This window comes from Phodopus roborovskii, unplaced genomic scaffold (assembly GCF_943737965.1).
Source record: "Phodopus roborovskii unplaced genomic scaffold, PHOROB, whole genome shotgun sequence".
Classification (NCBI taxonomy): Eukaryota; Metazoa; Chordata; class Mammalia; order Rodentia; family Cricetidae; genus Phodopus; species Phodopus roborovskii.
Genome location: NW_026126408.1, coordinates 6,290,882 through 6,362,970, shown reverse-complemented (window position 1 = coordinate 6,362,970; position 72,089 = coordinate 6,290,882). Strand labels below are relative to the sequence as shown.

Below are 72,089 nucleotides of genomic sequence, written 5' to 3'. Positions count from 1 at the left end.
TTCATCTGCTTTTTTGTGTTCCGGTCTAGTTGGTGTAGATTCCCTCGATTCTGGTGGTGTCATGCTTGTTTTTCTGTTGTTCGATGTTTCCTTGTATTGCCATCTTCCCATAGCTTCTTCCAGTAGATGTTGGTGGATTTTCTCCCTCTCTCTATGGTACTTCCCCTGTGGGCTTAGGTGGTAAGAGGTTCGATGTCTGTAGCTCTGTGTGGTCCAAGCTCTCTAGGAGGTGTCTCCACAGGCAGGGGCCCAGGGATGGGGGTCAATGATCAGGCTTCAGCAGAAGACTGGCAATGGGAGTCAAAGATCTCAAAGGCTGGGGCTCGGGATGTTCCTCAAGCTGATAGGCAGATCTAGTCTAGGTTTGGCATTCTCCATCTGAGACCTCTTTGGCAGAGGCCCTGTGATGTGTGTGTGTGTCAGGGGGTCAGGGATCCAGCCCTCAGGAACTCAGAGGGGCCCCACAGAGACAGGTGGGTCTCTGGAAGTGGCCCGGAACTCCAGTAGAGGACTGGTGGTGGGGGTCAGAGACCAGGCAGGTGGAAATCATGGGAGGTCCCGCATGGATAGGCAGGTCTAGTGTGCTCAGAGCAGCTCCAGGAAGTTCCCTGAATTTGGCTGGATTGTTAGCTCCACCCTCTGCCCCAGTGCTCAGCCATAGTAGTAGGACAGTGGGCAGGGTAGGGCACAGCGGGGGGGGGGGGCAGCCTTTCGGTGGGGGTGGGTGGGGGTGTATCAGAGCTTCAAGACTGTTCTCGATGGGGACAGGACACAGGGACAGAGGGATCCGGGACCAACCCAGGGAGTTCCAGGGGAAGGGTGTAGGGAAGAGTCCACCTGAATTGGTCCCAGACTCACCTCTAGCCAAGGCCTGGCAATTGGGGACAAAGGCTAGGCTGACTCAGGATGTTTCCCCACCATAAACTGGGACCTGGCACTCTCCAGCTGAGAGGCCTCTTTAGCTGAGGCCCTGCAATGAGGGTCCTTTACTATTCTTTTTAAAACCATTTTATCCTGTTTCCTTTTCTCTCCCAAACCTATGTATATTTTAAAACACACTGTAAACCTTTAACAATTTTTCTGAATCTGTCTTTACTGTAAATCTTTATCTTTTTTTCTGGCCACTAGTCCTTATCTGGTAAACAAGATTGGTCAAATGAAAGCCATAGCCGTATTAGCCACAGTCTTATCAAAGATGGCTGTGGGTACCTTTACTGCCAGGACTGAGAGGTGTACTCACTGCCTTGGTCTATGCTGCCATCCAGCAGCATGTTGCTGGCTTGGAGATGTGGTCACTGCCATTGCCAGCTCTAGTACACACCATTAAGTTGTTAGCAGAGCTCTTTAAAAGCCTTGTGGTTTTTTGCTGCTTATGCTGAGTCAGGAAACCTCCCTAAAAGGAGCCCCGCAAATTTCTGCTTATCTCTAGCAAAACAGAGTCCAACCAAGAAACATGTTGCCACCAAGAAGACTTGTCTCTGTTATTTTTGTTTTAAAAATCCTTTCTTAAACTTTTGTTAAGTTTTAAGTGAAAGTTCTTATTAGCCATGTTGAAGGTGCCATTATGTTATGAGTATGTTTTTTTCCCATTAGTCTCCCACCACCGAGCCAGTCCCAATTAACACAGAGAGATGCTGTATTAGATATAAAGCTGTTAGCCTGTTACTAGCATTTTTTATTGGCTAGCTCTGTCTTAAATATTAACCCATTTCTATTAATCTAGGTATTTCCATGTGGTCTCATCTTCTCTCTCAGTCCTCCATCCTGAATCTCCCTACTACTTCCTCTCTCCTCCTTGCCTCCTAGTCCTGCCTATCTTGCTTTCCTATTGGCCAACAGTGTTTTATTCATTAACCAATATTGAGAAACATATTTACAGAATGACATCTCCCATCACTTCTCCCCTTGCTGTCATTGGCTGCCAATAGCTCTTCAGCGAGGGGTGGGCCCCCTGGCTCCCTCCCTTTCCATGCTACAGTATTGATGGGCATCATATTGTGCAGGTCTAACTGAAGGATGCTCAGGAGTGCAATGGCCACACCGTAAGAACCTAAGAAGTCCTCCTCCCCATAATGTAGCATTTATATTCTTTCTGCTCCCTTTCTGTGCTGCTTCCTCAGCCTTCAAGGGACTGATACAGATGTTCCATTAGGGCTGAGGAATCAGCAGTCACTTATTCTCAATGGTTTTCTCAGTTGTACAACTCTGCTTTAACAATGATCACCACAAACAGGTTTTCTGCCCAAGGCTGAGCATCATGAACCTACGGATATAACGTAAATATTTAGAAAGCAACACATAGCATGTTCACTTAGCAAAACAATTCTGCTGGGTTTTCTCCTTGTAATCTATGTCATCCCTACTCAGACTTTTGTCCATGTTTGCAATTTCTGGCCTGAAACCAGTCATGATGTGTTGTTGGTTATCCCTTTGATACACATGCCACTATTATACCACTGGATATATTTTGCATAGAAAGTCGGTACATATTAACTTTTACTATTTTATCCAAGAATTTTTGTTTGTATCATATGAGATGATCAGTCCCAGTATCCAGTAAGATACATAAAAATATAATGCAATATCATTTATATACTATATAAACATATAATTATTATAAATGCTAATATTTTATCATACAAATTTATACAACAGTATACCTAATAGAATAATACATACATACATAATACATAATAGAATATACATATTATATGCAACATTATTTATAACATGATGTATCTTTTATAATATTTTTTTATTTAATTTATTATTTTACATGTCAATCCCAGTTCCCTCTCCTTCTCTCCCTCCCTCCCTTTTACCCTCTCTGCCCCCTTATATGCACCTTGACCACCCTCACCTCCTATCTCCCCATCCCAATTCCACATGTAGGGCAATGCCATCCAGGTGTGGTCATGTAGATCTGTCAGGTCATTTGAAGTAAGGACTAGGACTTCTCCCCTGTCTCTAGGTTTAGGCAGTATCCCTCTATGGGGGATGTGTTCGCAAGGTCATTTGTGCACCAGGGATACATCCTGGTTCCACTGTCTGAGGTCCCTTAGACTGCTCAGTCCTTCTAGCTCAGTGAGACCCATATTCAGGGGGCCTGAGTCCCATGCTGGATTCCCAGCTATCAGCCTGGGGGCCCATTAGCTCCTCCTTATTCAGATCAGCTGTCTCTATGTGTTTCTGCAACCTGGTCTCAGTGTTTAGGTATGGGTGTTTGCTTCTGTTTCCAACAGGTATTAGATGAGGGCTCCATGGATAAGTTAGTTGTTGATCTCACTATCCAGGGAGGACATTTATGGTAGCCTTTCCAAGGTTGCTCAAATTGTTAGTTGGAGACAGTTTTGTAGGTCTCTAGACCTTTCTTTAGGTTCAGTTTTCTCTTCAAACCAATATTGTTTTTATAATATATCTGACATAATGTACTACATAAAAATACAGTCTGAATAAGTATATAATTACAGATTTGGTATCTTAAATTTTATTTTAAATACAGAAGTCTGGACAGATAATAAGGACATCTCACACCAAAAATAAGTAAATATAGAATGTATATAATTGCACTGAAATGAAAACATTTTATCTTCAAAACAGATGAAAAGAATAAACTTAAGTTTTATTATTCTTAGCTTTGTGAATTGTAGGAACAGAAATATAAGGTTCAAGTCCAAGTTAGTGAATCTGGTAGCAAAAGTTAAAAATCAAAGTACTAAGTATTTTATCCATCATGCAAAGATGAACCCAAAATAAATTTCCCTTCAATGTCATAGAACTTCAGGAATGTTTTCCTTGGTATAGAGGCAAGCCTCATAGAGCCCAAAGCTCTCATCACAAATTACCTGTACTGACTGGTACCCAAATCTTTAAGCTATGCAGGCTATTTAAAGTGTTCCACAAATTATCCACAAATAAGCCTCCTCTTTAACTAAGTAGATCCCAATCAATGCTTATTGAATATTTTTGAGGGTTAATTTTGAGTGTCAAGTTGGCTAAACTGCATGCTACTCAGAAATTTAACCAGTTATTATTCTGAATACTGGTAGAAACTGCTTCGGGTGGGATTAACATTTGAATGGATGGAACAGTTAAAGCAAGTTGTGTTCCCTAGTGTAGACCTCACCTAACTCATTGAAGAATAGAATAGCACAGCTGACCTGAGCTCATAAGAGCACATGACTCTGAACCAATAGCCTCCATGGAGCCAACTTAGGCCCTCTGCATTTGTATGACAGTTGTGTAGCTTGGTCTATTTGTAAGGCTCCTAGTAGTGAGATCAGGACCTGTTCCTGGTACTTAATGGCCTTTAGAGAACCTGTTCCCCATGCTAGGCTACCTCACCCAGCCTTTTTTGCAGGAGGAAGAACACAGTCTACCTCAACTTGATGGACCATGCTTTGTTCAAGCCCATGGAAGACCCAAGAGGAGAAGTGTATGGGGAGAGTGGTAGCTGAGAATGTGTATGTGTGTTGGGGGGAAACAGGAAGAGAGGAGTGGGGAGAAACTGTAGTAGGTATGTAAAATAAATAAATAAATGTTTATTAAATAAAATTAAATTTTAAAAAAGGTGGATTATCCCTCAACTGAGGGAGAATTCTTTTTTCTTTTTTTTTTTTTTTTTTTTTTTGAGTGTCTTTGAACCATGTTAAGGGCATTTTCTTGGTTTTCCAGTCTGTTGGATTTCAGAACTATACTATCAGCTCTCATGGGTCCATTTTGTTAATTCATCTTCTAGGTGAACCTCCACAAATGAATGAGTCAATGTAACTTAGTCAGTCAATCAATGCACCAATGTTCATTGTATTGTTTTTTTCTTTGGAGAACCCTAATATAGCATACCACACCACAAAACAAAAATAACCTTTTTAACACACACGCACACACACACACACACACACACACACACACACACACACACACACTATACTAGCCGTCATACAAGCACTGAGGTTAGAAACATGTCTAAGTAATTGAAATTATTACACAGGAGTACAGAAGGACTGTACCTATTTTCTTGATGATGTTCAGGGAAAAAAAATAGATAAAATGGCAAGCCCTGCCTGAAATCTAATAGCAAGTCAATCTGGAATTGAATGCCCAATCTCAGAAAGGGATTCAGATACATTCTGTATTAGCTCTAGAGGAGCAAAGACTATGCAATGAATACATCCTGTTAAAGGGGCTGTATTACATTGTTTTACATGACAGCAAGGGTAATCCAATAGAGGTTGTCTGCACCTGGACAGACTGAGAGTCTGTGAATTTGGAAGGCTCAGCACCCACATCTGGCACCAAGGGCCTGGAGGATTACTGGAGTACCACTGACCTTTAGTTTATGTGGGAAGAAGGCTGAAGAAGCTGGATTTCAATGTCATTAAAGAATGGAAGGGTTAGCAGCAGCAAGACAGATTCAGTCACTAGCAAGAAGCAGAAATTGAACTGACACAGCAGTATTCCCTCTGACCTCTATATACCTGGGTCACATCTGGAAGGTGTTGCCCACTCTGGAGGAGGGTCTTCCCCCTACCATTGATTCTTCTGGAAACATCCTTGTAGACCTTCCCAGATGTATACATTTTAGTTGACTGACTACATGTATTAGCCACTACTTTATGTGCATACCCATTGTCCATTTTTAGACCCACTTATTTTATGTGTGAGCTTTTTGCCTGCATGTATGTGTAAAGCCTATGGGATTCAGAAGAACTTATTGGGATTGCATAGAACTGGAGTTACAGATGGCCATAAGCCACCATGGGGTGATGGAAACAGAACCTGGTTCCTCTGCAAGTGCAGCAAGTGCTCTTGCCATCTCTCTAGCCCCTCCATAGTGAAATTTCTGCAAGTCAAAGCCAGGTAGTGGGTAGCCTGCTAAGAAATAGAGAATCCAAGAGAACTTTAGTAATTTCACAGGACAGAAAGACAAAAATTAGAGTCTGAGTGTTTGAGTGTACCAAGGACTTAAAAACTAAAGTTCCTAAAGAGAACTAGGGTCCCCTGAACCCTAATACCCATTGACTTTCCCAGGAAAGATAATGAAAGCAATCAAACTTCCATCTCCATAGAGGTGGGGGGCATTAAGTTAACTGTTGCAGGAATTGTTTTTCTATCAAAAACTAGGTGAGCAGGCAAGACATGTCATACATGTCAGTTTAGCAGGTAGTTCCCAAAGACGAAAAAAAAAAAAAAAGGAACTGTATGACCTTTACGTAAGAAAAATTTTCTTAAGCAAGCTATGTCAGGGTAGAACATATTTTCAACCAACATATCTGAAAGAGGACTCATATCCAAAATATGTGTGTAATAAAGACCTCATACTATATAAGACAAATATAGCCAATTAGGAAAAATGGTCTTGAAAGTTGAATAGGAGTTCCATAAAGGAAGCTTTCCAAATGTCTGGTTAATGTGAAAGAAACTTCTTAGTCATAGTAATCATTAGAGAGTGCAAGTTAAGTCTTCAATGATAGACTGTTTACATGAAATCAAAATAATTTAAGAAAAAGACATACACTGCTTGGCAGGTCACAAGTTTGGCAACTCTCTCATTAAGAATTTGGGGGTGACTTTAGTGATTTTATTTTGTGCCAGGCTAGCTGGCCATGAAGAGTTAAACTACACTTTTCAGAATGTCTTCCTCTGAATGGTCCTGTAAGGAGACTTGACATAAGAGATAGTTGTTCAATTTGTGCTTGCAGAGGTATTTAGCAAAGCCTTTAGTGAATCTTCCTCTTAGCAGTGCTAGAAGGAGAAATTACAAGCGCCTTTGGAATGGTTAAAAATAAACTATATCCTTTTGGGTAGTCACTCATATATTGAAATGTGTTCAAATTAAATGACTTCAATTTTGCTCTAAGGAAGACCCATTCCATACCCCATTCCAGATAACTGATCTTGCATCCTTCATCTGGCTTGCAGGAAGCCAGAGAGTTTCAAGGGAGCTTTTATCCCTTTCTGTGAGCAGTGATGGGCTAATTCAGCTTTATTGGGTCCTTTCTCCAAAGTGAAAATGAAACACTATTGACTTAATCTCATGAGATCTCCTTTCTAAGGAGAGGTCTAGTAGGTTGACTGACCTGGGTCGCCCATCATGTATGAACCAAAAAGTTTCCTATGTGTCTTGTGGAGGCTATGTCCAAATGGGGAAGCCTTATAAATTCACACTTGCTCATTCTGGTCTGACTTAAAACAGTTATGGTTTGTGATCCAATTGGAAACCATAAGTGAAGTCACTGAAGCAGAGAATATGGGTAAATGCATACTTGTGTGTTTCTGCTACACAAGCAGGCCTCTGAGACTATGAGGGAATCTGGGTCTCCATGTCCTCATCTGTAATACAAGGGTTTGGTTAAGGTAGTGTTGACGGTGGCTTCCAAGAGTAACAGCTGCAAATTCCATGAAGAAGTATCTCTGGAGACCTGGCCTCACATGCACTAGCAATTGGTGGCTACAGCAAAGGGAGACTTGAAGAACCACTGAGACAATGTTGGGTCACATGCTGTCCCCGTCCAGGCACCCAATTATTGCTCTGACCAGCTCCCATAGTCTTCCTGTGCTTAGAAGTTGCTTGATCCTTAAGATCTGCTCAGCATTTTTTTTATGAAGACCATTTGAGTGTTTCTGTTATACATCTTGGTTGCCATGCAAACTTGGCTCACAGAAGCCTGCAACAAACCCCAAACACCTCCTTACATACTTGCTTTATGACATTTTATTTGAATGCCAATATAACAAGTTTATAGTAAATGGAGGATATGGCAGGAGACTAAAATAACACCATAGGCTTTGAACACTCATAATCTGAGCTTAATAATTTTAAGATTTTTAGACATTTGTAATTCAACCTATGGGCATAATCTGTAGTAATGGTACTGGGGTAAAGATGTACTGGATCAAATAACACAGTGGTTCCAAAGGAAACTAAATCTTTTTAAAACCCTCAAACATCAGTTTAAACTGCTAACTTTAATTTTATTTTAAATTCATGTTAAAGTAATTGCATCAAGCTGTGATTAGGTACTGTCTCTAATTCTCCTTCTACAGGGTTAACCATTTAAAGTATCTGAAGTACAACTAGAGGTAAAGGAGGTTGTGTTTACTTCCTATAGTTACTTCGTCTCCAGGTTTATTCTCTCTCCATTTACTGGAAGAGCAAGCAACCATCTAAGCAAATTATCAAGGGGGAAACCTATGAAATAATACTCGAAGCCCTAGACAAGTGGTTCTCAACCTGTGAGTGGTGATCCCTTTGGTAAATAACCCTAGCTCCAAAAATATTTACCTCACAATTCATAATGGTAGCAAAATTACAGTTACAAAGTAGCAGTAAAGGTAATTTTGTGTTTGGGGTCACCACAGCATGAGGAAATGCACTAAAGACGGCAGCATTAGGAAGGTTCAGAACCACTGCCCTAAGCAAAGCACTCTTTTGGGGGGTGCTTTGTGCATGAAGAATATGTTTTCAAAGCTGACCTGATGTGCCTTTGAGATGGTGCCCTTAACTCTTGTGACGGAGACCCGAGGGGGCAGCAGCAAGAGCACTTCACAGAGGGTCCCTCCCTCTAGACCAGAACTCTTGCAGCTACTGATACTCCCTAAGCTATCCACAATTAGAAAACATCTCTGTCTGGCTTCAGTATCCTAAACTATGAAGGTAGAGGTTGATAAGATCTCCGGAATGCCAGTGAAGCCTGGTGTCCTAGAAGCTTTCATTTCACAATACTTTGGAAGAGCACCTAGTAGGGGAGCCATCTGTTGCCTCATATTATTGTTGTCTCTTCCATTATCTCTTCCATGTTTTTCTTTTTCTCCCTGACACAGTCCCATCAGAATATGGTCAGGTAGGCTTTTCCTATTATGCCATTATATAGAAAAAAAAAAAAAAAGGAAGAAAGAAAGAAATGAAAAGAAAGAAAGAAAGAAGAGGAAGTCTATAATCCCACTTTCCTTGGCAAAATAATAACCCAATTCTCCGTGGGTTATAAGGGGCACTGCATTGGTTGGAACCCTGAGGGATCTCCAGGAGAAGAGCATCCAGCAGATTCACTGAAGTCTGTATGAGCAGATGGTCTCGAAAAACACACTAAGCAGGTCAGGGCTAAGTTATTAAAGAATCAACCAAGTTCAAGTGAGGGGAAATTCCTGGCCTTGGCCATTTGAGATCAGCCTCAATTCAGAAGTTCTTGTTAAAGGGCCAGGGTCATTGCTCCTCACATATCACTGTAGACAGATGGGCTATCGAAAGAAAGAGATTAGAACACCTGTCTATGCTTCATTCTTCTAATCCCCAAGTAAGGAATCTACCTGCCTCAGACAGAAATCACTCCTTGGGAATAAACTCTCTATTTCACTCAAAAGAATCCCCCACATGACTTTTCTTTTGTGTCCTTAAAAGTTTAAGTTCCCAGATGTGATTTTAGGGCCACTTGGCTTCTCCAATCCCTATGCTTCACGAGGAACCCGAACTCTTTGATCTTCTTTTTAAGACAAACATATGGACTTGAACTGTAGCTTTACCCATGTTGTGGCCTTCATGTTTATCCTCCCGAATACCCTTTCCTCTGCTGCATAAGTGAAGTCACCTGTTAAGTAATTTCAATTAAAATTTTATTTATCTTTATGTGAAATGAGATTAAAAATTACCTCAATATCTTTGTTGTAAATGGAGCTTTTAAAACAAAATAAAAAGTCAAAATATGGATGCTTATGATATTTTTAAACTGTCACATTTCATTTGTTTATATAAGACCTTATTTGGGGCAGAGAAACTTTCCTGAATGAAACTTTATAAAGAAGGCACTGAGAGACATCAGTTGCTGACAATGATCACTGCCAGTCATGAATTTATATATTCATCTAAGTTTTTCTTGATTGTAGAAATTCATTATTTTAGGGCTAAGTGTTTTAGATATCCTCTATAAAACAGAGAGATAGAAAGGGACCTGTTTTCTCTATCTAACCCAATAAAAATGTTGTTGAAGTCTTGACTATAAATTATTTAGCATTTAATGAGCTCAGATTATGGTCAGTGGTAGTTTTCTTGCTTTTGAGGGCTTCAAGTCTATTTATGAATATAAGGTGCAATATATAAACCATACAAACAAGAAGTATAGAGACAGGCTATGGTGGACGTGCTTAGCCTTTGGCTTGGGGTAAGGACAATATCTTAATTTTTCTTGGTTTGGAGCTTTTGAACTTTGACTTGAATGGCAGCCTTAGTTTCTTGGAACCCCAGATTGACAACTGCAGGTCTTGGGAGTTGCTGGCCTCCTTAATTTGTGTGAGTCACTCCCTTACTATGAGAAGATGTGTTCTGTTTCTCTCAAAAACACGATCTAATGCTAGGATCTTTGTCTTTCATTAATCATTACCCAAAGTATTTTTACCACATCTGTCCCAAAATTGAGAAATGAAACATGTTGGACACAAGAGCATCTGTGTTTGTAAACAGTCATGGGTGCTGGTATGGACTGAATCTTCCAAACCTTGTATTATAGCATCCACAAAGTTTTAAGTGATACTGCCCTGGGTCTTCAGCTTTCAAAGGTTAGAGGATATAGTCATTCCCTCACCCTGTGAGCCCATGCCTGGCGTCAGGCAAGATCTCAGGTTCCACTAAGTGCTGCTTAGACCCCACTTCCCAGCCATCTGGAGGTGGTTTGGAGCTGTTCAAAAGGGTCCCTCTGCCTAGTTTTGACAGGCATTCCCCTCACTTCTTCTGTCCCTCTGAGGTCACATGCTGTCCACACACTAGCTCTGGGCCTCTCCTTACATTCTGAGCTTCACTTGAAGCACGTCACCCAAAACCTCATGAAGCACAATGCTGTGGTTTGAATATTTGCGTCCCCTCCAAATTTCAGGTTGAAATCTAATGCAATGCTATTAAGACATAGGGCTTTTAGGGGCTAATTTTGTCATGAGAACTCCTTTTATAAAAGGCCTAGGGAGAACTAGAAAAGCACATTTTTGCTTCCTGTTCTTTCCACTCTTATGAGGACATAGTGTTTGTCCCTTCCAAAAGACGTAGCCCTTTCATCACCTTGCAGAGAAAGTAGTCTTCTCCAAGGACCAAGTCATTGGCACATTCTTTATGCAGGACTCCCCAAAACAGCAAGAAATATGTTTCTACTGTCTATAAAGGCCCACTCTGTGATATTTTGTGATAAGCACAAATGGATGAAAGCAGGAATGATACAGAGGTGAGTAGCCCCAGATCTCCCACTCACACAATCCACCAATCTACCTGGCTGTGTGTGTCTTCACAACCGAGCACTTTACAGGAGACAGATGTTTAACAGGGCACAATTTGGGCTCCTTAAAACCTCAAGTGCCATTCCTCATTGGATGCCAATGACTCTGATTCTGTTTAGACGGCCTCCAAGGAATGGTGCAAACCCCAAGTTCTGAATTTACACACTAATCAAAAAGTACAACAATTTATGGAAAAACTGTTGGTTACAGGAGAGATGAATCCTGCGATAGAAACTAGGTTTACAAGCCTCATTGATAAAGCCCTCTATAAATCAAACACCACTCAAAATTACAAACCAGATTAGCTTTGAATGAGAATATTCATTTAGGTTGAGAAAAAAAAAAAAAAACCAAAAGGTACATACTTGACAAAGATGGCTAATATCACACACATCACAAGACACAGGAAAATACTATCTTTAAACAACTAATTGCCCAATATGTCTCCACAACAGATAACCCCCCCCCACACACACACACACACTCCCAGGTTATCATTCTGTGATATAAGAAACTTTTTACACAAAGAAGAGGAAGGTAATTTTGTCTTTTTCCTAACATGACTGATTAAATTTTATTTTTTCATGACTCATTGATTTTTTTAACACAATTTTATTTCATCCTTACATCTGCTATACAGTAGTTCTGCAGCTCCTTTAGAGATTGAAAAAGGAGCTATGAGATTTGGAGGCATTTTCCATAGAATGGCTTCTAGCTCCATATACACCATCTCTTCCTCTACCCATGTGCCTGAGGCTAACAACATTTGCATCCCAGTTACTCTCTCTGCTAATCTTTACTGCATGCCACACTGCCTGACCGCTCTGCACATCAGGTGCAGGACTTTTGTAGAAAGCCTGACTCTTTCCCCAAGGAAGATGTGACCCAGAAAAGTCAAGAATGGAAAGAGGCGATGGACTTAACTGATTTAGGGTAGACATCTTATTCCAAATGCTCAATGTAGAGGACAGCATTGCACCCTGCTGGGGCCCTGTCAAGAGTCTTGACCAATGGGAGAATTACATCTTAAGCTTTGGCAGCCTGGTTGTAAATCTCTCCCTAGACTGTCCCCAGACATCTTCTCTCTGGATTCTTATTTGTTCCTTATTTGTCACCTGCACTTCTTAGTTTGATGTCAGTTGTCCTAGAAGACCCTTCCTGAACTCCCAAGAACAAAGTAGGTGCTCTCCCTCTGCCCTCCAGTAGCAGCTTTGACTGCCCTCTTTGTGTTTTGTGCTACTCTGCCTGGCTGAGTCTGTCTACTGGCCTTACTTATCTCATGGGCTAGAAATGCCAGGAGGGACAAAAAAATGAATGTCCTTTATCAGTGTGTCTCCTGGTTTGCATCTTGCCTTAGGCAGATCAGGCAATAACATCCTGTTCCAAACAAGGTGATTTAGAGAACACTTATTTCCTACTCTTTTTAAGGCTGGGAATGTAAGATCAGGGTGTGGGTGCAGGTGGCTTCCAGTGAGGGCTTTGTTTTTGGCTAGTGGATGACCATTGTGTCATTGTGTGTCACATGGCCTTTGTGTGTGTGTATGTGTGTGTGTGTGTTTCTATGTACATGTGTGTGCCTTTCTGTGTGCATGTGTGTCTATATGTGTGTCTGTGGGTATATGTGTGTGTGCATATGTATGTGAGTCTTCATGCATGTGAGTATATATGTGTGTGTTTCTGTGTGCATGTGTGTCTATATGCATGTCTGTACATGTATGTATGTGTGCATATGTATATGTAACTTTGTGCATGTGAATATATATGTGTGTGTGTGTGTATGTCTATATGTACATATGTTGATTGAGGGAATGATAGCAAACACCAGCTGTCTTGTGTGATTTATTTATAAGGACATAAATCTCACCCAAGCCCACACACCCTCATCTAAACTGAATTATCTTCTGTAGTTCGTCTCCAGTAGAATTCATGTTGACTACCTTGTGAAACAACTAATGTTGGTCTCAATAGATTGATTTAGTTCTCACCAAAGCTGGTTGTTCTAAAAGTACACATCCAGCTTAGCTTTTCTTTCTGCAGCATGTATGATCCCTGCAGGGGACTCTCACCAGGCTTTGGCACCTACTGTTTGGACTTTCTAGCCACAAGAATCATAAACCAAATATGTTCTTTTCTTTACACATTACCCAGCATCGCACATTCTATTACAGCAACACAAAATGGACAGAGAGTAAATCGTCCCCTACAAATACCTAACATTTGGGATTTGGACTTCCACATGAATTTAGGGATGACATAATTCAATCTAAAGTACACAGTATCTGAGTTTCACCCTTTTTGTTAAGTGTACATTGACTAAGAATGAGCAAGTGTTCCCATTATTTCTAGAGTTTAGCTATCTCATTGACATCCCTTTGTATCTGGACCTCCTTAACAAATAGTTTGCACTGACTACTTATTTAATTTAAACTTGATATCAGCTTATTCTCCCAAAATCTCTTTGTGTTTTTCTTTCTGGTACCACTACATTTGGAAGGCAGGCAAGGGCAACGGGATAACTTCTAAAAGGCTTTCTTTCTAACTAGGACCCTTTGCTGTTATATGCCTTATAGTACTCCCAGTATATTCACATATATGACATTTGATCTTTCCCATAAAAGCTGCCATGCAGCTTGGCAACAGTTATTTTGTACAGTATCATAATAGTGGCAGAGACAGGAGTAAGAAGAGAAGGATGGGGAAAAAAAGAATGAAAGGAGAAAAACTCACCGAGTGGAAGTGATCTAGCTAATGTCCTAAAGGGAATTGATTAAAGCTACATGAGCTTTTCAAATCCCAGCTGAGGACTTTCCATATTAACCTGTCCCTTTAAGACTAGAAAGTGGGCACTTTACAATTGTTGTTAACTTGACTGGTTTTGGAATCACCTCAGAGACATGTCTCTGGGCTTGTCTGTGAGGCTGTTCCCGGAGAGGTTTCAGTGAGTCACCCCAAGTGTGATCAGTGCTGTCCCACCAGCTAAGTTCCCAAACTAAATAAAAGGGACAAGAATAAGGCGAGCAGAGTACCGACACTGACTTCTCTGCTTTCCAATGGGATCAACTGCCTGATGCTTCTGCTACCATCTGTAGACACATTCTTGACCACACACTTTCCCTACCATGAGGGACTGTACCCTCAACCTGAGTTACAATAAATGCATCCTACCTTAAGTTGCTTTCATTTGGCATATTGTTACAGCAGCTAGGAAAGCAGCTAGCGCAGATGCCATTCATTTTTTAGGGTCTCAGGATAGAGGCTTAGAAGCTGAAATGGCCCGTGAAACTTTGTAGAGGAGATAGGGTTAGTTGAGCCTTGAGGCTTAGACAGGCTTTGAATTTAGACAAGACACATTCTGGAGACAATAGGGAGAATTAAATCCTTGAGGGATGTCAGAATGCACGTTGAGTATACACTCTTTGCACCCAATACCTTGCCTTTCCATGTGGAGGAACTCACGAGCATGTCAAATTATCAAACTACCCCAAGCAAAGCATATCCTTTAAAGTGAATGGATGTTTAAACTGTGTACATCTTGCCTTTGCCCCCAAATGACAACTCCATGGTACTGTACATTCTAGTTTGGTTTATGGTACATACATTAGTATGTGAAGAGCAGGTTGCTTGCTCCATGTCAGAGCCAGCCCACACTCACAAGGGAAGATGAAGGAATACAATCTGCAGGAACAGAACAGCTGAGGCTCCCACTCGAGCTTAGAATTACCTTGATGTCCAGGAGCAATCCCACCCCTTTGGGAAATCCTGCCTCCCTGGCTTCCCAGTGCAAGGTCTAATAAATTGGAACTCTCAGCTGAAACTTAGTGCCAGGCCTCATAATGGAATGATTACATGTGTTTTGTGTGTCAGAGACCTGACAGAAAGATTATACAGAACAGTGAAGCAATCTTTGGGGTTTTGGCAGGGGGAAAAGGAGATAAGTATGTGTCCAGGGAAGGAAAAAAGTGGCAGCTCATGGAATGTCACTCAGTCATTCAGCAAAAACATATTAAGTTTAGGTCAATAAACATTTATCAAAGGCTTTCTATGTGACAGGCATTGTGTGCCACACTGTGAGTACTGAGACACACGAGGCGCATCATTTATCCTTGATGCTTGTGGGGAAGCTTACTAGAAAGGACGGGCATATAAGGTATGGTTTCAACATAATTTGGCAAGTGCAGAGATAGGGTTTTTGACAGGAGACCCTGGTGATACTGAAGAAGGACACGGCTTAGCCTGGTGTCTCAGAGGAGGCCTAAGAAGGAGGATGTAGAGAAACATCTCAGATAAACAGGGAGAAGTGAAATCTAAAATGGGAAAAAAACGTAAATAAAGTGAAAAAGGAGAAAATATCCCAGTTTGAGTGAGCTTAGAAGGGAGGGAGGAAGACTGGGGGTGGGGAGGGGTGAAGCTTGATTCATTTGATCCGAGTTTTGATGCAGCTTGGATCACTTAAGTGAAAAAGAGCATGGACCCATTCTGAGAGGTATTTAAAGAATAAATATAAACAGTTCTACAAAAGATCCTATCAAATAGTCAAACGACCAAGTTCAGGATGCCTTCATCCTGTAATATAAAATCTTCTCATGAAGACACTAAGAGCAATCAATAAGTGACAAGTGTCAAAATGAGTTGGGGAAAGGCACAGCATGGGTTGGTGTTGAGAGGAGTGAAAACCAGCTCGTGACAGAGCCAAGTGAAACCTGAATGGAAGAGGGGATGATGTTAGAAACTAGGAAAGACACAGAATATTGCATCAGGCCAAGAGAACTCCTTATCAACGCATCAACGAGAGTATCAACTCTAGTCACTTTTAGATTGCACAGGAATTAAAGCCACATTATAAAAATTATTTTAAAGCATAAAAATGTTCAAACTAAAAGCTACAGTCTCCCTACACTAAGTATTCTATATCTATCAGAGATATATTTCCCTCAAATGTTCATCCCAGGCAGGAACATGAATACAGTAGGCATGCACTGACTGACTGCAAAATTACAAAGAAGGTGTGATAGGTGGTGTTTGTGTAACCCCAGCACCAAGCCACAGTCAAAGAGTTCTAAAAAAAAATCGAGGAGAGAAAAAAAGTGTGGCTCTGAGTCAAAGGGAAGCTACGGGAAACTACAACAAGAAGTCCAGGAACTCGCACATCAATATGGCCTGTAGCACATTCACAACTACTAAGAGTGGAACCAACTAAGGTGTCCAGGAACAGAGGATGGAGAAAGAAAACATGGCTTTTATATACTATGGAAAATTTCGTAGCTGTAAATAAGAATGAACTCATGCCATTTACAGGAAAGTGGATGCAACTGGAGATAATTACATTAAGTGAATTAAGCTAGTCTCAGTAAGACAAATATTGTATGTGTTCTCTCATATGTGGTTCCTAGATTTATATACACATATAAAATCATATATTTATACACATGTATGTCATGTATATAATCACATGCTTATATATATATGGCATGAAAGTAGAAATGAAACTGTAGGAGTAGGGGAGAATGGGGAAGGTGGAGGAGATTGTGGGAATGTGCTCAGTGTGTATGGAAAAGTCTATATGAAACACAGTGCCCATTTACAATGGTTATATTCAGTGAAAACTATTTTAAGTGAACAATACAATTGCACTTATGTATGAAAATACCACAGTGACATCCACTACCTCTATGGTGTTAGCTAATTTAAAATATGAGAAAAGAAGCCTATTTCATGCAGCAGTTAAGGCCCATCTCCCATATAGCCCATTGATGGAGAGCAATATACTTAAAGTAACTTTATAATTGATCCTCAAAAACAGGGCAGTTTTGTCTGGGACAAATGCTAAACTCGACAAGATGCCAGGAAAACAAGGGTGAATGAGGACAATCACAGCAAACTGGGACATACAGTTCCTGTGACAACCAGGATCTTGCCAGGAAAACAAGCCACACTGGGCATCTCCACAGAGAGAAATTGATATATGAAATGGCTTCAACGGATGACAGAGTTATAGCACTGGGGGGGGTGGGGTGGGGGGAAACCAATGTCAGAGGAAAGAAGAAGGTGTGGATTGGTGTTATTAGAACCTAGAAGCTCAGAGGGTAGATACTGCAGAGGGAGTTAGACTTAGCCTTGTGTAGAGAGAGATGCTTTCAGAGCTCAGAGTAAGACATGTAGGCTGTGGGTACTCGGCTGCCTATGCCTGCTTACTGACAGTGACATATAGGGCAAGGGAAGAAGTGGCAGACCAGAGCTTGCTGGTCAAGGCCTGTTGCTAAAGCAACAAGGACAGAAACAGGAGCAAACTGCCTTCTAGTCTCCTCCCTATGCTCCCTACTGCGAGTCTAACAGTTTCCAGGCCTTCAGTCATCAGAGGGCAGAACTGAGCAGCCTTGGTATTAAAAAAAAAAAAAAAAAAAAAAAACCTCCTATTCTTATGGCATCCGGCTTGGAAACAGTCCTGAATTTAAGGAGGGATTTCTCCCACCCCCCAAGACTTCTTGGTTAAAGAGGTGAAGAAATTGGCATCAGAAGAAGCAGCTGTTCTCTTTACTCCAGAAGCTACAAATGCTGGCCCATCCATCACAACAAAACCATAGAGCATGTGAGCTTGCCATTTTCAAGATGGGAATGTGGACGTTTCAAGTGGTTAAGCAGCTTGTCCAAGACCAAGCAGCAGAAAAAAAAAGACATGCTCAGGACTGGAAACTGTCTATGCTGTCTTAAAGGCCATTGTTTTGCACCCACTGCTTGTTGGTTTATGGGGGGAAAATTTGCTTCATTATATATTGGAGGCTCTGAATGGAGCTACTATGGCTGAGATAAACATGGAGGCCCAGGGTCAATGACCTCTGCTTACCAGTGTCCTCTTGAACTGAACACTTAGGAACAGGAGGCTGTCCGTCCTTTGTTTCTGTGCAGCCAGATTTAATACCTAATGATTTGTTCCTGCCGGAATTGGCTTCTCTCCCTTGGGAAGAAATGAGGTTTAGTCTGAAGGAAGCATCATGCTGCAGCCACCCAAAGCTCTGTGGTGTTGTGTGAAGTGTGTGTTTGTGACTGCTTGTTCTTCTGTGACTTTTGTTGTCTTATAAAGTCAACCTTTCTCAACAGGATGATATTCTTGAATAACAGGCCATTTAGCCATTTGGGCCAAAATTGCAAAGGCAGTTTTTGGATGAATCAAGTATCTGGGTTTAGCTGAAGATGGAAGCAAATTGTGCTTATATTTTCTGGAAATGCTGACTCTGAGATAGGACCTTATTGAGGAATTCATCAAGGCCCAAGGGAGCTGAGAAAATAAATGCTACCAGGCGGCTGCAAGTTGAGCACAATTCAAAAACAATACAATGTCAACTTAAGATCACAAAAGGCTGTGGTGAGTGTGACAGAATGCAAGGGCAGCGACTTGGTCTCCAGACAGATGAGGATGTGGGTAATGGGCGATGGCACTACAAATGCTTTTAGGGAAGCCTGAAGGGTAGAAGTTGGCTCTCCTTGGCCTGTATCCCCAGCTCATCACCAAGGAAGAAGCAGACACAGCCCTGAGCTTGGCAGAGTGCCCTCCCCAAAGCCCTTGTTCCAGACTTCACAAGGTCTCCAAAGAAGCTTGGGAGAGCCAGGTATAGGTTTCTTCTGCCATGTCAGTGCTCTTGAATAGACAGCTCTGGGGCCCTTTTAGAAAGTGACTTGGCTGGAGCCACACTCTTGCCAGCATGGCAGCTGTTACCACTTATACCAGGAACATCTGGCCTGAAGATTGCAGTAAAAGTGACACTTGTCTACAGAAGAAAAATGTTGAAGTATACATTTTGGACATGAAGAAATAAGTAATGACATTTAATGTTTTCATAAAGCTGCTACAGTGAGCAGCAATCATCCAACCCCCAGGCCTCGGCATAGGAGCATCTGTACAGCCCTGTATGCCTACAGGGTGGTGGAGGGCCCTTCACTGGAAGCATCATTGCAAATGTTGGCCTTTTCTCTACAGAGTAAACAGAGCCCATTGATGAGCCCCACCCCCTTTAAGATGTGAATCCCAAAACTGGGGAGTGTGTAGTGAATTCAAAGACCACTCATTCATTGCTGGGAAAGTTGATTCTGAGTTGCATTCTTGTTGCTGGGTAAATCATATTTCGGGCATCAAAATTCTCATCTTTGAAATGGGAATATTGAAGTTGAAGTGTAATGCTCCTCCAACATTTTGTATACAGGCTGTTTTAATGGTGGGAATTCTACCATTTCAATTGTTAAACATGATTCTTTCCAGATACTTCTCTTAAAATGCACAATCCTCAGGTGTGGCGATGGTTGCCATCTCCCCAAACTCCAAATAAGGAAGAAAAAGGGCCAGAGAGAACCAGTTGAGAATACACTGGGCTCTGAGATAAGGAGATATACCCAGAGAAGGAGAGACAATAGCTTCTGGACTCTACCCAGACCATAATACCCTCAGATGCTTTCCACCACTGGGTTTCTAGTACTTTGCTTCAACCTAGACATCTTCTGAATTTGATTGTAAAAAAATGAGATGGAAGATGTGGAATAAATACACTTGCTGTAGTTGACTTCCTGTTTATTGGTAGAGCATCAACAGGCAGTGACATAATAAACACACTGAATTTGACAGAAATCTAGAGATCCAAGAGATAGCACATTTCCAAACCTTCCAAACCTTGTGACAGCCATAATTTTAGCACTTCTGTTTAGAAATGTCTTTTGAATTTAAAAATGGTCCTGTGCTAAGATTATATGGGAATAATAACAACACACAAGTATCATCAGTGTCTTGTATGTGACTATATGTGTGTACATGCGTTCAACAAATATCTATGAAGCCTTATTTTGTCTTCTGTTTGGAGATGGAAGGGTAAGGTAGGTCCCACTGCTAGCCAGTTACCATCAGGCTCAGGCTGCCTCATACTTTTAGAAATCAGAAGCCTACCCTTTCTCATGTAGAAGTTGCTGGTCTTTCTCCATGACTCTTTTTACTCAGGCAGCCTGACTTCTGGGTGCCAGGGATGGGCAAGGCCACTTGGAAGTAGTCAGATGGATGGCTAACCCACATTGACCTACTGTCAGGCCACAGCAGGAGTATTAGGATTTGTAATTCTATAAGCACCTTCCAGTTGTGGTTTATTATTTTGCTTGACTTCTCCCTCCTGATTCTAGAAATGGACAGTAAAGCAGGGCTGATGATTTGGCTGGGGATCAGAATGGTGTATACTGCAAATATCCACTTGCCTACCTGTGGGTACAGGAGTTTTATTCAGTTTCTGGGAAAGTCAGTCTGAGACAGGGCCTATGATTATGTATGCGCTAATGTTGCCAGGTAATACTGCTATTATTAACACACTGCTAAGAAGCCAGCAAGCTGCCATTAGGAACTTGGCTTTGGTATCAAATGTATCTGGTTTGAATCCTAACTGCAGGCTTCACAGCTCAAGCTCTGTTCCATGTCTATGCTGGACTCTCCTCAGATGGAAATGGAGAACAGCCACCCTGTTGAACTTCTTGGTTTGCTAAGAGAATTCACCCAGCTTATGTAGGTCTGCAGCACCTGCCCAACTCCAGAGAAGAGAGAACCCATGTAAGTCTTAAGTTTGGTTACTGCTCTCTGGTGCATTGTTCCACTTCTAGAACCCTGCTTAGCAGTCTGGGCCCAGCCACCATCACAGCCATCCCAGGGCCCCTGTTTCTCACCTCTTTGTCAATAAGAAGTGGCCACAGAAGGGTGACCTCTGTTGCAGGCAGCACACACACAAGAAACCTGTTTGATCTGGTGACCTTGGCTCTTTTGATGACCAAAGTCACTCAGCTGGTGTTAGGAGTTGGACTGACCAGGGTTTTCTGTTACATTGGGGTTCCTGGACAGCTCCACTCTTAAGCTATCCTTATAAATGGTCTATAAGCACTGTGTGTGTGTTGTTATCTATGTACATGAAAGGCGACTAAAATAAGAAGTATGGAACAATTTATGCTACTTGTAGAATTCTAGAGATGGAAGCTGAGATTTTACCAAAACGAATTTGAGAAGTACTGCCAAAACAAATGAAAAAACATTTTAAAAGCAAACAAATCTGTTGGCTGTTGCCTAACATCCTGACCCCCGCTAACACAACAACAATCAGTGTTTCCATTTGGCTGTTGAGATTGTCTCTGTGTGGAATGGAGAACTCTCTGCCTAAGAGAAAGTCTAAAGTGTGCAACATGAATGGGCACATCTAGGGTTACCCATTAATCTAGCTGAAAATTCCTTCATGAATCTTCTGGTAATGCACAACCAACTGCCATGTAAAAGGGGAAATACCCCTTAGATTGTTTTAGCGATGTCTTGACCCTAACTTCCCTTGCAATCTGGGTACTCTTGCTGGTCTACAAGCACGAATCTTCAGTCTGACTACTGCTAGTCTCCCAGTTCTCTAAATTTCCAAGGGAGTTATCAGTCTCCAAGAAATTACTCTTCCCTTTTGAAATGAGAGAGAATTAGAATGAATCACGCACTCAGATAAACGCTATGTGTTGATCACCAGAAAGCCTCCTGCATGAGGTGGTTAGAAACAAACCTGTATAAACCTGCCTCTAAACAACGCTCTATTCCACTAGTAAGCAATCTAGTTTTGGAGGTTAGGATCTCAAAGAGCTTCTGATGAGTGTCATGTTCACTTCTTTCTTTTATAAAGACAAGAGGTATAAAGAATCAAGAGCCTTGTTTTTGAATCTTGGTAAGTTTTCAATGCTCAGGATTTTCTTTTTGAAAACCTGTGTGCTTTGCAGGAATGTGAAGGGTACTTCACAGGAACACACCACTGACAGATAGCGGGGCAGAGCTGTATTTGGCAGTTGCTCTTCAAATGTGTGTTAGCTAAAGTCTTCTGTCCAAGTCACTTGTGGTCCTCTAAATAGAGGCAGACTCCAGGACCCACTGTAGGTCTCCTAAATCAGAAGTGCTGAAGATGGGTCTGGGGACTTCATTTTGACAAACCCTGAGTGATTTAGCAATATGAGATATTGTCAAGCATCTTTATAAGCACCACCTTAACTCTTAGTTACCATCCCAGCAAGAGCCACCTCACCAAACTGCTCTTGAGCTGAGCTGATGTGTTTTAGCCTGTCACTCCTTATCCTTAGCTCATGCCTTTGGTACCAGGTTACCTAGAACTGTCATATCCTCTGTTAAGTGAGCATCCTGTACTTCTGACACCCAAAATTTTGACTCACTTTGCTGTCCATGTGGTGGGATCGCCTTTGTCATCCATATGAGCCAGATGGTCTTTTACAACTACCCATGGCTATCAGAAATTTAAGGTGAACATCTCCCACAACAATACATGGCTATTTCCCTTTCAATCAATCTCCTAAAATATGTGTTACAGACTGAAATCTAGTAAATAAAATTATAAACCCAGGAACTCTTTCATCTGTAATATACAAATATTTTATTATATAATATATAAACAGTATTTAGTTTTTTCCATTTTCTTGTTGTGATCTTTCATACTCAAACCAGCACTTAAATGCATGAAAAGAGCACAATCTATCCTTTTAGACTACAAGTATCATGTGATATATATTATCTTTATAAATTAATATACAGTATAAAGATCATTATATATCTCTGTAAAAATATATGTTATCTTTTTATATTTTGTATTTTCTCAGTGTGTTTCAGCAATGTTTTAGTGGAAAGATTCTCTTTAGGAAACTGGATTCATTAATAGCAAATTGATATTCTTGGGATTAGCTGGGAAAACAGGGCTATGTTTGGAGTGGGTATTCTGGTACCAGTTTAGACCATGGGAGAAGGGTAGTTGGTCTTTTTGAATGCTTAATATAAAGAGTTGCAATTTCTGGCTCTGTGTAGATGGTTCCCTAGGCTATGATGTTGCACATGTCATTAATATCTCCTTCTCATCTGGTTTCACAAAAACCAGAAAAGTGACTTTTCTGGCATAGTGACTGGTCTCAGTTTGTCTTCTCATACTGGATTAGCCCCTCAATTCCAGTACCATGCTTGCATATAGCCAAAGCTGGTACTCAAGTTCAAGTCTCAGTTGGTTGAGCAACATCATGTATACAACACAGCACAACAAAGGATAGTTTCCAAGCTCCAAGGGGCAACAGCTTCTCTTTGTCTTGGCTCCTGGCACCTCCTGAATGTGGCAGCATGGCCTCCAGAGCCCTCTGATTTATATAAGCACTAAATAGGCAGAGGCACCTGCTGCCCTTCAGTTGGCTAGGTAATGTTCCTGAAGCAGCAAGACTAAGCACTTTGTGGCCTCGGGTTACTGAGGCATGAGCTGTACACATAGCAATTTCCTGAACTATGCAGCTGGGGTCCACTCACTGGGCACCCTTTATTGAAAGTCCAAGATGAGGAAGAAATTGCCAGGTTCTACTCCTTAGAAGGGCAAAGGAAGTGGTATATACCAGGAAGTAAGCCATCTTCCCTTAAAGCTCTAGAGCAGGATAGAACATTGACTTTTCCCTTTCTGGACCAGGCTTGTCCACCCCTGTGTTGTTGTTGTTGTTGTTGTTGTTGTTGGTGGTGGTGGTGTGTGTGTGTGTGTGTGTGTGTGTGTGTGTGTGTGTGTGAATAATTTGCTCCAAGGAGTAGGGTACCAGCTGACCTTTGGTAGAAGAGAACAAGAAGAATGCAAATGAGCCCTCATCTAGGGACTTTGTCTATTCCAGGAGGCTTGAAGCAAATTAAATCTACACCTTGATCTTCTGTCTAATTTCAACTCTACGGTAAAGACCTGTTTTAATGCCATGGAGAGAGACAACTGCTGCCACTATCATCTCTTAGACACCCCCCCCCAAATGGGACTGTCCAGAGAATTGCAGAAAATTGTTTCATAAAGATGTTTCATAAAGAATCTAAGGGTTTCTATCTTCTGGTCTCTATCCAAAGAGCCTGAGCATTGATAACAAGGAAAAGACAGTGTCCAGTTAAAAACAAACCGACAAACAAGCAACACTGGGAAAATTCAGTGAAGGGAAGGAAACTCAAATGGTACAGGACAAAGGAAAGCACGGGGAGTCTCAAGAATTTAGGGAGAAATAGTTCACAGAAACAGACTCCTTTTAATTCCTATGTTTCTTCAGAAAGTCAGAAACGAATCTGTGAGGATGCTGTGCTCCAGCAAGAACTGAGCCAGAGAAGCTCATCTCAGGGCACCCAGGAGGGAGGCACACCCCAGCCCAGCTCTGAGAATCAAAATCCACCCCTACCAGATCAGGGTTCATCGTTGTTCCCAAGATGAGAAGATGCTGGTGACAAGACAGTTGCTAAGGATTTCAGATTATTTAAAAATAAATAATAAATAAAATCAGAAATGTCGGGTTTGAAGCAAGGAAACAAAAACTCTTAGCTCGCTTCTAGAAGAGTAAAAGTCCGTGTTATTTTAAAGGAATAATGGCAAATTTCGTAACTGGGGCGGGAAGAGAAAACACTTGAAAACCACTCTTAGGTAAAATTAAAAAGAAAGGGATAGCTGAGTTCCTGGCTATTCTAGGAAGGGGCACCGAGAGATGTCGCTTCCTCGACAGCAGGGGGCGCGTTTTCTTCAGGATTGCGTCCAGGGAACGCACTTAAAAACTTCGCAGCCAGACTCTTTCAGAGCCCCCAGCCGGAAATCACTGTGCAGATAACAGCCCTCCAGTGTCTGGAAATGTTTAATTACCTGGAGCGCTCCTTCCTCCAGCGTCTCTTGCAGGACCTGTACCAGGGCCGCGGGTGTGGGCAGTGATTTTAATTCAGGGTTCCATGCCAACCTCACCTGACTCCACTTTAACAACACCAGGTCTATTCTGATGCGCTCACTTCCCACCTTGGAGGAAAGGAAATTTCAATACCATCAGAGCACAGCTGGTTGTGTGTCAAAAATGAGACTAACCATTCACGTTTGTTTTACAAAAACAAAACAACTCCCCAACCTCTACCGTGCCCTTCGAACATATTTGTACAAATCATTTTACCGAAGAGAGTATGACCAGAGTTCGAGCAACCCCATGTGTATGTTCACGTTTCCCAAGTATTCTTAAAACAGAAACAAAGACAAAGGTGGATACCCACGTGGGTGTCTTGTTCTGTCTATCGCCTGTGAGAAGAGCTAGGGTGATCACAAGGAACTTAGGATGCGGGAAATGCCTGCGTGTTCACTTTTCCTTTCACTTTGTTACTTGTCTGTCACTGTCACAACAATAAACATCCGCTGTAGTGTCCATTGGTTTCTAGTCTCAGAACCCTACGTGGCTTGCACATTTTCAGAGGCAGTAAGGTCGCAGTGTGTACATAAACTGTTACCTACCTCCGGAGTTTAAACCCATCTCTTCCGAGCTGGGTTTTGACTTGATTGTCTATAATGGTTCCAGAGGAACTATCGAGCCATTGCAATTCATCATCTAAATGAACACAGAGGGAAATCTAAATCTCCTCGCTACCCGAAGGCTGCATTCATGCATATAGGAAGGGGTTAATGAGAAGACCCCCCCCCACTACCACACACAAATGTCCGAAAAGTAGTTACAGCAAAGTTTGCTGTGGAAGCAACACCTCTCAAGTGTTAAGTAAATTCCACTTAAGTAGAATGAGGTCACTTTTGTGTATCTGGGCAGTGTGGAGAGGCAAGTTTCGTGACTTAAAAAAACAAATCGGTTTGGGGAGATCACCCAAACCGATTTTAACTCCAAGATAGGCTGTATCTTGTTCTTTCCTAATGAGGGGAAAAAGGGCTAAAAAGGGCTAAAATTAGTGAGGACAAGTGGAGGTCAATATTATCCGAGGTATGCCTCGGGGGAAAAATGCAGCCAGGACTCGCAACAGCAATGGCAGCATTGCTGCCCTCGGTGTGGTCAAAGTTCGAGAGGATTCGTCTTGCAGGGCTGGGGCTCGCGCTCTGGCCGGACTTTATCTGTATCAGGTTGCACAGGGCAGCATGCGTGGGTCCCAGAGCTAGAGCTCTTATTTCTGCAGATGGGACCCTTCCCGGAGTGATCAACGCCTGCAGAATCTGGGACTTCTCCCGGTGTCCACCCTGAAGACAGGCAGCAGGCAGTGGTCAAAAGAGTGAGAGAGGCGGAGAGGAGTGGTAAACCTCCTAGTTGCTAGCTGGCTGCAGACCGCAGGCTCTATGCGAGCCTAAGCTACTGTCTCCATCCGTGGAAGCTCTAGGGGCGGAGTTCGTGGACCCCAGGGGTGAGGCTTAGGTAGGCTAGGAGTTTCCTCACCTCTGATGGTGACTCACGCTGGTGGGACCAAAAGGACCTCTGGGTATAGGCCATCTGTGGCGTGCAAGGAGTTTGAAATGAGTGGTCCTGGAAAATTCTAAACGAATTTAACTTCTTCAAAAAGTGCCTCAATCTTTCTAGGTATTCTAGGTTCTGCCCTCCACCCACTCCTTCGTGCCCCCCCCCCCAGTTTGGCCAGTTTCTCTTAAACAGATGCTGGGGGTGGGTGAGTAAGGATTCCACCCGTTGCTCTCTTTTACGCAGAGCACGGCTAGGTCCTCCTCTACCTAGGGTTCTTCCCAAAGAAGAAAGCAGGGCGCTGGATGGCCTCCGGGTCATTGGGCAGCCACACTTTGAGGGGGCTATTCAACACGGGTCTCACAGTGGCATGCCTCATTTCTCAGTCTCTAGGGCACCTTGAATTTCGTTTCCTAGTGTTCTGAGGCTGTGACTGACCCAGGAAACAGTCACTTGGGAGTCAGGGATCTAAAGCCCATTTTGGCGATCTCAGTACCCAGGCATACAGTCCTGTAAGTTCTGTCCTGCTTTGTTAATGAGCTCCCTGAAAAGAACTGGAAGCCAAAGCCTGCGGTCCCAACCTGGCTTCCCCACCCTTCTCCAAGTCCTCTCCTTTCTAGTGTTTGCTCTGAGACTAGATCAGTTTTTCCAGATAACTCAGTAAAGTGGCATCTAAAACAACCCACTTGCCTTAGGACCAGAGCACTGCCTCACCAATGTACAAAGCTCTGAACCCCCACCCCATCCCCCTCCCCCCCCCACACACACACAGTGCAGGAGGTGGCAGAGCTCTTTAGGGATCTTACTATCTGGAGGTCTCTGGAATTCCTAAGGCGCCTTGACCAAGAGTCCCCCCCCCCCAAGAATGTCAATAAGAAAGACTTGTGAGGAGTCCACAGCTGGAGATGGGATGCACACACCCCAGGAGGGTTTTTAGTTGTGACCTTGAATTGCTCTTCTTAAATGTATACCAGTTGTTAATTTGGGAAACTTTTACCTTTAGTATGGAAATTCTCCAAGCATTGCCTGAGATAGGCACCCAAAAACTTCTTAAGTCAAAGTGGTAGGAAGTTTGTGAAGCCATGGAAGGGAATGCCTGACTGGATTTTGTTTCTATTTTGTTCCCAGCTCTGAGAGGGGAGTGATCTCTGATCTCAACTCCCCCCTGCTCAAGAGGCAACACTGTGGTCAAGACTGTCAGTATTCATAGTGGTTAAGCTTCTGGGTGCATAGGCACAGGATGTGGGTCTCTTACTAGGACACCAATAATGGGATGCTCTGGGTGAAGCTCTTGAGTGAAAAGTATAGCCCAACCTCAGTTTTTCTGCCTTTCTCTAGCCAAAATTAGCCAGAGACTGCCAGGCAGGTTCTCTTATAAAGGCTTGCAAACACCAAGTCAGTTTCTATTACGGAAGGGGGATTAGATAGGGATGGGGGAAAGGTGTGGGTCATCCTCTCTGAGGACTGCTAACTCAAGAAAATCTCACAGATCAGCTTTGCATGCTAAAACTGGAGAGTGGGACACTCTTCTAGAAAGACTATATCAATGTGTTGAAGAGGCATCTGGTCCCCAGGGAAGAGAGAGAGAGAGAGAGAGAGAGAGAGAGAGAGAGAGAGAGAGAGAGAGAGAGAGAGAGAGACACTCTGGGGGCAAAGTCAGGAAGTCGAGTCAGAAATCCTTAGGTGGTTTCCCCCAAACAAGGCAGGTCAGGAATTCCAGAAGGTAGCAGGAGGGGTGGGGGCTCGCTGGGGTCAGCGGTAGGTCAGTCCTAGGGATCAATAGTAAAGAGGGTACTGGAAGTTACATAAGGCACAATCAGCGAGGATGTAGTTGCTCTAGGCCTGAGCACGGATGACTCCCTCTACACATTCAATCCAAACCAACTGTCCAGTCCTAGAGGTCCCAGTGCCTCCACTGCTCTCCAGACTCCCTCCCACCCACCCTAGGACCAGTTTGTGACTGGAGCTTCAGCGTGGAATCTGAGTTCTGAGTTCCGGGGAACTAGCTCCACTCCTCCCTATAAGCTCTGCCACGGCTCTTTCTGCGGAACTCCACACCCCAGGATCTGTGGTCAGCCATAGGCACTCGGATGTTATGGCTCACTGCAGTCAGTAATCTCTGCCCTTCCGCACCAGGAACTAGCTAGCTCTGCCAGAGTCACCGCCCAGGTCCCAAGCACTATTTGGTGTCAGAGCTCTGCTCCACGCCAGGGGTCCATCGCCTCTGGGAGGAATATCTCAGAAGAGCAGCGACTTCGCCAAGCTACAAACTGCCTGCATGCCTAAGATGCTGGTGCCGGGACACACCGGGCTCCTCCTGGCTTTTATAGGCACAACTGAATCCCAAAGCAACGCAGCAGAATTCTGAAATGCTCGGTTCTAGCCCTCTCTTGTCCGGTAGGAGCTGTTTTCTTTACTGCCTGCCTTTGGGTGTCTTGAAAACAAAATACAAAACGGATCGAGTGAGTGGGACTGTCGGGGAGTGGGCACCGGTGAGGAGAAGCAGAGGCCAAGCTAGCACAGCTGCCAAAGTCGGCTGCCCGGGTCAGCAGAACTTTGTTTCTCAGTGCGCAGGCGCAGGCAGAGTTGGGGGGCAGGGGAGGGAGGGGAGGAATCGCGAGGCAAGGGGCGGGGGGGGGTAGGGGGTGGTGGATTAAAATAAGTAGGCGGCTCGGTGCTAAGGGATGAGTGAGACGTAGCTCGGCCTCTCCCCAGCAAGTTCTCACCGGCTCGGGTTCAGACCCAGAAAGGGAGCCAGGAGCGGAGCTCACCAGACCCTGGCGGGCAGTACTCCGAGGCTGCGGAGCGCTCCCGCCTGTCCGGCACTTGGAGTCCCCGCGGCTACAGGCGCCTCAGGACTCCAGCTTGCCTGGGTCGAGCGCAGCGAGCTTCAGAGACGCGCTCTGCCAGAGGGATCGCGCTGGAACAAGGTAACTGCAGCCCCAGGGCGACTGGGCTCAGAGAGGCGAATGCGGGCTAGACTGCTGGTACCACGTCGTAGCTGGTGCCTCCAGTTTTCAGGGTCCCCAAAGGAAGTCCTTCTTGCCAAAGGAAGGCTGCAGGATCTTTGTGAAAGTGAGACCAGTTGCAGCATAGAGTTGATGGGGATGCTCCTTCAGGGACTGCTGACTCTGTGTTCTTGTTGGCCTCTGACCGGGGTAGAAAGGTGGGGACCGAGGGGTCTGGACCATTGAAACGAGCCATCCGTGGGTAGGCAGGATTCTGGTAAGGTGTCCACAGATTTTGTAAGACCGTCTGCAGGATCCCTTTAGAAACCCCCAGAACAACTTCAGAGAGCACAAACTTTTGCAGTGTGCATGTTTAATTCAGACTGGTGTTCCTTAGCTGAGGAAGAGGATAGTCATAACCCAGGACAGGTGCATTACCCCTACCCTGTTGCGCTTTTCGTCTTTTTGCGGAGTTGGTCTTCACACAGTAAGCCCTCAACACCCAGGACTACAAGGCTGCTCCCGGTCTGAAGCCTGCCTCCCACTCTGTGGTTGGGATGATCTCTATTGCAGGGTTTCTGTGTGTCCTCGGGCCTGCCGCTCTGGTGTAGGGAAGCATCCTGCGGGCACAAACGAACGTTGTCTTCTAACTGGAGACCCGAACACCCGAGAAGCAGAACCATGCTGGAGATGCACATGTCTCAAGGGTGGAGATTCTTCTGCTCTTTTGGTAGTTGCCTAACCCAGGCATAAGTGGGAAAGATAGGAACCCGAAAAGAGAGAGAAAGTGAGGGCGGCTGTTTGCTGAACAAATCCTACCTTCTTCAGCAGCCCTGATAAGAATAAAAATTGTCCTGCGCAGCCTTTTCTCAGAAGCCTGGGCGCAAGCCGGGTGGGCTCTGGAACAGAGTTTGAAGGCAAGGGTTTCTTTTAGGCAGTAATTCGATGAATTTCATCCAGGATGGGACCTGCAAGTTGGCTCTTTGAAGAGAACCACGTGCAAATCTATTCTAGTTTCACAGCCTCCAGGGAAAAAGTGGGCTGACTGACAGGGATGGGGGAACCAACCGAGGACTGACAACTGGTGGGTAGATGGTCTATCCCAAGCTCTCTGGAAAGTAATTGTGATTTCATTAAGATTGGGAAGCCAGCTCCTGGGAACACAGCAGGCATCCCAGTGTCGCAGAATGGCGAAGGAAAGTGGGCTCATTCGATTTCGTTTGTTGGAAAAATGCAGTCAAAGTATCCAGTGTTGGTCAGTCCTCTGGACCTGGATCCCAAAGCCTGTCACCATTCAACTGGGGATTCGATGTCAAGGATGATTGGGGAGGGGGGTTTGCTGCTGGGCTTCTTAAGGTACAAGCTCATGGGGTTCTTTCTGTCCTCATTAATGCAAGCAGTTAACTCGCTCACGCTCAATTAGCCCCGAATAAACCACTTTAATAGGCTGCACACTTCATTAATGCCCTGAACAGGGCTGGCGGCAGACGCGGGATTGGCGTTCCACTGCAAGAGGGACTTGAATGACTGTGCTGTGCTAGGACCCCTGCTCTGAGGCTCGAATTGAGTTCACTGCAGCGAGCGAGTCAGGACACTTACTAGTGCTTCCCACGTCTCCAGGCCTGAGCTCTGTGCTCCACGTAGAGTGCAGTCAGGGTCCGGAGGGGCTGAGGGTAGGGAGCCCTGGAGCTGGAGAGGACCGGGTTCATCTTTTTTTGCTCATCTTTTCAGGTCGCCCAGGCATATCTGCCTGTGTTTCCCTCTTAACTGAGCGCTTGAAACCAGATCTTGTATTTGGTTCATTTGTAGTACTGATGTAAAGAGCCACGTTTTGAACGAAATTCGTCCTCAGGGAAAAAATCCGTGGCAATGACCCCTGGAATCCCAAGCCTCAGAAAGCTACAGAAAGTAAACTGCTTGGTCCGTTGAGAAAAATAAATGGCATGTTGGAGGAAATAAGATTAGGCAGATAGGCTGCAAGTACCACCCCTCCAGGATCCCAAGGCCCCTCCAGTCTTTTTTGACTTCTCAGTTGAAGTAAGGAAAAGTCAGATGAAAGTTTGTGGGTTCTACCAACCCTAGCCTTTCAAGTCAGAGTGGCTCTGATTCCATCTCTCCTTGACTTCCCATATGCCTAGCAGAGAGAAGCCACGGTGGCTCCCCCTTTGCCCAGGCTGGCTCCAAGAGAGCCTAATACAGGGATCTAATTTCCAGTCCCTGGAAGCCGTCTCAAATCAAAGGGCATTCAACTAGCCGAAGTCCTGAAGTCCTGTAGACCTTTGAAGTTGGTGGGTGCCCCCTATCTAAAGGGCTCTGTGGCTTCCTCTTCAGTGGAAAGGTACTTGGTTTTCTCCTTGTCCCAGAACTCCCAGAAGGCTTTTTGTTGTTATTGTTTTGTTTTGTTTTAATTTTAAGTTTTGTCTGGCACAGGTTTTGTGTGTTGGGTAGTAGACAAGGCTGGTACAAGCTATCCTGCTGCTAGCTAACCAGGTTGGATGATAGCAGATGTGTGGTTTCCTTATCTGGGAGGGCAAATTAATTGCAGACAAATTTCAGCTAGCCTGCTCTCTTGTTTGGGGCACACATCACCCCCAGCAATACACTTTTCTTTGGATTTAGCTGTACCAACAGTCACTTTTCTGTTAACTGCTGGGTAAAGTGTCCTGGGTAAAGTGTCCTCTTGTTCCCCCCTTGCCCCCCAATGAAAATATTCTGAGCATCTCTGGACCAGCTAGGCATTTTTAGAGTCCCAGATGGAGGAAGAAACTCAACTCAAATCTCTCTGCCTTGCTTTTAGGGTTGTAGATGTTTAGACTTGCAGGGGTGAGTCTGAGCTGTGAAGACAGAGGCCAAAATGTAGTGTAGCTGATACACCCCAGAGATAGAGGAGAGATGGGAGAAAGAGAAAGAGAGGCACGGTGACAAGGAAGAAATCCATAGCCAGAGACTGACACTATGGAAGGGGAAGGACTTTACTGACACCCTACTCTGACAATCACTTGGATAATGCCATTGAACCCCAAGCTCAGAGACTTCCCAAAGTTTCCTAGTAATTTTGGCTTTCCTACCCACTTGTTCACTATATAGACCCAAATTAGAAATATCTGGAGGGGCAAGATATGAAAGACCCCCCCTTTCCCATGCATACTGAGGAACTCCACCAATATAGCCAGAAGATGACAGCCCTGGAGCCCTTGGTCACTTCCATAGGGCACCAACCTTATCCAAGAAACCCTGATCTTGCGTTTGCATTGGGAGAGTAAACAGAGCACAGCAGTTTAGGGCTGGCATTAGTGCTCCTACCCCCTCCCCTGCACTGACCTTGCTCACTGTTCTCATTAATACATGGGAAGCCTGAACGCCCAGAGAAAACCAGCTCCCCTGGGGGAGGGCACATGAGCTCCCTCATACGGAATTGCAATGGTTTGTCAGATCAAATGAACTGAACATGGATGTCATTACATTTCATGAAGTGGAGGTCACCACCAAAGGTTGGGGAATCAATCAGCTACCAAGAGGACAGAGTACACAGGATTCACCAGCTTTAAGGTACACAACAAATTTAGCTTCCAGTGAGAGTTTTAAAGATGATGACTTGATTCTTTGGACTTTGAGAAACCAAACCAGTAGTTACTCCTTAACATGTAGGAACTGGATGGTAGGCATATTTGAAGGCTCCTACATTTTGTACAGGGTTGTCCCATAAAATACTGGCTGTTCCACTTTGTCTCTGGACCTTCTTGTTGATTTTGCTTCAGAACATGTGTGAATCTAAGTATGTAAGCATGCTTCCGGAAGAGATTCTGTCATTGTAGGGCTATATAATTCTGTGTGGTCCCCAGGTTTGCCTGAACGTGGATGTCTTATCTGAATACTATGCCTGTGTTCCTGTTTGCATCCTTCACAGTTGACAACGGGCATTTAAGTTGGTTGTGTCTGTGCTTAAGGACTTAGTTTCCCATTGATGGCTTTGTGTACAATATGTGTTGGAGGTTGTTTGACCATCATATAGGATTCTGGCCAGACAGCCCTCCTGTAACTTATGTTATTTTTTGAGAAGGCCTTGGGGTTCATGGGTGGGGTCTTTGATTCCCACCTCCTATCTGCCCTAAGGGAAGGAGAGGGTATAATTGGACTGGAATTAGGAAGGAAGCTGACCACTCTGAACATCTCTTTGGCTCTCTCCCTACCCTTCTTCCTGTCTTTGCAGATCAGTAACTGAAACCGTTGCAGCTATCAACTACAGAAATGGGCAGCAAAACCTTGCCAGCACCGGTGCCCATCCACCCATCCCTGCAGCTCACCAATTACTCATTCCTTCAGGCGGTGAATGGCCTGCCTGCTGTCCCTTCGGACCACCTGCCCAACCTGTATGGTTTCAGTGCTCTGCATGCTGTGCATCTGCACCAATGGACGCTGGGCTACCCAGCCATGCACTTGCCACGTTCCTCTTTTTCTAAAGTGCCAGGTGCGGTGTCCAGCCTGATGGACGCTCGCTTCCAGTTGCCCGCCTTTCCCTGGTTTCCTCACGTCATTCACCCTAAGCCAGAGATCACCGCGGGAAGCAGCGGTGCAGCGCTTAAATCCAAGCCGCGCTTTGATTTCGCTAACCTGGCCTTGGCTGCCACACAAGAAGATCCCTCCAAGCTCGGTCGAGGGGAGGGTCCTGGCTCCCCAGCTGGTGGGCTGGGTGCCCTCCTGGATGTGACCAAGCTATCCCCAGAAAAGAAGCCCACAAGGGGACGCCTGCCTTCCAAGACTAAGAAAGAATTTGTCTGCAAGTTCTGTGGCCGTCACTTCACTAAGTCTTATAACCTACTCATCCACGAGCGGACACACACCGATGAGCGGCCTTACACCTGTGACATCTGCCACAAAGCCTTCCGGAGGCAAGACCACCTACGGGATCACAGGTGAGGCACTATAGCATCGCGGGTGGCCCCAGAGGGATCTGTTTTGGCTGCTCTGGCCTTGTGCTCTTCCCACTTAAGGTTCCTAAGAGTTCCTGGTGGCTGTAAGCATTCCCATACTTCTGGGAATTCTCTAAAACCATGAGTGAGCCTCCCCCCACACCTACCCCGCCTCCTCCTGTCCCTGCTATAGGATAGGTTTTAGAACGTGGGTGAAAGAAATACGGTAATGACTAGGATCTAAGATCAGAACTTCTTGCCTTCTTTCTCAGTACCAGGAAAGTGTTCATCTAATAGGAGTTCCTGCAAGGGTGGAGAGATTTGGTAAGGAGCACTTGAAATAGGAAGTCAGGACGTTTTAGTTTTATGAATTTCTAGTTTTCAAGAATCTCTTGGCCATGTCTACTTCTTGGGCAGTGCAGATCTAGAAACTGCCTGACCCCAGGTCTGTTGACTGACCTCCTATATTGACTGAGCCTTTAGGAGGAGGTGCCTACTCATCACCTTCAGGAAGGCAGGTGGTCTGTATGTCTAATCTGTTTATGGAATCAAAGCTCCCATCTATCGTCTTACTCTTAAACCTACAGTCTCTGCCTGGCCCGATCTCTGCCTCTTTCTGGTTTGTAGCCACAAACACCTTAACAGCAGTGGGAGGGGACAGCCAAACATAAACAACATTGCATTACGTTGTCTGTCTGTCTCTACTCCAGATATATTCACTCCAAAGAGAAGCCTTTCAAGTGTCAAGAGTGTGGGAAAGGATTCTGCCAGTCCCGGACTCTCGCTGTCCACAAGACGCTACACTCACAAGTGAAGGAGCTCAAAACCTCCAAGATCAAATGCTAAATAAACAGAACCTGCGGGGCACCAGGACCCTGGGCCGTGCTGCTGCCTCTTTTTCCAGAGGGACCCAAGCTAAAGGCGACTCTGCAGGCAGCGGGAGGGGCTTTCGGGATCTTTCTTCCACACCAACACAGTCCCCTGGGTCCCTAGCGCTCGTGGCGCTCCAGAGCTTTGCCCGGGCCACGACTCCTACAGCCTGGGCGGCTCCCCCAGGACGCGGCTAAACTCTTGGCCAAAAGGCGGTACTCAACTCACGTGGCGGAAGGGAAACTGCATTAAAAGAAAAAAAAAAAAAAAGGAAAAAAAGAAGAAAAGAAAAAATAAAATAAAAAAATAAATAAAAAAAGGAAGGAAGGAAGGAAGGAAGGAAGGAAGAAAGAAAGAAAGAAAGAAAGAAAGAAAGAAGGGGGGCGGCGAAAACTCCGCGGAGCCGCAGTGGCGCCTCTCCCAGAAGTATTACTTTTTCTATTGTTATTTTATACGTTTACCTTATTTTTTTCCTCCCTTTGACCATATAAGCTTGTAAAGTCTTGACTGCGGAGAGGGGAAAGAAAAGATGTGTGTGCCCTGGCAATTTCCAGTACCTCCCTCTTCCCCATCCCTAACATTGAGAAGCCTGCGAAAGTGTAATCCTTGTATCTGCTTCTGCCATCGGGTCCCAGGGGCCGCTGGCTCTGCGCGACTCCCTGGCGCTCAGGCTGCGCCGCTGACCTCCAGCTCCGGGCGCGGAAACGCGGCTGAGGACCAGGAGCCCAGGGTTGGCCAGGCCGACCTCGGCTCCCCTGCTTCATAGCTGCGCGCGAGCGAGCCGCCGGCCAGGAGCCGGGCGTTGTATTGTGACTGGCACTTTATGCTGACCATCGGTAACGGACATTTATCACTGGAGTTTTTTTTTAAACTATTAAATAAACGGTTATTTTACAGGCATGACAGAATGGATGCTTCCTCTCGGGCCGCGAGGGGAAAAGCTTTTTTTATTTTATTTTATTTAGAGAGGAACAGATTTCTCTTCTCTGTTCATTTTCCACCTGTCAAGTTTTTTCTCCTCGTCCTTTTATGGTGACATGGCGGACGGGCGGACGAAGCCCTACTTCTGGGGTGTTGGTCGACCTTTGTACTTATTTCCTTACTTTTCAATGTCAGGGCTCTGATCTCCTGACTCCCCAAATCCGAAAAGCTGTAGTTGCAGAGGACAGAGTCTGCTGTGCCTCCTCCCCCGCCCTCCAATTAAGCCCTGAAAAATCCTCTCTGAGTGCAGGGGTCATGTGGATCCCACGAGGGAACAGAATAACCCCTCCCCACCCAGACTGCCCCCCAATCTTTCCTATCAGCCTGTGGCTTTTGCCTTGTGGTGAGATCTTCCTTCACGGGGCCTCAAAACCATTCATGCTGTCCTCTGTCCCTGTCCTTCAGCATGGATCTGCAATAGGCAATTATCAGTCTTCTTCTGGACATCCTTGTCTGTTTCCTTTGGGAACCCCTAACTCCCAATTCTCCTCTTTAGAGCTTGTCCCCAACCCGAATCACAGCTCCAAACCTTCGGATAATTCTTGATCCCTAGCAATTTGGAAACCTTGTGAGGGATGGAAGGGGCGGAAGCCCTGGAGTCCCCACCTCCCCCTCCCTGCTTAGGAAGAGAAGTGCGAGTTCCCTCCCCCGGCCCTCGGGCAAACTGAGCCTACCCTTGGGCGTTTAGTTTTTTCACTGTTAGAAATCTGGCCACCAGGGCTCTCCGGCTTGGGGGCGGGGCCAGGCTCCCCCAGCACCAGTACCCAGACCGCAGGACCGCGCAGACGGTGGCGCCCTTGGCCTTTCCCAAACCAAGTTTAGCTTTCTCTGCTTCTACTCCTGGCACTATGTAGGAGTGCGGACCTTTGGGTTGTGCTTCCCTGCATCAATGACACAAACCCTAGCCTCAAGCAGGGTCCTGCAGACCGAGAAAGCTAGTTCAGATTGCAGTAGTTAAAAAAAAAAAAAAAAACGCTCTTCCCTTTCATGGCTAGTGTTGCCCTACTCTCTTCTGAGAAATCTACCAAGCTCTGTGGAGGCTAGACCATTGTGTCCCAGGAATTCAGTTTAGAGTTAGGGCCTCTGCCTGGTCTGCCTGAGTACCATCTACGGATCTGGAGGCCGTGCTGCCCCCTGCTGGATAGACCTGGGTGGACCATGAAAGATTGGGGTTGTGTTTCCACAACCATAAGGAAAGTTGCCACAGCACATATAAGGTGTCTCCACCAAAGACTTCTCGGACGGGTTCAGGACCCACTTACCAGTGAGCAGTGTGCCAGTTCAAGGGTACTGGTCTGTGGGATTTCCCCTTGACTGGCAGGTGCCCAATGTCTTCCACCAGAGTGTACAAGAGCAAAGCCCCAAAGAGAACGAAGCCTTTCTCTAAGAGTCTTGGGGCCTCTGGTATCCCGGGAGGTCTGTTGATTTGACATATTGGAACCCAGGGTCAACCAGGTCAGAACACGAGGTGGTTTACCTCACAGTTTATGGTAAGACAAGTTGTAGTGGCAGTGGGTTCTTTTATATAGGCCCAGTGAGGAGGGTGGTATTGATGGGCATGTCCGTGCGTGTGTGCGTACACACACACACACACACACACACACACACACACACACACACACAGAGAGAGAGAGAGAGAGAGAGAGAGAGAGAGAGAGAGAGAGAGAGCTCTTTGAGCATTTTCTGAAACTGTAAGAAAGCCATCTTTTATTCTTTCTGGAATTCTGTTCCTCCATCCCTACCACAGCTGTCCCCTTACTCCTTTCCTTTCAGGACACTCAGAACCTCTGCAGTTAGCCAGGCCCCCGGGACATCATTAATGCTGTGGAATGTTCCAGAAGGTTTGCTTGGGATGTTTTCTTTTTTGGCGCATTCCACTTCTGGCATGGTGAATCCCAAGCCCCACCCTGGGTCCAGAGGCTGAGAGGCTTTCAATATCAAACATGCATCCTCAGAAGAATGAACTCCCTGGGGCAGAAGTGTTAGCATGATGCAAAGGAATGGGGCACCAGTCTAGACAAAAATACCCAACTACTGAGGATACCACATGTTGCTCTCATGGTGTGAAAGCAGAGCCTAGTTTTTAGGAGCATTTGCTCCAAGGAATAGCAAAACTAAGCAACCTGCGATTGCAGGTGATCACTCAACAAGCCACAATTTCTGGGGCCATGTGACTGGGACACTTTCTCCTCTGGTACCCAGTGCACCTTTTCTATAGCTTGCACTATGTAAACACAAACACACACACACACACACACACACACAGAGAGAGAGAGAGAGAGAGAGAGAGAGAGAGAGAGAGAGAGAGAGAGAGAGAGAAACACACACATGGAGGGGGGATGAGGGAGAGACAGACAGTGGGTAGATTTTTCTTGCCTGCTTTAACTCTTCCCCTACACTCCTAGAAAATTTTCTCTCTTCTCTTGGCTCCACTCCCCACCAAAGTAAGCTCTTCAAGCCCCTGTCTCCTGACCTGGGTGCCTAACATGGCCTTTGGAGACCTGGTCGACTTGGAGGTGTTGTATGGAAAGTTGCAGGCCATGGGTAACCAGTTTGGAGGGTAGAAACCTTGGGGGACCCTTGGTACAGCTTAGAGTTCCTAATATGAAGAAAACAGAAGCATCCTGGGAGGTAGAACAGCTTTCAAGGGTTCCTCAAGAGGAAGAAGTTCAGGTCCCTGGAGTTTCCAGCACTATAGAAACCCTTTTCCTAGCCACTGGGTTCACTGTTCACAGGGGAGAGGAAGGAACTAACCAGAAAGCATGGGAATTCTTGGAGTCACCTTAGTTTCAAGAATGCTAGACCCGTGGTGTTAAAAATCCTCTAGAGTCAGTCTGTCTCAAACACAGGCTGGTCCCACTTTCCAAGGCATTAGGGCGTTGTGACGTCACGGTCTCCTGTTTTAGACACAGTGGCATTACACCGGCCCCTGGCCAGAGCCCAAAGGCACCATAACATCTATGGCTGCAAAGCATTAACATAGCTTTATGAAATCACAGACCAGGCTCGTTCTGCCTGGAGCAGTGATGTTCACTTATCCCAACCACGCCCCGAAAATAGTGCCCTCGGAGGCACCACGAATGGTTTGGTTCCCACCAACGTGATCCGCAGACCCGAATACTGGCAGGTGCCTTGTGTGAGGAGCAGCAGCAATTGCCTTCTCGGGGTTCCGTGGTGGTAGTGGTTTTAGCACTCCCCAGACCACACCGGTTCCAGAGCCAACTACCGCTGTGCACCCTCCCAGTCCACGCAGGCCACGCCTACTTTGGCTGCTTTCCCCTCCCACTGCGCAAGCTACGCGCTAGCCCCAGCGCAAGAGAAACTCGCCAGCTCCTGGGAAGACGGAAGGGATGGTGAGCTCAGCCTAGGGAGATTAGGGTAGTTGCTGCTAGTTGCTGCTGCATTCGGTGTTTCTCCTTCAGGGATTGGGCAAGACCCTGCATCGGTATCCCGCCACAATCCTACGCGTTAGAGGTGCATATTTAGTTCGTCGTGAATGCATTCTCAAAACCCTGGACAGTCTTTAGTCCAATTCCTCGCCCACAGAAGTGCTGAAAATTCAAGCCTCAGCAAGAGTGAGGTGGGAGCTGTGGAGCACCAGAAAGTGCCCTTCTGGATAGGGTGTTTAAAGCGAAGGTCTCCCCTGGAGCCCCCCCCCCCCCCGGGGACTCTGGGAAGCAAGGCAAGGCCTGCCTGGGTCTCTTACCTACCCATGCAACCAGGCTTTCTTTACAGCCAAACAGACCCAGTTTTCACGTTTCACATGGAAAAATTCACCAGGGATATGAAGTATTAGTTGGGGTCAAACCTCATGTCAGTGGCAAAGGAAGAATTAGAAGCTCTGTTTTCTTTGAGGCTCTGGGCCAGGAGACTTTCTATTCTAAAAATACACAAGCTTAGGGCAGGTTCCTATATTTTTGAGCCTCAGTTTTTCTCCAGCAAGGGGGGGCGGGGCGGGGGAGATAGTGCTCTCCCATTGCCTCATTGAGTTGAGAAAAGTCCTACATATCTAATAACATATTTATTGTTTTAACCAATAATTGTGCCCTAATACGATTCAGACCAACTCTAACATTTATGAACCATGCAGATGTAGCCAGTCGTCAGTTCCCTGCAGTTGCCTGCCATTTAAACTTCCTTATTCCTAGGGGAGTCGACCCCATTTTCACTTTTTGGAGGAAGTTCCAAAATCATGTCTGAGATGAGAGAAGAGAGGTTGGATCGATGGCCTTTGTGTGTGCACATGAGCACCTCTCTCTCTCTCTCTCTCTCTCTCTCTCTCTCTCTCTCTGTGTGTGTGTGTGTGTGTGTGTGTGTGTGTGTGTGTGTGCGTGCGCGCGCGCGCGCGCGCGCGTGCGTGCATGCACCACATTGGGAGATGAGAGGAAGATATTGGCTGTTTTTCTTTAACACACTCCTTAGTTTTTGAGACAGGGTCTCTCACTTGAACTTGAAGCTTGCTATTTCTGCTGGACCAGGCTAGTTACTGAGAAAAGGGAGTTCACAGGATGCTCTAGCCATAGCATGGTTACACCAGCATATGTCTTCACTCATTCACCATAACCCTAGTCCTAGCTATTAGCTGTCAGCTGTCATTCTAGGACAAGGTTCCTAGCCAGTGTTAATTCCAGTCCCAGAGATGAGAATACAGGATGGACCCAGAACAGTGGCAAGGATAGAACAGTTGAAGGGTTTGTGTTTTTCTTTTTCAAATACTGAACTTACTCTCAGCAGTTCAGTTGTATGGGAATAATAAAATACAATTAATTTTAAGTAATTTTTAAATGTTTCACTTAATTGAACTGTTCTATGACCTAGAGACTGAGTTAAATTTTATTCATGATAATGATACAGATATATTGCTTTCTGCCATTTGTAGGAGTTGCTACCATTGAGAGGAGGGATGGCTAACCTTTTGGCTTTACTAGGTCACATTGGATGAAGAATTGTCATGGACTACACATTGTAGGGGTTTCCAATCCACATTCATGTGTTGTGTAAACATACGTGTTTATTTTTCTTTACACCATGACAGGGCATTATCATCTACAAAATTTATACTCTAGAACCATGCATATATATGAATATGTATTAATACACACTTAGGATTTATATGTTCATAGATACCCTAGGCTATTTGTGGCCTATAGGCTGTAGGTTTGGACACTCCTGGCTGAGAACTTGCATTTATATAGTGGCATAGGATGAGAAATTATGAAGACCTGGGTGGGAAGGATGGCTAGACTTCTAAAATGACTAAAGAGACAAAGGATTTACAGAGGATATAATTCTTAAATAATTAAATTTACTTGTGAGGTCCATTCTCATCTTGTTAACCTAAGTAGAGAGCCAAATGACTCTGTGCAAGCAGAATTGATTACAAGTATCTCAAAGATCACACCAACTCCCGCAGGCCTTCAGTAGGCCAAGAAAAAGACAAGAGATACAGTGCGGGATTATGAAGAACAGTCTATGGCCTTGCTGCAGACAGAGATCAGTTAGCAATGCTACATTTGACCAAGGACACTCTAAGATGTTTGGAGAAACTATAAGAGTTATTATTATCTGTTTGAGAAATCTGTGTATTACATACACATACACTATTTCTTTTTCTTTCTTTTTTTTTTTAAATCTTTACAGGAATTTATTTTTAGCATAGGTTATATGTCTAAGGCTCTATTTTGTAAAACTTGTATTTTCTTTCCTTTTCTTTTCTTTTTTTATTTTTTATAACCAAGTCCATTTAAATAAAAACAAACATTTATAGACAATATTTGGGAATTTGGGCCTCGTTCTTTCCAAACTACTTCCTGCTGGTAAGGGGCACTGTCATGGGGGATTCTAAGAAGATGCAGAAATCCTGGCTGTAGTCTGTCAGGATGCTTTGTCCAGCTGTTTTGAATGTAGGATCACCTCGTACTCTGTTTCAGGCAGTCTGGCTTGATCAAACCACAATAGTCTGGAAGGAATCCACAGCCTTTCATTTTCTGTGGAAATAAAAATAGAAGTCCTTTTCCCCAGTAACTTGTCCTTGAACTTAAATTTTGGAGTCAAAGCATTTTTAAATTTAATTTATTATTTTACGTGTCGATCACAGTTCCCTCTCCCTCCCTAACTCCCTCCCTTTAACCTCTCTGCCCTCTCACATGCACCCTAACCACTCTCCCCTCCCATCCCCCTACCCCAATTCCATATGTAGGGGAATGTCATCCAGTTGGGGTCATGTAGATCTGACAGGTCATATGAAGTAGGGTCTGGGGCTTCTCTCCTGTCTCTAGGTTAAAGCAGTTATCCCTCCATGGGGGATGTGTTCCCAAGGTCCCTTTGTGCATCAGGGATACATCCTGGCTCCACTGTCTGAGGTCCCTTAGACTGCTCAGTCCTTCTGGCTGAGACCCATATTCAAGGGGGCCTGAGTCAGTCCCATGCTGGCTTCTCAGCTATCAGTCTGGTGGCCTGTTAGCTCCTCCTTGTTCAGGTAAGCTGTCTCTATGTGTTTCTGCAGCCTGGTCTTGTCCTCTCCATCTGCATCTGGATTCTACTTCGACTCAGTGTTTATGTATGGGTGTTTTCTCCTATTTCCAACAGGTATTAGATGAGGGCTCCATGGATAAGTTAGTTGTTGATCTCACTCTCCAGGAAGGGCATTTATGGTAGCCTTTCCATGGTTGCTCAAATTGTTAGTTGGCGGCAGTCTTGTAGTTCTCTAGACCTTTCTTTGTGTTCAATTTTATCTTCAAACCAATATTGGCTCCCTCTTTTATGTTCTCTCTCTCTCTCTCTCTCCCTCCCTCTCTCTCTTCTATTCCTAACTGGGCTCAATCTTCCTAGTCGCACGTGTTTTCCTTTCCTCCCCCTCCTTTTCTCCTACTTCTCTCTCCATTCGCTGCCCCCCCCTCTCCTGTACTCTGGGGGACTTGTCCCTTCCCGGTTCTATGAGGGACTTTATATGAATCTCTTAGAATACACCTTGTATCCTAGTTCCTGATAGCTAAGGATGTTGAGCACTTTCTTAAGTGTCTTTCAGCCTTTTTGATTTCCTCTATTGAGATTTCTTTCTTCAGTTCTGTACCCCATTTTTTAAATAGGGTTATTTGGTGTTTTGTTGACTAGTTTCTTGAGTTCTTTGTATATTTTGGAGATCGCCCTTTGTCGGATATAGGATTGGTGAAAATCTTTTTCCAGTCTGTGGGTTGCCGTTTGGTCTTGTCCACTGTGTCCTTTGCCTTACAGAAGCTTCTAAGTTTGAAGAGGTCCCATTTATTAATTGTTGCTCTCAGTGTCTGTGCCTCTGGAGTTAAGTTCAGGAAGCCGTCTCCTATACCAATTTGTTCAAGGGTACCTCCTACTTTCTCTTCTAAGAGGTTCAATGTGGCTGGATTGATGTTGAGGTCTTTGATCCATTTGGACTTAAGTTTTGTGCATGGCGACAGACATGGGTCTATCTGCAGTCTTCTACACACCCTCACCCAATTGTGCCAGCACCATTTGTTGAAGATGCTTTCCTCCCCCCCATTGTATAATTTTAGCTGTTTTGTCGAAAATCAGGTGTTCATAGGTGTGTGGGTTAATATCAGGATTTTCAACTTGATTCCTTTGGTCTACCTTTCTATTTTTGTGCCAATACCAGGCTTTGTTGTTAAATATCTTGTTTTCTCCATCTATAGTGATTGAGAGTTTTGCTGGGCATAGTAGCCTGGGCTGGCATCTGTGGTCTCTTAATACTTGTAGAACATCTATGCAGGACCTTCTGGCCTTGAGGGTTTCCATGGAGAAGTCAGGTGTAATTTTGATAGGTCTGCCTTTATATGTTACCTGTCCTTTTTCCTTCGCTGCTCTTAATATTCTTTCTTTATTCTGTATGCTAGGTGTTTTGATTATTATATGTCGAGGGGTCTTTTTTCTTTGGTCCAGCCTATTTGGTGTTCGGTATGCTTCTTGTACTTTCATAGGCATGTCCTTCTTCAGATTTGGAAAGTTTTCCTCAATGATTTTGTTGAATATGTTTTTGGCACCTTTGAGGTGGGCTTTCTAACCTTCCTCTATGCCTATTATTCTTTATTCTTAGGTTTGGCCTTTTCATGGTGTCCCACATTTCCTGGATGTTTTGTGTTAAGGATTTGTTGGATTTATGATTTTCTTTGGTCGATGAATCTATTTCTTCTAGTTTATCTTCTGCGCCTGAGATTCTCTCTTCCATCTCTTGAATTCTATTGGTTATGCTTGTGTCCGTGGTTTCCGATTTTTTGCCCAGCTGTTCAATTTCCAGCCTTCCTTCCGTTTGTGTTGCCTTTATTTTCTCAATTTCAGTTTTCAAGTCTTGAACTGTTTCCTTCACCTGGTTAATTGTTTTTTCTTGGCTTTCTGTACTTTCCTTAAGGAATTTGTTCATTTCTTCCACTTTTTTGTTTGTTTTTTCCTCCATTTCTTTAAGGGATTTTCTCACATATTCTTTGAGGGCCTCTATCATTTTTATGATGGTAATTTTTAAGTTGTTCCCTTCTGCTTCCTCTGCGTTGTTGTTGTGTTCCGTTCTAGTTGGTGTAGATTCCCTAGATTCTGATGGTATCATGCTTGTCTTTCTGTTGTTAGGTGTTTTCTTGTATTGCTGTCTTCCTGTAGCTTCTTCTGGTAGGTGTTGGTGGGGTCTCCTCCTCTCTCTATGGTACTTCCCCAGTGGGCTTATGTGGGTCAGAGGTTCAATATCTGTAGCTCTGGGTGGTTCAAGCTCTCTAGGAGGTCTCTCAGCAGACAGGGATCCAGGGATGGGGTCAGGGATGAGGATCCAGTAGAAGATGCCTGCAAAAACTCAGAGTGGTCCTGCAGAAAAGGCGGATCTCTGGGAGTGGCCGGGACTCCAGCAGAGGACTGGAGGTGGGGTCAGAGACCAAGCAGGTGGAAATTAGACGTGGTCGGTCCCGTGTGGATAGTCAGGTCTCCTTTGTTCATAGTTGCTCCGAGAAGTCCCCGAAGTAGGGTGGACTGTTGGCTCCACCCTCTGTCCCAGTGCTTAACCAGAGCAGTGGGACAGTGGGCAGGGTAGGGCACAGGGTGTGTGTGGGGGGGGAAGGCTCGTGGTGGGGATGGATGGGGGTGTATCAGAGCTCCAAGGGTGCTCTAGATGGGGACAGGACACAGGAGCAGTGGGATCAGGGGCCAACCCAGGGAGTTCTGGGAGGAGGAGGGGGAAGTTGTAGGGGAGAGGCAGCCCCAATTGGGCCCAGACTCACCTCTAGCCAATGACTGGCAGAAGAGGACAAAGGCTGAGCTGATTCTTGGGAGGTTTCTGGATGATAGGCAGATCTCACTGGAAACTGGCACTCTCCAGCTGAGGCCTCTTTCTTTAGCAGAGGCCCTGCTTAGAGGGTCAAGGATCTTGCCACTATTTATTTTCTTTCTTTCTTTCTTTCTTTCTTTCTTTTCTTTTCTTTCCTTTTTTTTTTTTTTTTTTTTTTTTTTTTTTTTTTTGGAGACAGGGTGTAAGATACATATTTTAAATATTTATTTACTTGAATTCTTTATGTTTGAATGTTTGCCTGCACATATGTATGTACACCACATGCACACTGATGTCTGTGAAGACCAAAAGAAGCCATTGGATTCCCTGCAACTAGAGTTACAGGGGGTTGAGCTTCCATGCAGATGCTGGGAACTGAACCCAGGTCCTCTGCAGGAGCTGAGTGCTCTTGACTGTTGAGTCATCCCTCCAATCCATTTGTAATTAAGTCCATATTTCATGTGGTATATTTCTTTGATTCATTTGATCAGCACACACATATGCATAATTAATACATGGGCAAGTATTGTGATGATATTTTGCTCTTAAGTTCTACTTTTTTTGTTTCTGGTTGCCCTTTATTGATGCCCACTTCTTTTTCTTTAAGTCACTGTGTCACTTCAAGAGACCTACTCTGATGCCCTTTTCATGACATATTGTCTCACTTTTGATGTCTTAAGTTAGTGTATAATGCCATTTGCCTTTTGAATGATGCAATGGGTCCTGTAATGCCTGACAAGATTCCACTTTATATGTCATCTAAAACTTGGTCAGTTTTCCCCAGAGTCACTCTTTTTACTACCCAAGGGTGCTGAAGTGGGGGCCATAAGTACTCTGTGATTTGAATGGCTATTACAGAACGTGGCTTTTCCATAAGGCTAGCCCAAGAGAACTCAAGTTTGCCTGTCCTTGACAGTAGTACTCATGGAGACTTCAGTGTGGTGGCTGGGACAATGACAGGCTTTCATATGGAAAAGGCATGAGACAGTAGTAGGGTGGCTAGCCAGGGAGTCAGGCAAGTTTTTAGCTGTAGAAAAGAGTAATTTTAATTTTAATTGTTGTAGTCTTGTATTTAACTGTGATAGCTGGGACTGAAGGGCTGGGAGAGGCATTGTAGTGACATATTTCTTCAGCATCCTCTCTCCCTGTAATTTAATTTGATCATTTCTAAACACAGAGAAATTGCATTTCATAGTGAATACCCAATTACCCATCACTTAGGTTTTACAATCAACATTTTCCTGTACTTGATTTATCACATACATCTACCAACCCATTCTTCAAACCATCAAAGTGAAAACTTGGGACAGTGAGATGGCTCAGTGGGTAAAGTGTTTGGCATCAAGCCTGATGCCCTGAGTTCCATCCCCAACATGCACATGGTAGAAAGGGAGAGCCAACTTCCACAAGTTATCCTTTGACCTCCATTCATACTTTTGTACATTGCAGCTCCCCCCCCCACTTACACACTACTAACAACTGTAACCATTGAGATGGCTCACTAGTTAAGAGTGCATTATGTTCTCACACAGGACTAAGATTCAACCCCAGCAGCCTCACTGGACAGCTCACAAGTAAGTGCCTGTAACTCTAGCTTCAGGTGGTCCAATGCCTATGGCTTCCCCACTTACATTCATATTCCTCCCTCACACAAAATTTAAAGTGAAAACATACAAACATACAGCGATGATTAATCTTAGGTATTAATTTCACACTGCTGGGAAGATCCCTTCTATTAAGGAATTGCTTTCATCATATTAGCCTAATGGTAGGTCTGTGGGGGCATCTTCTTGATTGCTGGTTGATGTGGAAGGGCTCAGGTCAGGTGGGTGATACCATCCCTGGGCAGGTGCTCCTGGGTGATGTAGGATAGGTAGGTGAATCTAAGCCCAGAAGCAAGCCAGCATCCCTCTAATGTTGCCACTTCAGTTCCTGCTTCTAAGTCGATGCCCTGCTTCCCTTGGTGATGGACTGCAACCTGTAAGCTAGAATAAACCCTTTCCTCTCCAGATTGCTTTTGGTTCCCATACAAGTAGAGAAAGAAATTAGGAGAGAAATTGGTACCAAGGGGGTGGGGTAGGTATTATTGTGACAAACCTGTGTTGTTTGAGGGAGGGTTTAAGGAAGTGTTTGGAACTTTGGGCTGAAAAAAACCACTGGGTGCTCAGGGCTTAATGGGTGTTCTGGGGGAGGCTGGAAGTTAAATCCATTGAAAAAAAAATGCAGAAAATAGAGGCATGACTTGTGAAGTTTCAAAGGGCAGTGAGAGTCTCTCAAAGATGCTATCAGGGGTGTTTGTGTGATATATTTGAATGAAGAGTCTGGTTTATGAACAGCTACACTGGAAGAACCTTCTGTGATTAACAAGAGAACAAAACCACTGAAGTGAAGCCTTTGCTTTGTTCAAGTGGGGCTAAACTATCAGCTGTGTTTAATAAGAGCCCAGCACCACTGGGTTGAAGTCTTCTGGCAAGTATTTCCTCAGGGTCAGCACACAGGAGCTGTGGTCCACTGGGAGGTAACAAGGCTGCATGTGAAGCTGCCAGCAGAGCCTGGCAAATAACATGTAACAGTCTCCCACCTGGTACTGTTGTTGAAGGCATGAAGAGGTCATGGAGAGCAGCTAAGACTTGGCACTGTGTGGCAGGAAAAGTGTCTCCCTGAAGAGAAGCCAGGAGAGGGCCACTGGTGAAGGTGCAGCCTAAGTTGCTGCAGAAATCCTGGGACTGAAGGCATCGTGGGGAGATCTTGGCCCCATGTAGCAGTGTCCTCTGAAGAATGGGAAGCCACTAGTGAAGGGATAACATCAGTTGCAGTGCAGAGCTTAGGATATTTGAGGTGTTCCTTGTTTTCTGCCATGCTACAACTCAGCCAATGTATCCTTGCGTATGGATTTATATACATCATTGTGTAAAAATATTCCTGGAATCCCAGCTGTCAGACTGGAGTCCATGAGCTCCCCTTGTCCAGGTCAGCTGTTTCTGTGGGTTTCTCAAGCCTGGTCTTGACTCCTTTGCTTATCACTCCTCCCTCTCTGCAACTGGATTCCAGGAGTTCGGCTCAGTGTTTAGCTCTGGGTATCTGCTTCTGCTTCCATCAGCTACTGGATGAAGGCTCTAGGGTGACATATAAAATAGTCATCAATCTCATTATTGTGGGAGGTCATTTAAGTAGCCTCTCCGCTGTTGCTTAGATTGTTAGTTGGGGTCATCCTTGTATATCTCTGGACATTTAAACGTCTATTATGGTATCTCTTTTCTTGCTCTCCAGCATAGGACCAACCCAGACTCCATGAACTAGGGTGTTAGTTAGGAGGACTGGGCAGTTTGTGGGGCCTCTGGTAGTGGATCAGTATTTATCCCTAGTATAGGAATGGACTTTGGGATCCCATTCCACATAGAGGGATACTCCCTCAGCCTAGGTACATGGGTGAGGGCCTAGGCCCTGCTCCAAATGATATGACAGACTTTGAAGAGTCCTCATGGAAAGCCTCACCCTCCCTAGGGAGCAGAAAGGGGATGGGATGGGGGTTGGTGGTGGGAACAGGGGAGAATGAGAGGGTGACATGTAAAACAAGCTTGTTTCAAATTTAAATAAAAATTATCATAAATTTAGGGGAAGAAAAAAATTCCTAGGATCAAAACCATGTTCAAAACTTCCAAGTATTTCACCATTAAGAGATGTCAACATGATATCCAATTGATCATAAAACTTTTTAATGTTGTTTTTAAGTCCCTTTATCCTCCTTCTGGTGTAGTTTTCTTAAACATTTCCTATACATGCTTGAGATCCATATAAAATAATGCTGTTTAGTCTTAACAATTAAGCATAATCACAGGCCAGTGACTCTGTTCCCTTTAGTTGGCTGAGCTACTGCTTTTTCCCTTGTTTGCTGATCCCTGGTGTTTCACATTTCTTTATTTCATTTCCCTTCTATTTGAGATCCTTGTTAATTTACTGGGACAGGTCCTTCTGGCAAATTTAGATTTCCTGCATCTTCCTGTCATCCCTGCAGGATAATGTCACCAGGTACAAAATTCTGGGTCCATGACTTTTTTATTTTAGTCCTTGGAAAACAATGCTGGCTCCTTTTAGCTCACATGAATTGCTCTTTCCTACTCTGTGTAAAATTTATTTTCTTGGGCTGGGGAGCTGGCTCTGTGGATTAAAATATTTGCCGTGCAGCCTCAGTGACCTAAATTCTGACTCCTAGAACCTAGTCCTCATATGTTGACTGGAATGATCCTATGACAGTATAAAACTTTTACTTATTCACAACTATTGGTATTTAAGATCTTGTGGATAAAAGTATATTGTTTTCAATACATCCCTCCTGCCACTCCTCCCATTCCTGCCCACTCCGCCCCCCATCTCCCCCAGATCCTCAACTCCCTCATGGCCTCCCTGGGTATCCACTGCACACAGCATAACAATATTGTATAAAACTAGGCACGGACCATCATCTCAAGGCTGGACAAGGCAATCCAGCAGGAGGAAAAGGGTCCAAAGAGCTGACAAAAGAGTCAGAGACACCTCTACTTCTGCTGCTAGGGAGTCCCACAAAAATACTGCACTAGCAACCATAACTACATGCAGAGGACCTAGTGCAGACTCCTGTGGGCTCCATGATTGCCACTGCTCTGTCTCCATGAGCCCCTATGTGCCTTGCTTAGTTGAAGTCTGTGGGCTGTGTTCTCTTAGTGTCTTCAACCCCTATAACTCCTACATTTATTACTCAAAATTTTTACTTTAGGTGAAACCTCTTCAGGTTTAAGTCATTAAAAAATTGTGTCTTCTACTATTGTTGTTTATAAAAATAAGAACATTCAACCCATTGGTAGGGAGAATTGCTTTCTTTTATGTGGTTGTCCCTTGTCTGTTATGCAGATATAATTTTAAACATAAATTATGTATAGAATTTTAAGGCTCATTACACTTTTGGCAATGGGATATTTAGGAATCACTTCAAAGTTTTCTAGAGTATGTTTCCTTTAGCATCAAAATATTTCCTAAAGGAATAAATTCTTTCCTAGAATTGTGCCATATATATTTCTCAGTGTTGCTTTGCTTAGGAAGAGGAACAGTTACTGAGACAAAGCTTCCCTTCAGTCAATATTATTTACTGGTTAAAGCCTGCGAGTGGAAGAAGTGCCTGGCTTCTATATAGAATATAGAGTTTCTTCTGCAGTCAGGTCATTCAGATTAAAGTACACAGCATGAGAGAAACTCGGAAGTGGTGAACCTATAATTATGACAAATTTCACCCAGAACATTGTGAGGGCCACTTTAGCCAAATCCTGTAGTGTCTCAGTTTCTACCTGTAAATGAGAATTAAAAATACCTATCTACTAATTCCAACACTTTCCTTTTCCACAAATTAAACTTCAGTTTGTACTATAGGTATAGGCAATATTGCTAAATCTGTTCACTTTTTATTTAAATACATCCTTGATCATTACTAGCATGTAACAGATTTTGATCTCAGAACTTGGAATAGATATAAAATTATTTCAGAATTAATTTCTAGGATTGTTAAATTCATTTTTGTTACCAGTAATAAACAAACTCTTTTTTTATTTTTAGATACTCCAATTTTTAGTCTGTTGAGGTAGTCTATGCCTATAATTCCAGCATTCAGGAAACAGGTAGGAAATCACAGTATGTTCAAAGTCAACAGTCTACATAACGAGTTCTAGTCCAACCAGAACTACAAACATAAACACAGAACAAGCACAGAAAAACCCAAACCAAACAACAAACAAACAACAAACAGACACAAATACCACCCAACCCCCCAACTCGGATTTTTCAGTTCTCTTGCAGAGTCCTCCCATGGATATATGGATTCAGGCAGAAAGAGAGAAGGCTTGACATGAACTGTGTGCCAGACAGACATGGATTAAAATAGCTATAATTAGTAAATCAATTTCATATTTAGGAAACACACTGAAGTGTGAGCCTCTTCTCACTGGCCTCAGAAACACAATAAAACAAGAGCAACTGCTCTCAAAGCAAGAACAATGCCAAAAAATTTTTTTGAAATAATTAGCATAAAGGTTTGAGTTGTAAATATTTGTTTCTAGAGAAACAGATGAAGTCAAACTCATTTCAGATTTCAAAGGGAGAGGGCTCCTGGTTGTTAGGCAGGGCTGACCATATTGCTGTGTTAAAATGGAAATGCTTGCAGGCGCCCTAGCTACATTCCTAGGGAGGGTAGAGACTCTCCCTCAGATCCTAGACTGGATCTTAGATGTGGTAGGGGACTCTCATGGAATCCATGCATAGTTTCACTCCTATTTATACTCTTCAAAATTTGAAATTACAGATGAGCCAATACCAAGTATTACATGGCTTCTGCTGTAGACATTGGAAGCATCTCATTGGTTACTAGATAAATTTTGGATTGAAAACGAAAAAGAAATGTCTAGAGTTTATCTGTGTGACATTGATTTACTCCCTGAAGATCTGTTGGCACAAAGAAAGTATCTACAAAGCTGTCCTTGTAGCTACCAAGAAACCAGGGGTAAGCCTACATGCTCTTTCCAGCTTGCTGATTTCGCTGTTTTCCACATTGGGTGTTTATTTTTACCCTGTCTGGCAGGCACTAGGCTCTCTGAAGTGTGGGAACTGTCCTAGCAAGCACACAGCCAAAAACATGGATACACAGCTGACCCTGTATCTCAGATGGGCTTTGAAGTGTGTGCTTCTCTGGCCTAGGAAGGTCTTTAGTGCCGAACAGAAACGTTTAACTTTATAGTCTCTTGTTGGCAAGACACTGAGATTTTCTTCCTTCTCTTTGAAAATCAGTTAACCAACAAACTGATCAGCCAACACTTTCCCACCCTCTTGGAGTTTAGAACTCCCTGCTTCTGAACAATTTTCTCCTCACTTGATGAGTGATGCTGTTGAGAATGAGAAATTATGGGAATTAATTTTTTTTTCAAGACAAGGTTCTCTGTATTGCTCTGAAGCCTGTCCTGGAAGCTCTGTAGACCAGGCTGGCCTTGAACTCACAGAGATTCACCTGCCTCTGCCTCCTGAATGCTGTGATTAAAGTTGTGCACCACCAACACCAGGCTGTAGTAAATATTTTGTATAGCTCCAACCACATCCAGAATATGCTGTGAAATTTCAACCACAGAGTTTTCCTTTTATTTTATGGAGGCTTGGAAGTATACACTTCCCCCAAGGAGACAAACTTAGCTGCTTTGGTAAAATAGGAAGTTGGCTTTACAGACAGTCTATTACCATGAAGACAGTATGTTTTACTCTTTTTAATCATATATTTAAGATGACACATTTCAAATGGCTGAAAAGTTATAGGGCAAATTAAAGCAATCCAGTTAATAAACAAAGATGGGATAGAAGAGGTAAGAGAACCTAAAGCAGTGGTTCTCAACCTGTGGCTTGCAACCTCTGTAGCTATTGCTGGTGAACCTGTGCTGGTAGCCACATCCCTATGGGAATGGCTTCAGGCAGATGAAAGTGGAAAAAGGGAAGCTTGAGGTGTGGCTCCTTTATGGGAGACCCTTTCTCTTGAGTCAGATCCCATAGGAAGGGCAGAGAAGCGCTCCTGGGGTTCTTTTTATCTTTCTGTGTGATTGTTCCCCAATGAACACCCATTTATCATTTATCTTGGGTCTAGTGAAATCATTACACCCATGCCTTCAAATCTCCATGGTTTGCATATCAGATATATACCTTATGATTCAAAAGAGTTGCACAATTGCAGTTAGGAAGTAGCTACAAAGTAATTTTATGATTGGGGGATCATTACCACATGAGGAATTGCATTAAAGGGTTGCAGCATTAGGAAGGTTGAGAACCACTGGCCTAGAGACTCATTCTCAGAGTCAGGAATTTTTTCATTGTCTATAGATAGAACTTTCAGAGGAGAGGAGGGTCTGCTAGGATGAAATGACCCCAAGCCATCAGCTCTGTGGATTCCTGGGCAACCCTTGGGGTGGGTGGACTTCTCTGTTACCTGATGCCAAGAGGTTGGTGTTAAGGAAAAGCTTCTACTGGTGCCCTCTGTGGTATGCGGCATATCTACAGAGCTAGAATAGGAGGGCTCTGTCCTCTTGGGTGTCCTTTCAGTAAACCTCTCATCACAGCCACCTCTTGAGGCTTTTGCCGCAACACAGGGATGTGATAGGCAGCCTGTCAAGGAGATTGTAGGTGCATTAGTAGGATTAACAGAGAAGGCTAATATTGTAGTGTTTCCAGAGTTCATCTGCAGTGGCAGGGAACAGGCTGTTTGCCTGCCAGACAGGACAGGCATAGGCTTCAGAATTGATGTCACACCTGGGACTGGCCTCATAGTGGTCAGAGGCATAACAGCCCCATTGTGTTGGAGTTGTGTTTATGTATTTTTCTTCCATAACAGAGTTTACTATAACTTTAATCTGAAGATGATAAACATTCTTTCCTATTTCATTGACTAAGTGACTGGCATACATCAGCAGCACTCAGAGCTAGATTCTTATCCCGGTGGTTGTACAAATGTGGCCAGTTTTGTTTCTGTTTGTTAATTTTGGAAATGAATGGATTGGAAAAGCATGTGAGTTTAAATATCAATCCTTTTCATCTGATATAACGCTAAGGCAATTTTGATGTATTCCTGTGCTTTTTCAAAATTGTATTTATAAAATATGTTTGGTTTTAAAATACTGTATTATAAACATTCATCATTTTCTTTCAGTATAGTATGTATTTAGTTTTTAAGACAGGATTTCTCTGTGTAACAGTCCTGGTTGTCCTGGAACTTACTTTGTAGACCAAGCTTGCCTGGAACTAAGAGTTCTGAGTTCTGCCTCCTGAGTGCTGGAATTAAAGACATGCACCACCATACCCTGCCCAGCTTTAATTGTTAATCAGGATTTTTTTATGTGCCTGTGTTTACATTAGTGTATTATTGGTATACAATAAGTTGCCACCAAATTTGGCGATTTAGTGTACTTCTAGTGGCTTAACATGTGCTAGCTTTCTTTCAACACATCCTCTTTGTCCTTATAGCAGCAACAGTGCACGGAGTTATTGGATGCTTGACTTCCTCCTCTGTGATGTCCTGGAGAGACTTTCTACTTTGAAGAGCATACATGATTAAGTCAGTCAGGTCCAGAGAACAATCTCCACTTTAGGGTGAGCTACAGCTGTGGTAGATAAAACCAGGTGATCATTTCCAGAATTCCATGTGGCATATATATCAAGGACAAGACACCATGGAGGTTATCCTATATTTTTGCATAGCACAATTGTTAGGAACTAGCAGCCAGCTGACCCCTACCCCGATGATGGGCTAGACGCGCATGGCCATGTCATCCCTAAGTCAGTCTTACCTGGCTGCCAGAGGACTCAGTTAAGCATGCACAAGCTCCCTTTTAAAGCAAGCATTCCAAATGCTTCGCTCTCTCTGGTCTCTCTCTGGTCTCTCTCTGGTTCCTCTCTCTGGTTTCTCTCTTGCCCCCTCCCTGCTCTCTCTCTCTCCTGCTTTCGGTTGGCCACCAGCTACCCCCTCTTTCTCTCCCTTCTCTCAATAAACTCCACGTGGGCGCTGAGTCTCGTGTTTGTGTTTCTTAGGCATTAGCTGCAGCAAAAGAACAACAACAATACTATCATTTCTTTGACAGTTTTAATATTTTAAAATCTGATTGTGTTTTAAGATTTTTGTTAGTATTATAAGAAGTGTTCTTGGATGGGTATGTAATTAGTGTTAGTTTAACATGAAATAATGTTATAGCTTATGCTTTATTTTTAATAAATTTCAACATAGACTTTTATAATTGAATGGCATTTTGAATTTTACATGAATGGATCCCTGCTGTCTATTTTGTAAGTATATTTTTCTTGTTTGCAGAGTAGTAAGAACATGTACTATGTTTGTATAATTTTGACTAAAATGTTTGTGAAAGCAGGATTGATTTTGGCTAATAGTTTCTGAGGATTAGTAAATACTCATTTGGTCCCATTTTCTGGTCCTGTATTGAGGCAGCACATCATGATGGCAAGATTCCGTGGAGGAAGAGCTTCTTTAGTTCATGGCAGCCAGGAAGTGGAGAGTAAGACAGGAAGGGTCTCGGGAAAGATACATCTTTCAAAGATAGTCCATGTGACCTGTTTCCTCCAGCCATGCCCCACATTATAGTTACACCACCACTCAATGCTTGATTCACATTTTCAATCTTCCAGGGTATTAAACCATTTATTATGTCAGAGTTGTTATTATCTACAATTACCCTAATAGAGATACCCAGAAATGCTTTAACAATTTCCTAGGTATTTGTCTGTCAAATTTTGAATTGACAGTCTAAGTTAATCATCATGGGAAAATAATGCTATTCTGTTTCTCTACAAATATCTCAGTTGCACACTTAGTGATACAAAAATGCTTTATATACACACATACAGGTGCCCCTATGCCTTTTGTTGCTGTTTAGAATGTCCTTAAGTACCTCAAGATTTTAGAAGTATTGATTTATGTTTTTCAGGGTTTTCAAAGTGGAGTCATTATTTTTATTTAAGTATCAATGTGCATAAAAGTTCCATTGATATTATGATGGTTCGTTTGATTATCAAAGTGACAGGATTTAGAATGACCATGGAAAGAAGTCTCTGGGCATGTCTATGATTGATGATCTAGTTTAGGGGATTGAAGTAGAAAGATCTACCCTAAATGTGAATGGTGCCATTCCATGGGCTGGAGTCCCAGACTGAATACAGAGGAAGAAGTGAGTTGGGCACAGACATTTATTGATTTGTTTTTGCTACCTGTGTGTGGATGCAATATGACTAGTTGCCTCCTGCTTACCAGCCATTATGGATTGTATCACTGCACCCAAGAGACAAAATAAACCCCTTCTCTTTCAAATGTTTTTTGTCAGGGATTTTTATCATAGCAGCAATATGAATAACTGGTACTGTTATATAGTACCATGTAGTAAGTTTTTTTCTCTAAATGGTTAATCATTAGGCTAATGATTAAAATACTCATGTTACCCTATATTTCAAATATGAGTTTACTACTTGGCTCTTTCGGGCTCTATTCAACTGTATTCAACTGCTGCTAGCAGTATTTTTTTTCCCTTCTGATATACATCGAAATATACTACACTGCAAGTTTGTCATTGTAATTCTTGTTTCTCAATACATTACTGGTTATTTATTCTTATACTTATTACTTTAGAAGGAATTGAAATATCTGATGGAACTTTATTTGAACTGTTATGGTTTTATAAAATGTAATTTGAAGTAATGGCACTTTTGGACTGTAGTTTTTCCATTTCAGATGTACAGCATGGTCTAGCATCATTAAAAAATTCCCCATACATTTCTTTTTATTTTTTGTTTTTTTTCCCCTTACATCATTGTAAATTTAAAAATATTCCCATTACAACAAAAATATAAACTTACATAAAGATTGCTCTATGTTTGTGTGATCCATTTGAAAGTAAATTGCAAATTTCATGGTTTAATAACCACATATCATTGAGCATGTGATATAGAGATGGCAATGCAGTATATGCAGGTTTCTCATATACATGAGATTTTTTTTATTATTTTATAACCAAGTCCATTTAAATGAAAACAAACATTTATACACAATATTTGGGAATTTGGACGTTGTTCTTTCCAAACAACTTCCTGCTGCTAAGGGGCGTTGTCTTGGGGGATTCGAAGGAGATTCAGATATCCTGGCTGTAGTCTGTCAGGCTGCTTTGTCCAGCTATTTTGAATGTAGGATCACCTGGTACTCTGTTTCAGGTGGTCTGGCTTGATCAAACCACATTAGTCTGGAAGGAATCCACATCTTTTCATTTTCTGTGGAAACAAAAATAGATATCCTTTTCCCCAGTAACTTGTACTTAAACTTAAATTTTGGAGTCAAAGCATTTTTTTTTATTTTAATTTAATTTATTATTTTACATGTCGATCCCAGTTCCCTATCTCTCTCTCTTTCCCTCCCTCCCTCCCAACCTTCCTCACTCCCTCCCTTCCTCCTTCCCTTCTTCCCTTCCTTTTACCCTCTCTGCCTGCTCACATGCACTCTAACCACCCTCCCATCCCCCCACCCCAATTCCATATGTAGGGGAATGTCATCCAGTAGGGGTCATGTAGGTCTGACAGGTCATATGAAGTAGGGACTAGGGCATCTTTCCTGTCTCTAGATTAAGGCAGTTATCCCTCCATGGGGGATGTGTTCACAAATTTGTGCACCAGGGATACATCCTGGCTCCACTGTCTGAGGTCGCTTAGATTGCTCAGTCCTTCTGGCTGAGACCCATATTCAGGGGGGCCTGAGTCAGTCCCATGCTGGCTTCCCAGCTATCAGTCTGGTGGCCTGTTAGCTCCTCCTTGTTCAGGTAAGCTATCTATGTGTTTCTGCAGCCTGGTCTTGTCCTCTCCATCTGCATCTGAGTTCTACTTCAACTCAGTGTTTATGTATGGGTGCTTGCTCCTGTTTCCAACAGGCATTAGTTGAGGGCTCCATGGATAAGTTAGTTGTTGATTTCACTCTCCAGGAAGGGCATTTATGGTAGCCTTTCCACAGAAGCTCAAATTGTTAGTTGGCAGCAGTCTTGTAGTTCTCTCGACCTTTCTTTGTGTTCAATTTTATCTTCAAACCAACATTGGCTCCCTATTTTATGTTCTCTCTCTCTCTCTCTTGCTCTCTGTCTCTCTCTTTTTCCTGTCTTCTATTCCTATTCAGGCTAAATCTTCCTGGTCAGACATGTTTTCCTTCTCCTCCCCCTGGTTTTCTCCTACTTCTCTCTCCATTAGCGGCCCCCCCCCACTTCCCCTGTGCTCTGGGGGACTTGTCCATTACCATTTCTGTGAGGGACTTTATATGAATCTCTTAGAATACACCTTGTATCCTAGTTCCTCTGGTGGTGTGAATTATAGGCTGGTGATCATTTGATCTAGGTCTAAAATCCATATACGAATGAGTACATACTGTGTTCCTCTTTTTGTGACTGGGTTACCTCATTCAGGATGGTTTCTTCAAGTGCCATCCACTTGCCTGCGAATTTCAAGATACCATTATTTTTTTCTGCAGAGTAGTATTCCATTATGTAGATGTGCCACATCTTCATTAACCATTCTTCAATTGAGGGGCATCTAGGTTGATTCCAGGTTCTTGCTATTACAAATAGTGCTGCTATGAACATAGTTGAACAGATGTCTTTGTTGCATGAATGTGAATCCTTTGGGTATATGCCTAAGAGGGGGATTGCCGGGTCCTGTGGTAAACTAATTCCCATTTTCCTGAGGAACCGCCATACTGATCTCCAAAATGGCTGTATGAGTTTGCACTCCCACCAGCAGTGGAGGAGTGTTCCCTTTTCTCCACATCCTCTCCAACATAAGTCATCACTGGTGTGTCTAATTTTAGCCATTCTGGCAGGGGTAAGATGGTATCTCAAAGTTGTTTTGATTTGCATTTCCCTGATAGCTAAGGACATGGAGCATTTTCTTAAGTGTCTTTCAGCCTTTTTGATTTCCTCTATTGAGAATTCTTTCTTCAGTTCTGTACCCCATTTTTTAATAGGGTTATTAGGTGTTGTGTTGACTAGTTTCTTGAGTTCTTTGTATATTTTGGAGATCAGCCCTTTGTCGGATATAGGATTGGTGAAAATCTTTTTCCAGTCTGTGGGCTGCCGTTTGGTCTTGTCAACTGTGTCCTTTGCCTTACAGAAGCTTCTAAGTTTGAAGAGGTCCCATTTATTAATTGTTTCTTTCAGTGTCTGTGCCCCTGGAGTTATGTTCAGGAAGCCGTCTCCTATACCAATTTGTTCAAGGGTACCTCCTACTTTCTCTTCTAAGAGGTTCAATGTGGCTGGATTGATGTTGAGGTCTTTGATCCATTTGGACTTAAGTTTTGTGCATGGTGACAGACATGGATCTATCTGCAGTCTTCTACACACCCTTCAGTCCCAGCCCTTCAGTCCCAGCTATCACAGTTAAATACATGGATGGGGTCAAGGATGAGGATCCAGTAGAAGATGCCAGCAGGTACTCACAGTGGTCCTGCAGAGATAGGTGGATCTCTGGGAGGGGCCTGGGGCTCCAGCAGAGGACTGGAGGTGGGGTCAGAAACCAAGCAGTTGGAAATTACGGGTGGTCCTGTGTGGATAGTCAGGTCTCCTTTGTTCAGAGTTTCTCTGAGAAATCTCTGAAGTAGGGTGGACTGTTGGCTCCACCCTCTGTCCCAGTGCTCAACCAGAGCATCAGGACTGTGCATAGGGTAGGGCACAGGGTAGGGGGGGCAGGCTCAAGGTGGGGATGGGTGGGGTGTTTCAGAGCTCCAAGGGTGCTCTCTGTGGGGAGAGGAGACAGGAGCAGCAGGATCAGGGGCCAACCCAGGGAGTTCCGGGGGTGGGAGGTTGAAGGGTTCAGCAGCCCCGATTGGGCCCAGACTCACCTCTGGCCAATAGCTGGTGGAAGAGGACAAGGGCTGAGCTGAAACTTGGGAAGGTTTTGCTGGATAGTTGGATCTCACTGGAAACTGGAACTCTCCAGCTGAGGCCTCTTCCTTTAGCAGAGGCCTGGATTTGGGGGTCAAGGATCTTGCCCGCAGGAACTCAGAGTGGACCTGCAGAGATAGGCAGATCTCTGGGAGGGGCCTGGGGCTCCAGCAGGGGACTAGACATGGGGCCAGTGACCAAGCAGGTGGAAATTACGGGTGGTCCTGCGTGGATAGTCAGGTCTCTTTTGTTCAGAGTTGCTCTGAGAAATCTCCGAAGTAGGGTGGACTGTTGGCTCCACCCTCTGTCCCAGTGCTCAACCAGAGTGGCAGGACTATGGGTAGGGTAGGGCACAGAGTAGGGGGTGCAGGCTTGCGGTGGGGATGGTTGGGGGTGTATCAGAGCTCCAAGGATGCTCTCGGTGGGGACAGGAGACAGGAGCAGCAGAATCAGGGGCCAACCCAGGGAGTTCGGGTGGGGGGGGGGAGGTTGTAGGGGACAGGCAGCCCCGATTGGGCCCAGACTCACCTCTGGCCAATAGCTGGCGGAAGAGCCATACATGAGATTTTATGGGTTACTAAAAGTATACTAAAAATTGGATACTATTACTCTCATTTTGCAAATGAAGAAACTGAAGCTAAGAGAAGTTAAGTTTCTAGGCTATTATTGTATAATAATCTACAGAATTGGGACCAGAAGCATGTTTATGTCTTTCTCAACTCTGTGCATTGTTCCCAACATCACATGCTCCCAGGAAGCCATCACAAGAGGTATCATTTTTGCAAATGTTATTTAGGCTGGGAGTGTGTGACTCATGGGTAAAAATTTATCTAGCTTGTTCAATATTCTGTGTTTGATGCCCAGGACCATTGGCAAATATAACAATTCAAAACACAAACTGTATTCATCAGGGTCCTCTAGAGGGATAGGTCTGACAGAACAAATATATGTTGAGAAGGTATTTATTAGGTAGACTTATATGATATAGTGTGGGTAGCCCAACAATGGCTGTCTCATACTATAGAAGCTGAGGGTCCAGTAGTTTCTCTGTCTATGAAACTGGAAGTCTCCATGGTTTTGATCTTACGACATAGAGGTTTCCTAGAGAGCTGCTGGTCTTTAGCCTATTTGTGAATCCTGAAGTTGTTAGTTCTAATGCCATTTCTAATACCATCAATGAATGACACAATGGTAGCAACAGAATAGACGAATTTAACAGAAGAATGAAAGTGAGCAGGCAAAAAGTAAAATTTCCATTTTTCAGCTCTTTTTTTCTGGCTTCCCAGTGAAAGGTACTGCCGGTGTTTAGCACAGGTCTTCCACATTAAATAATCTGATCAATGAGACATCTCACAGGAGTGCCAAACAGCTTGCTTTAAACTTGATTTCAGGTATAGTCAAGCTGAAAATCAGGATTCGCTGTCTGAGAGTTCCCAAAGTCATTCATCTGAGTAAACACTTGTGTGATCAAGGATGGCACTTATAACACTATAAGGGAAAATCTTCAGGACATTTTTGTGTCAGTCTCTGTGACAAAATATCTAACTGAAGAAACTCAGGGAAGGTAGGGTTTATTCTTGCTTAAAATCTGAGGGGAAGCTGGTTATGAATGAGAAGACATTGTAACAGAAGTATAGAGCAGATGGTTCTCTTTTATTAATACTCAGGAGGCAGAGAGTAATAATGCATGCCGCTGGCTCATTCTCTGATTTTTTTTTGGGGGGGGGTTCTCAAGATATGGTTTCTCTGTATTGCTTTGGAACCTGTCCTGGAACTAGCTCTGTAGACCATGCTGGCCATGAACTCACAGAGATCCACCTGCCTCTGCCTCCTGAGTGCTGGGATTAGAGGCATTTGCCACCAATGCCTGGCTCATTAAGAAATACAATCATCTAGTCCATGGAATGGTGCTATTCACACTCAAGGTGGTTCTTCATATTTCAAATAACCTAGCATAGATAACCCATTTTAGGCATGCAAGGAGGCTAAACTAAGCTAGACAGTTCTTCATACGTGTGCTCATAGGCTTGTGTCCTAGACAATACTATGTCCTGTCAAGTTGACAGTCAATAGCCATCACAGATGTGTTTTAGAATTCCTCGGGTTTACTACTTATAATATAGGGATAGTGAAAGTGCATGTTTACTAGAGCTATTTGAAGGGAAAGACTGACAATTTGGTGAGCTCAGTACAGTTTAAACACTTTATAATACTACATAACCTCCTGTGGTTTAGAAGTCATGAAAAATGTGACAAGCTGACTATTAACTTCTGTGGAATTGCAATGATCCAACATACTTAAGTGTCAGTTGCTTTTTTTTATTGCTGTGAAGAGATACAATGAGCAAGGCAATGTATATAAGAAAACAATAAGGGGTTACTTACAGTTTCAGAGAGTGAGTCCATGAACATTATTAGCAGGGAGTGTGACAGCAGCCCAGCAGGCATAGCACTGGCAGAGTAGCTTAAAGCCTACATATTATCTGCAATTTGGAGGCAGAGAGAGTGATACAGGACCTGAGCTGGGCTTTTCAAATTTCAAAGTCTACCTCCTAGTTCAGTGGTTCTCAGCCCATGTTTCATGACCCCTTCAGTTCAAATGACCCTTTCACAGGGGTCACCTAATACCATTAGAAAACACATATTTACATTACAATCCATAACATTAGCAAAATTACAGTTATGAAGTAGCAATGAAAATAATATTATGGTTGGGAGTCATCACATGTGAACTGTATTAAAGGGACGCAGCATTAAGAAGATTGAGAATAATTGCCTTAGTGACACACCTCTTTCAACAAGGCCATAGCTCCTAATCCTTTCCAAAATAGTTCCACCAATGAGGGACCAAGTGTTCAGATATATGAGCCTATGGGAATTATTCTCATTCAAACCACCACAATAAGGAAGGAAGCACTTCCTGGAAGAGTGGGTAGCTATCGGGTTTTTGAAAACAAACACATCTTACTCAGATTGGGTGTTTAAAAACAGAGCAGTAATGTGGTAGACTCATGAAGGTGGTGCAGTGTCTCCCACAGGGGAAGGCCTGAAAGACACAAGAACATCACCTTCCTGTCAAACCTCCATTCCTCTGTTCTACTTAGAACTTCAAGCAGTGTGGAGAGCCAAGAACCATCATGACTTAAGAAATGTAATGTTTTAAATGCATCACATTTTGGAAAGTGGTTTAATTTCTGAGAAATGGAGCAATACTTCTGGACTTTGCCTTGGGGACACAGTTGTGAGAGTTACAGTTTTTTAGAAACACAATTTGGCAAATTTTCTCAGAATTAGCATCTGTAACTTCTTTAACTGGCATTTGGTGTTCTGACAGGAAACTCCTATTGTATCAATAGAGGAAAATTTTGATTCTGTACTGTAATGTGTGATTAAATTAAGGCCGCTCTTTCATGAGCTTTGGAGAAACAGGATAATATGTTGAACCAGAATGTGTGGACACAAATTCCCAACACAACATGTGTGCAGGTTGCAGCTCTAGAGTTCAAGAATTCATGGGCGAATCAGACACAGTCACTATTTTTAGAAAAGCAACCATCAGATAGCAACAAAAGTATATTGGACATTCAATCACATGTGCATACCTGATGCTTTATATAAACACATATATGTATATGGGTTTGGGGGCAGTAGTATGCTAAAAAAAGACAGACCTAAAGTTGTGAGTGTGTTAGTATGATGACCATGTCAGCACAGGGACCCATGGATTTACAAAAACAGAGGTCTATAGAAAGTCAAAGGAATGATGCTTAAAATTCATTTTGCTATTCCAGTTTTGAGGCTACCTCCTTAAGTGGAGGTATCTGATTGATAGTCTAGTTAGAGAGATAGTCATATTCCTAAGTTTTGGTTAAATGCAGTACAACCCTACATGTGTCATGGAGGTATGGATAGGATCCAGCTAAAGATCTCACTTTCCAGAGCTGTCAGACATGAGGAATGGGAGTGAGAGGACTCAGGGTCCCTGTGTAGAAAAGGAATTGTTAGAAAGAAACACCGAGTCTGGAAGAATTTTGTCCAAAGACCTGGCCACAACCTTGTCCAAGTGGGGAGATCAAAGTGCCTCTGCTAGATTTAAGATGAGGTCCACATCCTTGAGAGCCAGGTGCTGCTGTGGCCAAGGACTTTGTTGCTTGTCTGGCTGCCTTTCAGAAACAGAGCTGAGAATGGACATGTGGGACTGATTAGGAAACTGAGATGCTTGGGAAAAATGTAGACATCAGAGACATGAAAACAAAAACACATTCAAGTGTTTATATGTGGAATGTGCCTATCACTGAGATTTATGTGCCCAAAAGGCCTCATGTTGAGCTACCTGTACATCTTCCTGGGGAGAGGACTTGTCTTCAGAGGCCCCCCCCTGCTCTCACACACAGTAATGGCTTTCCTTGTACACACCTAATAGTTATCACATTTCCCTCTATGAGATGGAGTGTTAGGGGCTCTGTTTAACTGAGGGCTTCACAAGATTCCCTGAAGGCAGGCTTGAGGAGTGTGTGTGTGTGTGTGTGTGTATTTGCACAGATGTATAATAGAGGGATGAAGGATCTGGACTGAGCTTATTAGTTATCAGCATTTGGTAAGTTACACAATTTCTCAAGAGTCAGGTGGATTGATGTTTTCCAACACAGGAACAAATAAATTTGAGTGAGGTTCATTCTATATATTAGATTCCATATGTCTCACATGTTGCTATCATTGTTATATTTTAGGCATGTGCTAATGGAATATGGATGTAGAGGAAAGTTAGAATCTTTTTTTGGGGGGGGGGGCAACATGAACTCATGCATTGCTGTCCATAGTGCTGAACTATCATTCCACTGGGCTTTGCTTTTGCTTCTAACCCCATAGCCACTCTTCATGACTTTTAATCCTTTTCTCAGGGAATTCTGAGACAGGGACGATGGATAAAGTGACCAGGATGGCAGAGAAGCAACTAACAATGAGTTTGGACACACCTGGGAAAAGATTAGGGAGGAGAATGAGACTTCTCAGTTTGTTTTAGGAATTTGTGTTATTCAAACTGAAAACATAAATAAAAGATAAAGGTTAAATGGACTGCAAGTGCTCTTGTAGAATATAAGCATGGTGAGTTACATGTGTAGAGCAACGCAACAAGAATTGTTTAAGATAGGTGTCAGTATTAGTTGAGCTATGGTGATGTTTAGTGTTAAGAAATATTTTTAGAATTTGATCTAATAAAGTATTGAATCTTCTAGTTTGCCACAGAACAGGTAAAACTTGTACTACAATGTGAAGACAATTCCATGCAGTACTGATAAATTCAACATTCTCAGTTTAGGATTTTAAAAACTTTTGTATGTGTTGCAGGTGTTTGATGAGGGGGAGAAGGAGAGAGACCAGGAATGTCTGTATCATAGTAGACATAGCATGTAGAGGTCAAAGGACAGCCACAACTCAGTCCTCAGCTTCCACCTTGTTTGTTTGGAAAGGTCTCTTTAGTTGTTTGCAGATGCACAGGCCATTCAAGCTGGCTCACTAACTTGCAGGAATTCTGTTTCCATCTTCTTAGTATTTCACTGCAGAATGTTGGGATCACACACACACAGGCACACATGTCCAGCATTGATCTAGGTTCTGGGGATTCAAACTCACATCCTCAGACTTTTAGCAAGCACTTTGTTGGCTTAAACAGAGGTGGGTTTTAGAATACATCTGTCAAAACTAGCAAGGACGGTATTGAATCTACAAACAGCTGCATGCATACACATCTTGGCTACTTTGGAAGCAGCTCAGTGCTTGGGTGGGGATTCTTAATATGCTATCAAGAAAAGTGGTGCTGGGTAAGGGTTACACTTCCGTGTCAAATATCCATCAATTTTTGTCATAATTCAATCGTTGTGCTGGTTAATGTTTGCCAACTTGACACAAACTAGGTTACCTGTAAAGAAGGTATCTTATGTGACTTGCCTCCCTCTGGTTGGCCCATGGGGCATTGCTGTTATTGGTAATTGATATGAGAGAACTGTAGCCCACCCTGGATGGTGCCACCTCTGGGCGGTTGGTCCTGGTTTGTGTAAGAAAGCGGGTTTGTGCAGGAGCATGATAGGATGACAGTAAAGCATCGTTCTTCCTCAGTGGTCCCTACTTCTTCTCTGACTTCCTTCACTGTTGAACTGTAAGTATAAGATGAATAATCCCCATTTTATTCTAAGTTGATTTTTGGCCATTGTGCTTATCACAGCAACAGAAAGCAAACTGGAAGAATGAACGAGTCATAAGTCTGAGAGCTTGGCACTAGGGTGGGCATCTTATAGATATCATAGCTTAGGGAAAGCTGCAGTCCTTCTGAAAACTGGGGGATACCTTGGAATGTTTTTAATCACTCTCACTGAAGGACAAGATTGTGAAATTATTTTTTTCAGTCATGTCTTGACAAGAGGAAAAGGCTGCTTTCCCCAATGGCTCCTAGGTAGTCCCACACTACACGCTTCCATGTCTCCTAACTTTGCTTTCAATCCAGGAGACCAAGCATGGCCTCTCAAGGGCTTTGGGTAGTTCTGAGAATCTTGTTGTCTTCAACATGACCTGTCTCTCCTGACTTTCCTCTTGAGTGCTAGGGGCTCTCCCTCCCTGTCCCTTGTGGAGTGGGACTTCATTCAGAAGGGAGCAAGGTGCAGTATGAGGTCACCCTTTGGTTCCTGCTAAATCTTAAACTTCAATTCTCAGAAACATTTCAGAAATGTTTCTCAAACATTTACAAGAAGCAAGAGGTATTTTGATAGGCTTATAAACTTTATTCACTTTTCACAAATACTGAAGTTACTGCTTTATTTTAGTAATAGGAATTACATGTTGTGCTATAAAGGCAAAGGGCAAAATAGTTCAGGGATAACTGTGCCTCTAATTAAGACTTCAGAGCACATAGGAGTGAGTGGAGGGTGAGTAACATTGTACAACCTATGGCTGAATCTTTTAAAAACTGTGAGCTACTCAAGTTCCATTTTATTTAATAAAACCCTTTATGGAAAACTAAGAGAACATTGAGTTCATTAACAGCATTTGCAGGTTTCCATGAGGAGCAGATGGACCCACTGGGAAGGCTGGAGAGGAAATATGAGTGCATGATGAGCTCCAGAGTTAAGGGTCTGCTTGAAATCTGTTAGCATGACAGCATTGTATTCATAAGCTTTAACCTCAGTTGGAACTAAGTACTTATGTCTGTTATTTCCAATAACCTCTTCTTTCTTAGTTTCTACACATGTACACTTATTCACATACAATTTCATACTCAATCTTACTATGGTTTTTTTTCTACTAGTGTTTTAATGCATATTATGGTTTGTATTTATTTTCTTTTGGTAATGATGGTGACAATGTTGATGACAACCATTCTAAATAGAACCATAGCTGTAAGGGTGTCATATTTTTTCCATATTCCTTTAAATGTCTACCTTGAACTTTGAACTTCTACCTAACTCAGTAGGTTTCAGCTTAAAAGGTAGCTAAGATTTATAAGGAGGCTTCCTGTACTTATATTGCAAATAATTTATGTGTATGGATGTTTTGCCTGAATGTGCATATGTGTACTCCATATGTACCTGGTATAGAGGCAGCAGAGGACACTGGATACCTTCGAAATCAAATTGCAAATGGTCTTGGGCTGTCCTATGAGAGCTGGACATTGAACCCAGGTTATCTGCTAGAGAAGAAAGTATTTTTAAGTACTGAGACATCTTTCTAGGTACATGAAAAACTTTTTAATATCAATTAAACAGAGACCCTTTGAAAATAATCTTGCAAACCAACTACTATAGAAGCTTCCATATTAGGGCAACAGTGCACTTAGCAGACCTGAGAGGCTAATAATAAAAATCTCATTGGAAAGAGTTGTTGAGTAATTAGATTCCAAATACTCCCTAAACATTAAAAATCATTGCTCTGGGTTACTCTCTAGAGATTGACAATAAGACCCTATTGCTGAATATACCATGTACCTGAGTTATAGAACATGGCATAATCAAACTGGTATGGACCTTATCCTTATTAGCTAGCTTTCGTAGAGCTGGTAATTCTGTGCAAGCTACTGGAGGGGAACATAGGCATCAATAATTCCCTCTTGTGACTTCTTCAAGATATAATAATAACTGGCCTGGCAAGAGGTGCCCCTTTGTACAATACTGGCACAAACAGCATGAGAGTAACCACCCACTTTCTGATTAGATTTAAGTCCTGTTTCACAAGATGAAACACATACCTGATATCATTATCATGCAGAGGACAGGCCTGATAATGACAGATCACAGGCCCTAGGGGAGAACCCATTACTATTACACTACTACATGGATGTAGTATTAAACTGACTCTTATTTGCATCAACATTCACCTGAGAAGCCTTTTTGTAGTAGAAGATGAGTAACACAGAGGCAGGCCCACACCTGGAAAAAGTTCAGAGAATAAGAGACCATAGAAGGCTCAGACCTAAAAACAAAAACAAAAACAAACAACAACAACAAAAAACCCATATATACCCCACTCTCTCTCTCTCTCAAGGCTCAGGGATTATTGTGGAAAGTGGGATGGAAATGGTGGGTGACCACAAAGAAACATTATCTTCTGGACACAACAGGGAAGCTCATATGAACATAGAGAGTTTGTGTCAGTATGCACGAAGCTCTTACAACCCAAGTCAAACCAAATACCAGCATAAACAGGGGAACTGGGCACACTATCCCACTCCTACCTGTGGAAATTGGCAACGGTTAGTTTATGGGTGAGAACGAAATATCTTTCTATAGGAGTGTAGCCTCCAAACAGTTGGTCACTCTTCAGTGGAAGGCCACATGTTCAGGGATATTTTGGGGCAGCATAGATTGGTCTTGAAGGATTGAGAGAGAGAGAGAGAGAGGAACACAACATTGGGTGATAGGGAAGGGCAGGTATCTGGGAAAATTTTGGGAGTGAAGACAATCAGAACATGCAAGAAAACCTCAAAGAACTAATGCTTAAAATTAATTTAAAAAAAATAGGTGGTGCTGGTGCATGCCTTTAATCCCAGTTCTTGAGAGACAGAGATAGGCAGATCTCTGTGGGTTTGAGGGCATGGTGCAGTGTGGTGGTAACACGGACAAAAAAAAATTAAAAAAACAAGGATATTAATGAAACAGTAGTCTGTGATTGTTAAGGGACTGTCAGTTGTGAGATGCTTCTGAAAATTATGAATTAATTTTTTTTTTTACCACCAGCTTTTACTCTTCTTTTTTCTTGTTTTTGTATCTTCTTTTTTATTATTATCCATTTGATTTTTAGACACAGGTAATTGATGATTTTCAATTTATTTGAGAGGCAAACACTATGTCAACCAGCTAGAAGCTGCAGCCCTGCATACTCTTGACTTGGTTCCTATGGTGAAATTTTCCCTGGAGATACACAACTCTTTTGTTATGTTTTAAATATTAACTATCCTCCCCCAGCATCTGATGTTTAAGTCTCAATCCCTGGCTGGTGAGTTGTATTACTGAGGATTGATGGCTTCACAAGGGCTTCTACCTACCAGTGAATTATTCCACTGGTGCATTCATATGTCATTCATAAGTGGTGGTAGTTTTTGGAGATGTTGAAGTTCCAGTTGGAAGAAGTGGGTCACATGATGTGCTTCCTTGTGGGTTGTATGCATCAACAAATTTCTCCCTTTTCTTCCATTTCCTTTCTTTCTTACCCACTCCATATTTTCACATTATTTTCTTTTCTCACAGGTATTGTGTAGGTAGCTACTAATACTCTTGTGTTTAAGACCATAATGACTATGGCATATATAGCAGACATAGAGCTTCCAGCCTTCCCTGCCCTTCTGCCATGATGCTGTGCTTCTTCATAGGCCCAGAAGGGAGAAAGTCAACCAATCATGGAATGAAATATTTGAAACCATGAGATGAAAACAAATCCTCGTTCTATCAAATTGTTTGTAGTAGTTTAAAGGAGGAATGTCCTTCCTAGGCTCAGGTATTTGAACCCCTGGACCCCAGCTGAAAGAGCTATTTGGATGGTTCTATGAAACCTTTAGGAAGGACAGTCTTTTTGGAGGAAGTGTATCACTAGAGGTAGTCTTTGAGTTTATAGGCTTGCCCAACTGTCACTTTACTCTCTGCCCCATATTTGACATTGGAGATGGTGTTCAGTATCTCAGCTTCCTGCTCTGGCCACCACCACCACCATGTGTCTGTCTCCTAATTAGTTTGGCCTGTAGGCATGTCTGTGATGTAGTCTTTTGAGTATGTCAATTGCTGTGAGAATTTCTGCCTAAAAAGTAGGTGCCATCATTCCCTGGGATTTGGGGTCTGGACTCTCTCTCTTTCTCTCCTTCTGACATGCAATCATGTGTGTGTGTGTGTGTGTGTGTGTGTGTGTGTGTGTGTGCGTGCATGTGTGTGCAAGAATGAAGGAGCGCGCGCGCGCGCACACACACACACACACACACACACACACATACCATACTTGATCCCCCCCCCCTCTGTCTGTGCAGGACTAAATAAGCTGAATACAATTGTACATGCATTCATTCTCTTTCTACTTTTGACTGTGGATTTAGGTTTCTTCCCCCTTCACTTTCCCACAGTGATGACTAAAACTTGAGATTGTGAGCCAAGTAAATCTTTCTCCCCCAAGTAAGGTGCTTTTGTCAGGGTATTTTATCAAAGCACCATGAACTAAAACTAAGACAAATTGTAACTGATAATAGCTAGTTGGAAAAAAATCCTCCTGTTGGGAACTTGTATTTTTTTCTTTCTTTTCTCCTCTGAACAAAATGAAATGATATTGTTAGATCACAACCACCACTCTCTTAAACATCTAAATTTGGGCAATTTGTTTTAGGGTTTTAGTCTATAAATATCACTGTAATTGGCATACTTATGCATAAATTATTCATCCTCATTTCTGAATATTTCTTTGGAGCTTGGCTTCCAAAGCCTCACCACTTTGTTGCAGACCCGCAAAGGCTCCTAGCGCCTTCCCTGCCCTCTTTCCTTTTGACTTTGTTTTGGGTTAAAGAAAGTTCTTCAGGAAGACACTGGGGTGGGAAATTCAGTGCTATTGATTGGATGGTGAAACAGGAATAATGACAGATTCTGCCCCAGGAGACTTTAATACAGGAAAGTAGTAAGATCTGTTTGGGGCTTGGGTGGGTAAAGCAGAGAGGGTCCAGCTTTTGTGTCTTGAGTACTATTGCTGCCTGGAATCTCCCTTTGCTCCCCATGGCTTTCCGTGCTGGGCTTTATAGGATTACAGTTGAGTTCATAGCTCAAGCTCAGCCAGAAACAATCCTGTCTGTATCCCCTTGAGCCACAATGTTGTCTCATAGTGAAGAGTGGGGGCAGCAACCCTCAGGGCTGTTAGCAGCTCTAACTTTGAGAGGATAGCCTGTAAAATGTTCAGGAAGACCTGAAACCCCTCTCCCCGGGCGGATATCACCTTCTTCCTTAGGATTTTATATAGAACCTGATCCTCTTTGCCCAACTGGAGCCAAATAAACAGGACTCTCGAAGGAGCCCGATGGCTCAGCTGTGGAAGTCCCACAGTGAGGTCTGGTTTTGATGTATTGCTGAAGGATACGATCATGGTTGGAGAAGTAGATGGCTTTTGCCAGTTTGAGAGAGAGGTCATGTTTTTAATTTAACTTAATTTCCTACACCAAAGAGAATGTTCAATAGGATATTCGACTTTTGCACCTTTAATGAGACCAGATGCTCTGGGGCCTGCAGCCATGAAGAGAAAACAGATTTTCTCGTTTACACTTCTGCTTCGTGCGTTTTCTAAATGGGGCGCGTGCAGTTCCTAAAGGATGCCGCTCTCATTTGTCAATGCTCTTTCTCCTTTTCCATCTGTCCTCCCTTCCTTCCTCTTTCCTTCATTGCCTGCCTCCTTGCCTCCTCTGCCTTTCCTTCCCCTTTTGCTCTCTCATTAGTGTTACCATCTTCTTATTCTTTGAAAGCTTAGTTGTGTATACATTGCATTTCCTTTAGCGTTATCTTTGAGTGTGTGTGTGTGTGTGTGTGTGTGTGTGTGTGTGTGTGTGTGTGTGTGTGTGTGTTTTAAAGCAAATCAGTATGCTTGGATATTTACAACCATACATTTAATTTCCCCTTTACAGATGATATAATATTTGGTGAGATGAAAAAGT

General features: G+C 43.4%; 1 protein-coding gene across 1 annotated transcript; it reads left to right on the top strand.

The window, feature by feature from the left end:
* The first annotated feature begins 28,644 nt into the window (after positions 1-28,644).
* Osr1 (odd-skipped related transcription factor 1) lies at positions 28,645-35,359 on the top strand. Its single transcript, XM_051181662.1, has 3 exons — positions 28,645-28,881; positions 33,643-34,345; positions 35,053-35,359. The coding sequence occupies exons 2-3, from the start codon at positions 33,681-33,683 to the stop codon at positions 35,186-35,188; spliced, it is 801 nt and encodes a 266-aa protein (XP_051037619.1). The 5' UTR covers positions 28,645-28,881; positions 33,643-33,680; the 3' UTR covers positions 35,189-35,359.
* Positions 35,360-72,089: the final 36,730 nt, after the last annotated feature.

Coding starts and splice junctions, on each gene's coding strand:
- Osr1 (XM_051181662.1), top strand. CDS start 33,681: ATGGGCAGCAAAACCTTGCCAGCACCGGTGCCCATCCACCCATCCCTG. Junction 34,346..35,052: donor GACCACCTACGGGATCACAG/GTGAGGCACTAT, acceptor TCTCTACTCCAG/ATATATTCACTCCAAAGAGA.